The 72,089-nt window shown below is 37.5% G+C and overlaps 2 protein-coding genes, 2 long non-coding RNA genes and 1 pseudogene across 6 annotated transcripts; 3 read left to right on the forward strand and 2 right to left on the reverse strand.

The window, feature by feature from the left end:
• Positions 1 to 622: 622 nt before the first annotated feature.
• On the forward strand, positions 623 to 8,384 carry LOC143595746 (uncharacterized; annotated as a pseudogene).
• Positions 8,385 to 9,066: 682 nt separating this feature from the next.
• Positions 9,067 to 17,925, reverse strand: LOC143595756 (uncharacterized). Of its 3 annotated transcripts, XM_077074695.1 has the most exons (15): positions 17,822 to 17,914; positions 16,064 to 16,091; positions 15,817 to 15,915; positions 15,451 to 15,512; positions 15,266 to 15,353; positions 15,098 to 15,159; positions 14,898 to 14,994; positions 13,845 to 14,108; positions 12,880 to 13,338; positions 12,675 to 12,782; positions 12,168 to 12,272; positions 11,986 to 12,069; positions 10,972 to 11,284; positions 9,866 to 9,911; positions 9,067 to 9,447 (listed from the first exon to the last, which is right to left on the reverse strand). In XM_077074695.1, the coding sequence occupies exons 3-15, from the start codon at positions 15,913 to 15,915 to the stop codon at positions 9,366 to 9,368; spliced, it is 1,869 nt and encodes a 622-aa protein (XP_076930810.1). In that variant the 5' UTR covers positions 16,064 to 16,091; positions 17,822 to 17,914; the 3' UTR covers positions 9,067 to 9,365. The 3 variants fall into 3 exon arrangements, with proteins under 3 accessions (XP_076930810.1, XP_076930811.1, XP_076930809.1); XM_077074696.1 differs by lacking the exon at positions 16,064 to 16,091 and having other exon boundaries at positions 13,845 to 14,105; positions 15,817 to 15,943; positions 17,822 to 17,925; XM_077074694.1 differs by lacking the exon at positions 16,064 to 16,091 and having other exon boundaries at positions 15,817 to 15,943; positions 17,822 to 17,925.
• A 29,612-nt stretch (positions 17,926 to 47,537) lies between these two features.
• On the forward strand, positions 47,538 to 49,242 carry LOC143595748 (protein SODIUM POTASSIUM ROOT DEFECTIVE 2-like). Its single transcript, XM_077074690.1, has 3 exons — positions 47,538 to 47,806; positions 48,652 to 48,727; positions 49,086 to 49,242. Exons 1-3 carry the CDS (start codon positions 47,606 to 47,608, stop codon positions 49,214 to 49,216), a joined length of 408 nt encoding a protein of 135 aa, XP_076930805.1. The 5' UTR covers positions 47,538 to 47,605; the 3' UTR covers positions 49,217 to 49,242.
• A 3,495-nt stretch (positions 49,243 to 52,737) lies between these two features.
• On the forward strand, positions 52,738 to 55,936 carry LOC143595749 (uncharacterized). Its single transcript, XR_013146577.1, has 2 exons — positions 52,738 to 53,179; positions 55,897 to 55,936. It is a non-coding gene; the product is annotated as an uncharacterized LOC143595749 (long non-coding RNA).
• Positions 55,937 to 59,295: 3,359 nt separating this feature from the next.
• Positions 59,296 to 59,714, reverse strand: LOC143595750 (uncharacterized). The gene is made up of 3 exons (XR_013146578.1): positions 59,674 to 59,714; positions 59,478 to 59,597; positions 59,296 to 59,388 (listed from the first exon to the last, which is right to left on the reverse strand). It is a non-coding gene; the product is annotated as an uncharacterized LOC143595750 (long non-coding RNA).
• Positions 59,715 to 72,089: the final 12,375 nt, after the last annotated feature.

Raw genomic sequence — 72,089 nt, forward strand, 5'->3', positions numbered from 1 at the left:
TTTGTTGTTTTGGTCTTTATACTAACTCCATTCTTTATCCCTTGTTAAGATAATTGGAGTTAGTCTGTGGACCCAAAACTGCAAACTAACTTTAAACGTCATGGGCCAAAAAACAATTTACTCCGGTATTTTTATTTATTTATTTTTTGCCTTCTTTTATTACTTATAAAATTTATGTATTTTGTTTTATATTTTTTTTATTCTTTTAATTAATCACACACATGAGCACGATGTATACAAAACTAATTTTAAATGAGAAATACGATTTAGAGAACAAAACAAAAAAACAAAAAAAAAACAACAAAAATTGCTTAAGTTGAGATATCATGTAGAAAATATTTAATAATTTGTTAAATACATAAATACTTTTGTATCATACTTTTTTTTTTGGTATTACATGTAAATATGAACATGTACTTTTAATTAAAATAGTCACGGATCTATATGAACCCTTGAGCCATTAATGAGATAGTGGCCAAGCAACATGTGGCTCATAGGCATTTCTTGGTCTTTTAGGTAGTTATAATAGTTTTATTAATAAATAAAAATATATTGATGCATTGAGTAATATTAACAAATAATAATAATTTTACAATTGCAGATGAGAAGTGAATAATTTATCATGACAGTAAAACTTGAAGCTGGGATGGAAGAAGGATTAGGAAACAATACTACTAGTTGACCGGTATGCCAAGATCTTAACGGGCTCGTGGTGGGCCCAGTTCAGATATGGATCCAACCCTTGGATGGCCCGATACGTGTATAGCATCATGTTTTTGTTAGCGAACTTGCTTGCATGGGCCGTTCGTGATTATGGCCCAACTGCATTGACCCAAATGAGTAGTAAGATCTACATTTTGTTGTTATCGTCTAAAGGAGTCAAGCCGCTCACTTGAGATTGGTTTGCTAAAAGCTCAAATTGAACGGAGCTTTAGTCTCTGTTAAAGCTCATTTAATACACGAGCTCAAGTCAAAACTTTATACATCAAACATGACCAGGCTTGCAAGTTTAAACAAGCCCAGCTATTTATATCAATTTAATTTAATATAGTAAATATATATTTACATTATACTTATTGTCACATGCAAAATTAAGATAGTAGTAATTAAATAAGATATATTATGTTTTACACAAAATTTTATACGTATAATTTTTATATAAAGAAAATAACTAAACAATTAAAAAATAATAAATGAATTGAGCTCGATAGAAGCCGTGATTGAAAAACTACTCATGAGCCTAAATCAAGCTCTCTTAACTTAACCGGGCTGAGCTCAGACTCTCTTAAGTTAGAAGACCCGAGCTCATGATATAATTTCTCATGGTGTACGCAGAATTAAAAACCTGCGAAGGGTGGTGCGAAGGTGGCGGAGACTGTCTAGGCACACAAGGAGTTCTAAGAGTGAGCATGGGATGTTTTGTATCCTTTTCTTACATTTTTCAACATTTTTTTAAACACATTTAAGTAAACAAATACAAATTACCTTGAAAGATTTTGGCATATCCTTTATAATATATTAGATATTCTTCTTTATAATGCTTGTTTCAACTAGTGGCACCAAAAGTTATGGAAGAAAAGAGTTGTGGCATTCTAGTTGGTGGTCTGTTAAAATTATCCTCATGATCATACTAGTTGTGCTACCTTCTTTCTCCCTACACAACTCATTCTTGCATATGGTTAGTATCTTTTTTTTTTTTAAACATTTCTTCATAGAGGAGAGATCATGACTGAACTCTTCTTTTTAAGAGAACTACAGAACTCCATACTACAAATATGCGTGCGGTATATCATATGACATGTATAGTATGGAATTCTCTATGATATACATATATGTAGTATAATATATTGTATATATGTATTATGGAGTTCTTTCATGATCTTGCCCCTTATATTATAACACAATAAGCAGATATGTATTTTTGATTAACAAACCTTAAACACCCCTTTAAAAGCTTACTGATATTGGCAATGATTGATGATAAATTCTTATTTTTTTTGGCAGGGTCTATTGCACATTTTGGTGCAGGGTAAATAAATCTTTTAACCTTGTATCTTTATTTCTATACTCCCTTTTTACCACCTTAAAGAAATATTCTTAACCATCATGTTTATGTTTATGATAGATTGCAGGTATTTTTGTTTATTCAACTAATAAGCATAATCCGCTTCATTACATGGTGATTATCGCTACTTATCGGAAAAATATATGGAGAGATGGTAATGAGTTTCTTTAAACTTAGTTATATGAAAGAAAACTATCCAAAATAAAAATTAACTTCATATTTTTCTTGAAGATAGAAACAATTTATCAGATTTTTTTAAAGTTTTTTTTTTGTTTTCAAAATCTCATTTACTGATTAAGTTACTACTCCTGACTACCTATTTTGTTTTATTTAAACCTTTATAGTACACTGATATTACAAATCCACAAAATATGTATTGAACTAGTTATATATTTATATTTTAAAGTTTTAAATTATTTACGAAATCATCTTGTTTTTAAAACCGATAAATCAGTGAACCAATAAAACGTTGAGTTACGACTACATTACAATTTGCAATTAAGCATCTTGCAAATGTGAAATGGCATGAACCAAATGCCACATAAGTATATTTCTTACTTTTTATTTGAAGCATTTATGATTGTTTTAATAATATATATTGTTTTTCTTTCCAGCCGTACCCATTTCACTATTGATTGCAATTGGTGAATATTTTGTGTGCATAGTGGGAATCATTTTGATGTATATTTGGTACACACCACAACTCTCTTGTGTGTATAACATTGCCTTTATTACATGGACACTTTTCCTCCTCCAACTTATGACAAGTGTCTCTCTTCACCCAAAAGTAAGTTCAACCATCAAAATCTTTTATTTAATTTTTTTCCCCAAATTAATCATTTATTATTATTTTTTTAATTTTAAAATTAAAACAGGTTCGCGCGGGCTTCGTGACTCCAGGTTTGATGGGACTCTACATCGTATTCCTATGTTGGTCCGCCATTAGAAGGTACATTTTTTTACTCATGTTAATGTGTTATATTTTATATTTAGCTGGTAAAACAGAAAAACGGTAATTTATATTTTCTTTCTTCTAGTACATAAAAAGTTATAAAAGTCATCTCTGACGTGACACAACAGAATGGTAAATGCGTAGATGATTTAGCCTATTATATCACGTTGAATGATTCTACGTAAATTTTTATATTTTATGAGAAATTCTAATTATTTTAATTTGGACTATGCGTTTGTCCGTGTGCTTACAGTGAACCACCAGATGACAAATGTACGAGGAATTGGGGAGCCTCAAGACACTGGCTAATGATCATCGTAAGCTTCTGTAGGGGTATGGTATTAAACCCGGTTTACAATCCTAAATTTATATATTTGGTTTGTTTTATTATATGGGCTAATACATTTGTTATTGGGCTGAGGAGGTTTGTGGAGGTAGCCCTAATTGGGCTAGGCCCATTAGGGTATCATGATGGTGGCCATGAGACTCTATATAAGGAAGTCTTCACCTCCTTATCATGGGGTCATGCTCAGTAGGTGCCACCATCAGTTTTTGTGTCTGTGAACAAGAGATCTTCAAGATCATCTTAGCGGTCACCTCACACCCCCAAAACGCCACTGCAGATCAGCGAAGCAGCCGGAGGAGAGGATCAGCAGACCAGGATGCGGTTCATTCATCTCGAAATCCGTGGAAGCTCCGTCATGGGTCAGGTCAGATTCCATTTCGTGCTTCGACATTGGCGCCATCCGTGGGACGGCAATGAACCACACTGGCCTCTCTTCACGGCCCTCCGATCCGTTCATCAAAATCTCAGGAAGAACCACCAAGCTTTTGGGGGAAACCCTTAGATCTATGTTTTCAGATCTGGAAAATACTTCCAGATCTGGAAGATGCAGGAGGAAACCACCAAGCTTTTGGGGAAATCCTTAGATCTGTGTTTTCAGATCTGGAAAATACTTCCAGATCTGGAGGAAACAGGAAGAAAACAACGAGCTTTTGGGGAAAACCCTCAGATCTGGGTTTTCAGATCTGGGTTCGTTCCGAGAAGCAGCCACACCTCATATTCATAGGTTTATAAACCCTATCAGATCTGTTGGTTTTACATAAAACCTACCTGATTGGATATTCAAAACCTTTGGGTCGCGCGCGCGCCCAGGCGATTACTCTGCGCCTCAGCGGGTCGCGCTGCGCGCGCCCAGGCGATTACTCTGCGCCACAGCGGGTCGCGCGCGCGCGCCCAGGCGATTACTCTGCGCCTCAGCGGGTTCGCGCGCGCGCGCCCAGGCGATTACTCTGCGCCTCAGCGGGTCGCGCGCGCGCGCCCAGGCGATTACTCTGCGCCTCAGCGGGTCGCGCTGCGCGCGCGCCCAGGCGATTACTCTGCGCCACAGCGGGTCGCGCTGCGCCCAGGCGATTACTCTGCGCCTCAGCGGGTCGCGCGCTAGCGCGCCCAGGCGATTACTCTGCGCCACAGCGGGTCGCGCGCGAGCCCAGGCGATTACTCTGCGCCTCAGCGGGTCGCGCGCGCGCGCCCAGGCGATTACTCTGCGCCTCAGCGGGTCGCTGCTGCGCTCAGCGCCCAGGCGATTACTCTGCGCCTCAGCGGGTCGCGCGCGCGCGCGCCCAAGGCGATTACTCTGCGCCTCAGCGGGTCAGCTTGCGCGCGCGCCCAGGCGATTACTCTGCGCCACAGCGGGTCGAGCGCCGCGCCCAGGCGATTTACTCTGCGCCTCAGCGGGTCGCGCTTGCGCGCGCCCAGGCGATTACTCTGCGCCACAGCGGGTCGCGCGCGAGCCCAGGCAATTACTCTGCGCCTCAGCGGGTCGCGCGCGCAGCGCCCAAACATGAAGGCAGAGCATGCTCAAGCAATAAGCATGCTCAAGCATCAAGCATGCTCAAGCAATAAGCATGCTCAAGCAGCAAGCATGCTCAAGCAGCAAGCATGCTCAAGCAATAAGCATGCTCAAGCAGCAAGCATGCTCAAGCATCAAGCATGCTCAAGCAATAAGCATGCTCAAGCAGCAAGCATGCTCAAGCATCAAGCATGCTCAAGCAATAAGCATGCCCAAGCAGCAAGCATGCTCAAGCATCAAGCATGCTCAAGCAATAAGCATGCCCAAGCAGCAAGCATGCTCAAGCATCAAGCATGCTCAAGCAATAAGCATGCTCAAGCAGCAAGCATGCTCAAGCATCAAGCATGCTCAAGCAATAAGCATGCTCAAGCAGCAAGCATGCTCAAGCATCAAGCATGCTCAAGCAATAAGCATGCCCAAGCAATAAGCATGCTCAAGCATCAAGCATGCTCAAGCAATAAGCATGCTCAAGCAGCAAGCATGCTCAAGCATCAAGCATGCTCAAGCAATAAACATGCCCAAGCAATAAGCATGCTCAAGCAGCAAGCATGCTCAAGCATCAAGCATGCTCAAGCAATAAGCATGCCCAAGCATCAAGCATGCTCAAGCAGCAAGCATGCTCAAGCATCAAGCATGCTCAAGCAATAAGCATGCTCAAGCAGCGAGCATGCTCAAGCATCAAGCATGCTCAAGCATCAAGTACGCTCACGCATATCGCATGCTCACGCGTAACGCATGCTCACACATCACAGATGCTCACGCATTCAAATTCTTTAGATTACGCGTCCCACCGCGTATCAACTTCGGGTTCCGCATGCGCGCTCCCGGCGATCACTTCGCCACAGCAGTTTTGCATTCGCGCCACCGCATACAAGTTTTCGCATACATGTTTCGCACTTCCTTTTACTAATTTGAGCAATATGACAACATTATATTGACATCAAATTTAAAAAGAAAGCGAAGTAAAACATACATGCGTGAGCTCCAAGCTCAAACGCTGTTGACGAGTCTTAACTCTAAAACGTCAGGGCCTTAGCCCAAAAATATGAGCTTTAGCTCAAACTTAAAGGTTGGGAATCCTCATAATATCCCGTATGGCTACGCGCCAAACTTAAGGGTTGGGGACCCTCATAATATCCCATACGGCTCCGCGCCATAGGCTGGGAATCCTCACAATTTCCCATACGGCTCCGCGCCATAGGCTGGGAATCCTCACAATTTCCCATTACGGCTCCGCGCCATACTTAAAGGTTGGGAATCCTCAATTTCCCATACGGCTCCCCGCCATACTTGAAGGTTGGGAATCCTCATAAACCCGTCGGCCACGCGCCAGCTTTTATTATCATTACTTTCATTGCCCGTAAGACGCCCCGGCGCGCAGGTTTCCATTATTATTACAGCCCGTAAGACGCCCCGCGCGCAGGTTCACATTATTATTACAGCCCGTAAGACGCTTCGCGCGCTATGCTACTATTATTATTAACAGCCCGTAAGACGCCCCGCGCGCAGGTTTCCATTATTATTACAGCCCGTAAGACGCCCCGCGCGCAGGTTTACATTATTATTACAGCCGTAAGACGCTTCGCGCGCAGGCTACTGTTATTATTACAGCTTGTAAGTCGCCTCACGCGCCAGCTCAGTTATTATTACAGCTCGTAAGTCGCCTCACGCGCAGCTCAGTTATTACTCTTAGCTCGTAAGACGCCTCTCGCGCGCAGGCTTTATTATTTCAGCTCGTAAGACGCCTCTCGCGCGCAGGCTTTATTATTTTCAGCTCGTAAGACGCCTCTCGCGCGCAGGCTTTATTATTTTCAGCTCGTAAGACGCCTCTCGCGCGCAGGCTTTATTATTTTTAGCTCGTAAGACGCCTCTCGCGCGCAGGCTTTATTATTCTCATCTCGTAAGACGCCACTCGCGCGCAGGCTTCATTGCTCAGCTTGTAAGACGCCTCTCGCGCGCATGCTTTATTACCCAGCTTGTAAGACGCCTCTCGCGCGCAGGCTTTATTTCTCAGCTTGTAAGATGCCTCTCGCGCGCAAGCTTTATTATCCTTATAACTCGACACCACCATTATCTTAAGGATCACAACGCTGTCACCATCATGGAGAAAATCTCCCCAGACTCAAGACAATAAAGATAAGGCCGAATAAAAGGGAAAAAAACCGCCCTAACACCTTATAAAGTCCAACGCTCCACCTAAGCGCTTGCGCGCCCAGGAGCAACGCTGGACTTGGGGGGGCTTGTAGGGGTATGGTATTAAACCCGGTTTACAATCCTAAATTTATTATATTTGGTTTGATTTATTATATGGGCTAATACATTTGTTATTGGGCTGAGGAGGTTTGTGGAGGTAGCCCTAATTGGGCTAGGCCCATTAGGGTATCATGATGGTGGCCATGAGACTCTATATAAGGAGGTCTTCACCTCCTTATCATGGGGTCATGCTCAGTAGGTGCCACCACCAGTTTTTGTGTCTAGTGAACAAGAGATCTTCAAGATCATCTTAGCGGTCACCTCCACACCCCCAAAACGCCACTGCAGATCGCGAGCAGCCGGAGGAGAGGATCAGCAGACCAGGATGCGGTTCATTCATCTCGAAATCCGTGGAAGCTCCGTCATGGGTCAGGTCAGATTCCATTTCGTGCTTCGACAGCTTCCAACTACTAACATGTTTAAAAGGTTACATTTCAACTTTACTATAAATATTTATAACAACAAAGTTTACATCTCATTGTTGTAGAGCTTTGTTATTGCCCCTAGTTGCAATGGTGATTGCCACATTTTCAATAGGAATTGATTATAAATGCTTTCAGGTAAAAAGAAAAATCATTTTAACAAATTTTTAAACGTTTAATATACGTTTTTTATAAAGTTAAAATTTATATTTGCAGCGGGGAATTGATGAGAAACAAGAGGAAGATGATGTTCCTTATGGTTTTGGATTCTTTCATCTTGTTTTTGCCTCTGGAGTTATGTACTTTGCAATGCTATTAATTGGATGAACTCTCATAACACCATGAAAAAGTAAGTCATTATCTTTGATCTTGCAAAAGAATAACCAAATGTGTATTTACCGAACGCACTGCTTCTCAGGTGGACCATCGACGTTGGTTGGACTAGTACTTGGGTTAGAATAGTAAATGAGTGGCTTGCGGTCTGTGTCTACTGTAAGTATTCATCCGTATCTAATATAATGATCCGACTTGATTAACAATGTTATTAAATCAAGATTTTGTTCACATTTTTTGTAGTGATTGTTATTTTCATATTTGCTTATTTGTTCTTGACTTTGCATTTTTTTAATGTAGTGTGGATGTTGGTAGAACCGATCGAGTGGAAAGGTAGACAGGTCGAAGAGACCAAATAAGCAAACGCAAAGAAGACAGTCTTCACTGCGTACGTTAACATAACTTATACACAATCAAAAGATATAGAAGCCAAAGAGATGAACAAGAAATGGCATCCATGGAGTCTAAAATGTCAACTGTATGCATTAATTGACAACTAAGGATGTTAGTAGTCCCAGAATTACTGTGGGTGTACTATGGATTTTTAATAGTACATACTCACATTGTTAAGAAAGATAAACAACACCCCGCGTTTAATACGAGTAACATCTACATAAAGGAATAAAAGTTCAATCTTTGTTACCCGCATTGTAAAGTTTGGTTTCCATTCTGCTTCGCTCTTTGTGAATTATTTTCCGTATCATTACCAGTTTTACACATTGTGAATATGAGAAAGGTTGTAATAAATAAATTAAACGGGCTGAGCGGTCAACTTTTATAATTAAATTGGTTGGTGAATAAATTTGTTTAATTAAACGTGTTAAACATGCCTACCCAAACATGATTCGCTTTATTGAACAGGTTAAATACGACAACCCCAAACCTGATTATTTGAATATAGCCGTACCTGCATGAAATATACACGATACAATTACCAAACCAACCAGGAAATCCGTCCTTCATATGTAAAAACCAGCTTTATTAATCAATACAGAACTTATGTAGATGTTATAGACAGCAGCAGCAATCTAGAGTTGCAAATTTGTGTCTTGTACAAGTGATACACTGATACAGGCTTTCAAAAGAAAAAAAAAAAGTGAGCATATATACAACTCTCTTTACATAATATTGAGGGCCGTTCAACACAGAACCAACTTATTAAAGAACCGCGAGAACTGCATTATGTGTTTGTACGTAATGCTTTAACCACAATACATAATATATCTCCAACCACTACATACAAATGCATTATGTAGCTCTCGCGAGACTCTAATTTAATTTGGTTTTGTATTAAGCATTTTAGCGCACCCATATATATAAATACAAAATTTAAATACAACACAAATTGCAGTCTAGACGGTCTTCAGCTTCCCACTTTCGACCATCAAATACAGATTAAGAAGCAACACCAAAAACTCATCAACCCCCAATAAACACATATTTTCTATCAACTTAATCTACAAAAGGCGACTCGGATGTGATCCGATTCAACCAAATGGATTTCCTCCACCGGAACCGCTTTGTTGTTGACTTTGATGAAAGGATCCATAACCACCTGCTGCTTGTGGCCTGCATATATATGGAATGGAACTTTATGTTTTTGCATTACGAAAACTGCTCTGGTGATAAGACTTAAGTTGTAATCAACTTCCATGTTTTTGTCAAGGAGCTAATGTCATATAATATCATTTAACGAAGTAACTTTTCCTTACTATTTGGTGTAAAAAGTTTTTATTTCGTTACCAATTGATACAATTGACCTGGAAAACCCCTTAAGTTACAACTTTTTACCAGCTATGACAGGTCAAAAATGGATGCCATGACATCTATTTCGTGGTTATAAAAGGTCAACTGCATCAAATAGTAAGAAAGCAAGTCCGCTACATTTGGTGCAATAGTCCCGCTTGCTTAATGCAATGACAAAAACCCATTTGATCTACTCCTTACAGGAAATTGAAAAAAAAAATGTATTAACCTTAGAAATTACCTGTATGAAGGATGCATGTTGGGAGCCACTTGTCCCATAAATGGACCTAAACACAACCAAAGGCGATGTAAAGCAAAGAGACTAGAAAACACATTCAACTTTATGACAAGTAACAAAGGGACAAAGTAGATGCGACAAAATGCGCAGGCTGAACAATTGTTCAAAACGGGTAATCTTACCCAACGAATCAAACGTTCAGCGAACAGTTCGTGAACCGTTCGGCGGGAAGTTCGTTTACATTCGTTACCAACACGAACAAGAAATTTTGTTTGTTTACTTAAATTAATGAACATGAACAGAGGCTGCGTTCGTTCATTTGTGTTCGTGAACGTTCGGTAATATGTTCATTTATGTTCGTTTGTTTTTGTTTGCTAGTTAAAGATTTGTTCTATATTTTTATTATGTTTTACTTCTAATAACCAACCTAACATTTAAATTTCATAACTTTATTCTTTATATTCAGTTTGTTTCGTTAATGGTTTGTTTTATAAAGTTTTGTTTTAACTAACAACAAATCTAACTTGTGCTTCGTCAACATTATTTGGATAAACTGCCGATTGGGGGATGATTATGTTTATGATTATTATTATCTCAAGTGCTTAACTTTATATTTAATTAAGGTGATTACGTCTAATGTTTGGTTTAAGAATTTTTTTTCTTGAATAGTACATGTTCGTTTGCGTTTGTGAACAAGTTCAATTCCTTAACGAACGAACACGAACAAGATCCGTTCAGCGAGCGTTCATGAACCGTTCGTGTACAAGTTTAATGCTAAACGAACGAACATGAATAAAGCTTCGTTTGGTTTGGTTCGTTTACAGCCCTACTTACCGGGTGTAGTTGGGTTAACCAAAAACACTTTCTGTTTACAAATAATCACCAGTTGACCACATCAAATATGTTTACAAAATCTATTGCAATAATGATAACTTATGTAAAAAACACTCAAAGCAGATCTAGTTGACTTTTGAACCGTTTCATTTTAAGATATCTTTGCAGTTTTACACTTTTGACATGGTAAGAGATGTAGGTTGTAACATAACCAGAATCAACCAACTAATAACTACGCGATTTGAATAGGGGAAAAAAACAGATAGAAACATTACCAGAAGGCATTGCTGGTCCATATGATAATGGATGAGATGATTGAGTAGGCATCCATGGTGATTGATTACCAAGGCTTGAGGTACGTTGCATGGTTGATGTTGATGGTAATGGATTAGATGGCTGGGTGGGTATCCATGGTGATTGAGTACCAAGGCTCGAGGTATGTTGTATGCTTGATGTTGGTGGTAATTGGTTAGATGATTGAGCTGCCATCCATGATGGTGGTAGAGTACCGAGGCTCGCAGTGCGGTGTATGCTTGATTGAGGTACCATGTTTGGTAGAGCCCCTTGCAAAGGTACCATTGAAGGAAACTACAACATAAGTAATAAACAATTAATTATGCTATTAATTTCTTTTCTAGGCAAAACAAAAATTTAATTAGCTGTTTTGATCAAATGAATAATTTACGGGCTGTATACGACTGGTATTTTATTTATAATAATTAGCTGTTTTGATCAAATAAGTTGCATATTCTTTTAAGGGCTTAATCGAGCACATCAATATTGTGTTACATACATGCACCATCTTTTATTACCAACTAGTGTTCCGGGCAGGTCCGATAATGCGCCGGGTAGGTCGGATCTGTTTATGTACCCGTCCTGTTGCTTTGCAGTGGTGCACTAATGTGGGTTTGCTGACTAACTATTTAAAGACGCCATTTATTCGATCGGTAAAACCCGGGAAGGGGGGGGGTGGTAAAAACCAAGCATTACGATGGCAAGTTGACGCAAATTCAGTCGGTTTCGGTTACGTTCGTTAAAACCTAAGCGTTGGTAAAAACGAGCGCTGTTAGCTCCAGCCTCCCAAGCGTTACAGCGGTGAGTTGACGTGAATAACAGTTTAATTATCAAATTTAAAAAAAACAAACAAACAAAAAGACAGACCATTATGTTGTTGCTACTTGGCCCAATAGGGGCTTAGCGGCACCAAAACTCTTAATTATTATATATATTAATTTCACTACGGGTGATTAATAATCAAACAAAAGAAAGAGTTGACTAAGTAGGCATACTGTCGTAGCTTGAACTGGAGATGATTCATTGACATCAAATGGATTTGAAGGTTTTGATTGCTGCAAGTAATCTGGTGGCATGAGCTGTAATAACAGAAAAATAATCAAATCAGCAACATCTCAAATGTAAAACAGAACCAGGACATAATGGGCATTTATGCTTTTGGCAGGTTTCATCATACCATTGGAACATTGTATTGCATGTTGAATCCCATGCCGTATTGTGGAGCAGGGTACCATACAGGACCGGGAGCAGCAAAATGCGAAAAATTGGAAGAAAATAAATCCTGCACATAGAACAAATTCTATAAGATTTTGAACGTTTGTATGATAAAAAATGAGTTACTGTGTTCACTTATTTTAGAGTGCAATAAGTTGTTTCAGTAAGCAATTTGAGATTCCGTGTTCCAAACTGACTATTATTGGTAGATTCAAAACTAAAAGTTTACCTTTATGATGAAATAAGTTATTTTAAGTAAACACTTCTTTAGTCCATTTCTTTTTATAACTTATTAACTAATAATGATCAAATGTTTTCTTGATACAGCAGTTTAGAAGGATTTAATTTAACCAGTTTGACCCGTTTGAGATCAGACATAAGCAGATTTGACCAATTGGCAGGCAAATGAGTAGAAATTGTTATCTATACATGAGATGAAATATAGAGCCCATAAAATAAACACCATTACCGCTGGTAATTCTTTGTTAACTGTCGGTTTAACATCAATCCCATGTGTAACTTGAGAACTTGAAGGCACATGTGTATTAGTATTCCCACCAAGTGAAGGATTCGATTGCTACAGAAAGTTGAATGAAATACAAAATTGTAAAGCCCGCCATCAAGTCCTACTACAAGTAATTGAGCAGAAGAATAACAAAAACCGATGGATGTACCTGATTGTTTTGGGACCCACCAACAGGCTGATTAAATGACTGGGCAAAAGCCTGATTCTGCTGAGGATGCACATCTTGCCACTGACCAAATACATTAGGCCCGGAAGCAACTGTTTGAAAACTTATTGGTGTGGAAACTGACAACTGTGTGTTGCCAGATGGTCCAGCTGGCAGAGTAGCATTGGACGCTGGAACTGATAGTTCAGAAAGCACATCTAGCAAGTTGGTAGTTGGAGGAGGAGTATGAACTGGCTTCACTTCTTGAAATGAATCAAAATTAGCCCAATTATTATTTGATGATGTCGTTGGCTGAGTGACAGATGGAGCAGTTTGTTGTTGAGGCACTTGGGCAGTTGGAGGAGGTTCGGGAACAGCATCAAAATTGATTAACGAACTTTCAGTTTTTTGTTCAGTTGGATTCCCATTAGAAGAACCCAAGCTACTAGAAGATAGAGTTCTCTGCAACCAGAAATTACACTTAAAACGAAGTATAGAGCTAATATAATAAACTAAAGTCCACATTTTGAGCCAAATATGCTGACATATGGCTTATTCTCGTTAAAGCGAAAAAAAACGAAAAAAAGTTCCACGTATATTGTATCAAGTGATAAAGCACATCTTTGCTAGGCAAGCTTTTATAAGGTATAAGTTTTTATACTTGGTAAAGGGGGGTTGCTGGGTAGTTGCTTGTTTGAAAATCTTATCTGCTTATTGTGGTTTCTAGAAGCAGATATGCACTTTTGAAGTGTTAAAATGTATAAATGTGTTTATGCTTATCTGCTTATGTAGGTGAAATGACTTGTCTTCAGTAAACAGTTCAATTGCTTATTTCAAACTAATTATTCTTGGTGAATCCAAAGTCAAACAAGCCATTTTCAATGAATTGGCTATTTGTTTATGCTTAAAACCATAACCAAACAGTCCCCAAAAGGCCACATAATAACCGTATGAAGGAAGAAGCTGACCTGTGTACGCAATGAACCATCTGTTGGCTTGGACCCATTGGATTTTGGGGGTTCAATAATCCGCACAGGAGATGCCTTATCCCCTAGTATATCCCTCACGGGTCTTATTATAGGAGGGATAGATATATCTGGATCTCTTTGTTGATCAAGAGATTTACCTTCAACCTTAAAACCTCCATTTGGCAATTTCCCATCTTCAGAATTCCGTCCATCCCTAAAGGGCGGACTTCTAGAACCTCCTTGATATGATTCTGCTCCCCCCTGCTTATATATGCAATTAGTCCAAATACGAAAACAAAGCAAAGATCAGAACTTCAGAAGCATAATGCTCTTAACTAGAAAGCCAGTATAATCCATCATCATTCATCAATTTTCAAATCACTAATACTTCTGCTTTTGTTTTTAGGGGCATATTAAAGATTTTTTCAAGATAAAAGATCTGTAGTGATAGCAGCTTACAAGTTGCATGCAGTCAAGACTAACATCAAAAACAAAATTTACATCTTGTGTGATGGTAACAGTACAACTAATTCCCCCTTTATAAAGTTAAATCCATAGAAAAGCAAAATCCTTTTCAAGCTAGTATACAAAAATGCCACTTCATTTACTCCTACCTGGCAACACCTTGTGTGATGGTAATAGCACAACTGATTCCCCCTTTAAAAAGTTAAAATTATGGAAAAGCAAAATTCTGTTCTAATTAGTCAATTATAGTTACCATGTTAGCCTATTCCAGAAACTTTTAAAACTAGGTTGGCACAAAAAAGAGTATAATTACACAAGTGGACCATTTTAAAAAGTGAGTTACTATTCTATGACATTTGCCCAATTTTAGAAGGCAAATTGCCAAGAAAGGTTACTAAAAATCCCAAAGTTAGGGCATGAGTAATATTCTATCTCGTTAAAAAGGGTGAAAGTTCAAATTGTAGAAAATAGGGAAATTTTGTCAAATTTGAAAAACTGAACTTACACACTCCTTTTGATGAGAAATTTTGGGATCCATAGTTACCTTGTTGGCAATTTTCTATGTTTTTAAAAGTTAAGCAGCAATACCGTCTTCACACTTGGAGACTTGTCAAAGCGTCTCTCACCGGAATATCTTCTATCCACATAGACATGTTTAATGAAGTCACGAAGCTTCTCAACGTTACTGTCACATGAATCAAATTTAGAATTGAGCTTTTATGAGTTTATCATATTGCACTATATTATTTTTTTAACGACCGAATGTACTACACTAAATAGTTACAAACCTACTGTCTGGTAAAGATTGGCGTTGAGAATCCCATTCTTTAAAATAAATTTCCTTGGCACTCTGATATTGCAACAAAAAGGTGGAGTCAAACGTGTAACACTAGCTTGTATCATAACATCAAGTTGTGAAAGATTTTATCAGTATGCAGAATATGCAAGAATATTACCGCATTTCCCCCTCCTTGAAGGGCACTAACTTCCTGTGAAGTAAATTTGGCCATGGACACCGACTTTACCCTGTGAGTGAACTCTCGACTGCAAAACATGTACACTCATAGATCAATATAGAAGCTCAAATTAAGTGAAACGTTGTTTTAAATGGCACTTAGTTTAAAAGCATGTAATTACTTACTGGATTCCACTGCAAGTAGTGCAAATAAATGTCCAGAAGTTTGTGCATACATATTGAGGTCCCTGTTTAGTATACAGCATGAGATATAGTAAAAATACTAAGGTTTGGTATCGCAGACATTAATAAGTGGCTGAAGTAGAATAAATCTTCCTTTTCTCTTGGGAAACATAATAGTACTTATAAGTAGAGAAAAAATGCCTTTGTTTGTTATACTACATGTACTAAACAGCATTATGTTTTCATTTATTTCCTTACTACTTACTATTTCTATAAACTAAAATCAGATTATTGTAGTAGATTAGCAAAATAAACTATTAACATAAACAACCATCAAATCCAATTGCAACGAAACAAGTAAAATTGTACCAAACTGTTGCAGTTAATACACCTCCGGTTCTCTGGAAGTTTAAGCAGATTCCTTATGGCTCTCTCGTTTCTCTCTTCCTCTTTCAACCGACTCGTCATCTCCTAACTCCAATCCAAGCCTAAACTTCTGAAACATCATCAAATCAACAACCAAATCATACTCACAACAAGTCATAAACGATCAAAAACACAACAAGTCATAAATGATCAAAAACACAATTCCTTCCACAACAAAGTAAAAACACACTTCCTAACTCCAATCCAAGCCCTAAGTTCTAAAACAACATCAATTCAACAACCAAATCATACTCAAAACAAGTCATCAACGATCAAAAACACAATTCCTTCCACAAATTACCTAAAATCACCAACATAACTAGCAATTTTCAAAAGTACAGCCTAACACATACAAAATCCTATCCAAAACAGCGTACAAGTCAGTCGCAACCTTCAATTTGCACAAGCAACAAATCTAAACACACCAAATGCATATACAGTCTGATTACATGTATCAAAAACACAATTCCTTCCACAAATGACCTAAAATCACCAACTGAACTAGCAATTTTAACAGTAAAACCTAATTAACACATATAATTCAATCCAGAACAGTGTACGAGTCGATAGAAACCTTCAATCGAACTAAACAACAAATCGAAACACATCGGATGCAAATACAGTCAAATTACATGTAACTATTGTTAAAAACACGCATATATACATATACAATTATCAAAAACAAACTTCCTCCACCTAAAATCACTAACTGAACTAGCAATTACCAACAGTAAAACCTAACAGATACAAAATTCAGTCCAGAACAGCCTTCAATTTGCACGCACAACAGATCTAAGCACATCGAATGTATACAGACTAATTACATGAATCAAAAACGCAATTCCTTCCACAAATGACCTACGATCACCAACTGAACTAGCAATTTTCAACTGTAAAACCTAATACATATAACATCAACAACCAACTCATGCACACAACAAATCATCAATCATCAAAAACACAATTCCTTCCAGAAATGACCTAAAATCACCAACCGAACTAGCAACTTTCAACCACATACAAAATTCAATCCAGAAAAGCGTACGAATCGATCGAAACCTTCAATTTGCACAAGCAACATATCTAAACACACCGAATGCATATACAATCTGATTACATGTATCACAAACACAATTCCATCCACAAATCACCTACAATCGCCAACTGAACTAGCAATTTTCAACTGTAAAACCTAATACTTATAACACCAACAACCAAATCATCCACACAACACGTCATCAATGATCAAAAACACAATTCCTTCCAGAAATGACCTAAAGTCACCAACCGAACTAGCAGCTTTCAACAGTCAAACCTAACACATACAAAATTCAATCCAGAACAGCGTACAAGTCGATCGAAACCTTCAATTTGAACAAACAAACACACATGCGATGCATAAACAGTCTGATTACAAGTATCAAAAACACAATTCTTTCCACAAATGACCTAATACACATATAATTCAATCCACAACAGCGTACGAGCTGATCGAAACCTTCAATTTGAACTAAACAACACATCGGATGCAAATACAATCTGACTACACGTAACTATTGTCAAAAACACGCATATATACATATACAATTATCAAAAACAAACTTCCTTCACCTAAAATCACTAACTGAACTAACAATTACCAACAGTAAAACCTAACAGATACAAAATTCAATCCAGAACACAACTCCTTCCACAAATGACCTAAACTCACCAACCTAACTAGCAATTTTCAATAGTAAAACCTAATACACACACAAAATTCAATCCAGGACAGCGTACGAGTCGACGAAACCTTCTACTTGAACTAAACAACAGATCGAATCACATCGAATGCATAAACAGACTAATTACATGTAACTATTATGAATAACACACATCGGAGCATATATACATATACAAGTATACAACTATACATACATAATATATGTGCGAGAGTGTAGAAATTGACCTGATCGTAAGATTTCGAGGGAAAACTGAGAGATTGTTGTGTGTGTGTGTGTGTGTGTATTCAGTTAGAGAGAGAGAAGATAGGGTGTGCGCAGACACACTGGAATTTAGAAGTGTCTAAAATAAATAAAATATTAAAATGCGGGGCTGAAAATAAAATACTAGTTCAACTTTGACGGTCTTCGCGGGGTCCACTTATATATGACTTTATATTATGCACATGATCATGACTGCACTCGTCTTCTGCCGTATAAACTAAGTTCAATCTTCTTTTTTATGATTTATAAAAAATATTATATACTTAGTGATTCTTGATTAAACTCGCCTGTTGTGATTAATATAAAGTTTTTCGTTTTTGATGCATTTGTTATAGTTAAAGAAAAAGAAAAAGAGAAAACCAAAAAGTATATTTGTAGAATAAGTAAAATGGTACTGAAACTTGTTTATATCTATTTTGTTATGTAACATTAAAACTCATGCTACAAAATTTGTATGCTACGACGGATAACAAATGAAATGTAAAAACCCAGAAAAGTAACATTTTCAGTTTTTTTAAAACGGCGAGTTTTTTTTTTGTGTTTAGGCCACCACGTTCTCTAATTTGTAGGGGTGAAACGAGCCGAGCTGCTGATGAGGTACTCGGGATCGACTCGTTTAAAGCTCGTTTGAGCATAGCTTCATCGAGCCCGGGCCTGAGTTCAAGCCTAAATGTAAGCTCGTTTAACAATCGAGCTCGAGCCCGAGCTTCACTTATCGAGCTTGAGCCGGCTCGCGAGCCTAAACGAGCTTGTCATTTATATAATTTTTTTAAATATATATTTAATAATTATTAATTAATATATATAGTGTTATGAAAAAATAAATAAAAATATTTACTAAATTATAATTATAATTATATAAAAAAAATAATTGATAAATAGTAAATGAGTCGAGCTCGAACTTTGAAAATAGAGCTTGAAGCAAACCGAGCTCAAGCTCTGTGTAAGTTAAATGAGCTAAGCTCAGGCTCGGCTCATTTGCACCCCCTACTAATTTGGATAGTCATGTTGCCCCACTTAACCACTATGTTGTCTTAACCGGGCTCACAGCAGAGTTTGGCTTGAACGTTTTCTTGGAATACCATACTATCAGCTGCACTTGATAGTCGTCGTGCCGCCACAAGAGCAAAACTTTCTGGCGTAACACACAGTGGGACATAAACCCGAGTGGGCTCGGGATCCAAACTGTCAACCTCACAAGCCTAGCTTACATATTTTATTGATAATATCCAATCAAAGTGACGCAAATAAAAATCGAACTTATGTCCTCACTAGAGAACCAAGTGTTTCAATTAGTTATTTTGTTTGATTAATGCATGTTAAATAGAAAAACGAAAAAGAATGAATAGAAAATCAAAAGTAATCGGAAAGGAAAAGGAAAATTAAAAGTTGTTCAAAAAGAAAGTTAATGTACACCCGTCTTAGGATTAATATTTTGATATTTAGATTGATAATCAACTTTTTTTTTACGACAAGCAATTTTAATATAAAAAAAGAAAAAAAAAACGTCAATTTGTAGCTGGATCGAACCAACAACAAACAATACATTAAATCAAACAAAGAAAATCAGAGATAAAACCCAATCTAGCCCAATTTTAATATAAAAAAAGAAAAAAAAAAAACGTCAACTTGTAGCTGGATCGAACCAACAACAAACAATACATTAAATCAAACAAAGAAAATCAGAGACAAAACCCAATCTAGCCCAACAATCGCCTATGAGACGATCTATACTTGATCCAGACATAAAGATTCGTCACAATCTCTTCCAAAATAATCTTCGTAGAAAGACACCTATAATTGAAGGTTTTCGCATTCCTTTGCTTCCAAATGAGCCAAATACCCCTCAAGATTCTCCTTCCCATGGCAACATTGGGCTTGTCCGCAACCTGCAAAAGTTGAGAAAGGAGAACGGAACCCGTCACATCCCACCCCCACCAAAATGACATAGCTCTTCAAATATCCTTAGTCAAGAGCACCATAGGATGAAATGCTCCACCAATTCATTGACCGATATCATGACAAACACTCCTAATTGAGTCATGACTCATGCGTGTATAGGTCTAGTAATCGGAACTATGATGTATAGATATAGTCGTATGGTGTCTCCTCACATAGCAATGCAAAGTTTAGGTTTAAATATTTACAAATACAAGATAAAGATTAAATATAATGTTAAAAGATGTTGATAATAGTATTATCTTTTTATGTATCTTAGTATAATCGCCTAAGCTTTTTCTTTTTTCTAATTTATTTAATAACTGAGTTGGAATACTTTATTTTGAGACTTCCTTTAGTAGACAAGCATGGCTTTATATGTATATATGTCTATTCCATTAGATATATATATTTGAAAATAATAAAAAGTACATAATATTTAACTCATCGCAAAGGACCCAAACCAACTCAGGATTCACTTTAAGCCATAACTTTTAAAAAACAAAAATATTGTATTATTGTTTAAAAAAGGTGTTTTCACGACCCTTATCATTAATTGAAATGAATCCTGATCAGGATTCCTTTGTGTATGGGTTCCATTTTATTCACAATCATTGTCTACTTTTTATTTTCAGATTTTTTTATAGGCCTAATAATAATCTTTTCTTAATTATAAACTTAAAACCAGTTAACCAACAAAACTTGTGTTGAAATGTTATATATCATGTCAAAATATGTGTAACTTCAAAAAAAAAAAATACGTAGAAGTTAAGCATTGTTTTTAAAACTTCTAAAACATGAAATAAAAAAATAAATAAACATTATTTATATAAGTGAATTGGGATTCAGGCTCTTCATCGGTTCAGTTCATATAAACCGGTTAAGGCTAATCAAACCGATAACTACAAAACCGCGAATACTGATTTGTTTAAGCGGTTTGAAGATATGACAATTAGGATTCAACAAGTCGGGAAAGTTTTTTTTTTTTTTTTTTTTTTGTTGCGATTTTGACTTTTCGTAGATTTGAGACTCCACAAAGTTAAACATTAAACATTAACTTAAGGTGCTAATATTAATTCAAAACTTTATAGAGTTATAACGCATACCACCTGTATAAAAGTTCAATATTCCAATAAATTTAACTATCAAAACCATTGTGTTAAGTATGTGACTAGAACAAAAGAGTCACTTTGGTATCCCAAGTTGAAAATATGTGTTTCTTACCTAGTGGTGATGGTTCATCAAGTCCCACGTACAAAAAGATGTAAAATTAACAACTAAGACTAAAGCATGTGATATAGTCGTCATTTTAAAAAAATACATGTAACTACATAATACATAAGCCAAAGTGCCTTTGGCCTGCCACTACAAAAGTATCATATATATCGACTGTATAGAAAGATGTAATTAGAACTAGAGTTAGAGAGATTACTTGTGACATGTGGCTTTAAAAAAAACTAGAATATAAATAGCACGATTTTCTAGTGAATCGCCTTGAGCAAATACGGTATTAATTAGGGTCTTAACCTAGAGATAAATCTTTCTTCATAAATGCAATATATTCGTTGATGATATACTATCATCTAAGTAGTTAATGATGTGGAAAAATATCGGATATCGGTGAGAACCGATATTTGAGATACTGGTTATCACGGTAAGACATCGGTAATTTTAATATCATGGGGAATTTATATATATAGCACTTTAACACTAACAATTCAGTATATTCTCCTACTATTAACAAATTAACCTTTTGCAACACTAACAATTGTAGCAAGTAGAAACTGATTAAGACTTGAAACACTAACATTAAACACTAAAAGTTGAAATTAAGACTTAAAACACTGACATCGTGAATATCGGTGAAATATCGGCGAAATATCGGTCAATATCGCCAATTTTATCGGTACCGATATTATGACAGATATTATGACCGATATTTCACATGAGGGCCGATAACTGAGATACCACCAATATAGCACCGAGATTGACTATCATATTATCCTGAAGCAGAATAAATCAAAAACCCTTAGTTAAATATAATCAAAAAAGCAAATTCAGATTCTTAAACAAAAACTAAATAGCATATTATTCAAACCAAAGTTCAAAAAAATACATAAACCCTAATCAACCAAATCATCATATATTCAACCAAACACCTAATCCTCAAAAGCCCACGCATATTCATCGCGCATCGCCTGTTCTTCCTCGGGTGTGAAGTCATTCTCTATACCGAATATCTCCCGAACCTCCTCCACCTTCTTGTCCTTGATCGAATCCGCCACCCTTTGACAAAACACACCCAACAAGTCAGCATTGTTAAGATCATAAGCATACTTAGCCAACACCAACAACGTCTCAATCGTAACGTTTTCACGTTCAATAAAACCATTCAGCTCGTTCGTCGCCTCAGCGCGAACCTCGTCGTCCGAAGACTCTTGTTTCTTGAGGAACTCTTTCACCGCTTCGATAACTTCCAAACCCACGTCCGGGATTGGGATTGGGATCGGTGCATGATCGGGTTCTGGTTTGGGATCGGTCGTGGCGTCCACCGGGGATTTGGATTCTACGTTGTCAGGGTTAGGGTTAGGGTTTTCGTTCGAACGATAGTCGTTGAGCTTGAGGGTGAGGGTTTGAGTTGCGGCGATGGTTTGTTCGATAGTAACGGTCTGCAACATGACGTTTTCGGTGAATTGGTGATCGGAGAAGATTTTATGATGTGAATTTGGGGTTTAGGGTTTACGTGAGGTGTATGGGGTTATATATATAGAGGTGGATTTGAATTTGGAGCCCATGATATAATAATAATAATAATAATAATAATAATAATAATAATAATAATAATAATAATTATTATTATTATTATTATTATTATTATTATTATTATGTTGGTACAAGTTAATGTAAACATAAGCTATGCTAGGAAGTAAATAATATTATTTGTTTTAACACATATGAATGATATGATTAAGAATATTCGAGATAAACCTTACTTACAATCGTGATCTACTTATGATATGTTTCCAATTCAAATAGCTATGAAGTTTTTTAAAAATTAGTCCTGAAGATAATGTTCAGTTTAAATAGAATTTCAACATTTTACCTTTTTACCCTTATAGCATATAGTCTTTTAAATTTTGACTGATTCTTGGTTCTAACTAGAGCTCTTCATGAACTGAGTGGAACTAAGCGAAAGCTTGCTCTTTTACAACCGAACGGTTAAATTCGAACTGAGCGAAAAACAAAACGAGCCAAAACCGAATCAAGCATTTTTCAATCAAACATCAAGCGATTTTCAAGCATTATTTATTTATTTTCACTTTAAAACTTTCAATAAGAAGCACGTTTGAAGGTTTTAAATAATATATTTTGAAAACAAATTAATATTTTTTAGACAAAGGTGTAATAGGTTGTAAATTTTTATGAGAAATAAATTTGAATTGAGGTATAATGAGCATGTAAACAAACTTATGGTATTCTGAAAACTTTAAGCGAACAAATAAAACTATAAAATTGACGGAATTAAGAACATTTTGAAGATTTTAAAAATTGTATACTTGTATTTACGCATGTTGTCAATATATTTATATATTTGTTCATATATAATATATATAAAATTAATTAAAAATATTCGAGCCGAACCGAACCGAGCAACCTTTGCTCGTTGCTTGGCTCGTTTACAAACCGAACCGAGCTGAGCGCCTCGTTTACAATCGAGCGAAAATACGAGCGAGCATTTTCCGAGCGAGCGACAAGCGGTTTGAAGTTTGAGGTTTGAACGGCCCTAGTTCTAACTGAATCCTTCAAAGTTGATGGGCTCATGTTTGTTTGCATTTTGCAATCGGAAAGCAAGCCCAACATCGCTGGGCTTGGGCGCTAGGACAGAAACAGTCACACTTAATGGGCCTTCGGTCTTTGGGTCAAGCGTCGAGCCGTCGATACTTTACACCTACACAAAACTGAGAGTATAATTGTGAATTCTTACACTAGGAAGATGAAGCATAATCCCATTTAGTAAAGTCGGTGAGAATACACTGACACCTGATTATAACTTAAGATAAAAAGGTATTGCCTTTGCCATGGATACTTTGATCGGTCCAAATGGCAGCTCATGTCCTTGCCACATCATCATTATTTTTTATTGTTTAAATCGTTTTTATGTTATATTTTTGGATGTATTGATTTATTTTTACGATTTAGGTCTGATACCGTCAACATCAACTAAATTCACATGCGCGGTTTTCTTATCTTTTGTTGCATTTGGGCGTCGATAAATTTATTTTGTGGTTTTCTTCCCATATCGTACGGTTTTACCAACCAACTACATGTTTTTAAATATGTTTTCTTAACATAAGTTATACACACAATGCTATACTAGTCATTTACTTTTTCGGGATTATTGGTGTTACCATTACGAACCTGACCACTATCAATCGGGCTCGCGCCGCTGAACCGTCACAATGCGGGTGCTTTATTTTATTTTACTTTGTTTTAAAAGTATTAATTTATTGTGCATGGATGTTGACAAATTTATTTTTGGTTTGATTCTTGTGCCGACGTGTAGTCGGTTAGAGAACCCGTGTGACACAACTTTACGTTCACTTATTTGGATTTATTATCGTTATTATTACAGACCTTACCTATACCGACTGAATTCACGTAGCTACACCGCCACAACCCTTGTCCTTTTATAAAACATACATTATATTGGAATTAAACAAATCATAAAATTGACGGTGGAAGTAGAATGATAGTGGTTAGAAAAATAAAGAAACAAATACAGCCTTTGACATCACATGGAGTACAACTTCTAGGCACTAAACATTTAAGTGGAAGTAGGTTTCTTTATTTTGTCTGGTCAATAATTTGATCTTTACTGACACTAGCATTCAGTCGCATTGACCTTTATTACCTCATTTACGACAAACATCACCCATCTACCGTTCTATTCTCTCGACACCTTTATCGTCACAACAGTTATATAATATAACTTCACTTTCAATAGGGAAGCATTTTATCATACTCGTAACGAACTCAATAAATAACATTTCTATTATAGTCGGTTTTGCGTGGTCTATCTGCTTTACCAGATCTTTTAACACGACACGAAACTAATTTCATAAATTGTGCATAGACAGTATTTTGCTTTTAGGGGGCCAGGCGATTTATGCTATAAACGTTGGGCACTTGGGCATGCCACTTTTGTTAGGTTATATTGGGGTGGAGTAGTCTCTAGTCTAGTGAGCTACTCTAAGGTTCGTGGTCCGGGGTCGTTTTATTTGTTTTTGGGTGTCAAGTTTTTTCTTTTGTAATATTTTGACTAGTTTTTGGGTAGGCAAGGCTTCGTTTAAATAAAAGATTACATGCTAAAAAAAATGTCTGGTGAGCTACTTCAATGGGACATCAAAAGTATTTAAGGTTGACCGAGTTGATTAAGCTATCATTGGAGTTGAGCTTATGTATTTATAAATAAACATCTTAAAACTCGCAAGGCTTATAGCCTTGTGTTATTTTACACCTTTACCAATTGGTGTGTGTAATACATCAAGTCTACGTCAACATGGTATATATTGATTATGATGATAGTATATATGTAAGATTATGTGGAGTAGTTTACGTATTTATAGGGTGAAAAGGTGATTGTCATGTTAGTGCCATGCAGGCAAGCGGCTTCACTTTTTTTTCCACTTTTATGTGCAATGGTTTAACTTGTAAATTATATAAAAGAAAAAAAAATAATAAATTATGTGCATGGGATTGTTAATTAAGATGGTGGACCTCAAACTCGCTAGCCTTCATGCCCATTGCCCTTGCCCATACCGCCCCTTGATGGCTTGAAAGCCACATTGTTTTGGTGTTTAACGCTCCTGGATGCTTACGTGGCAGGAGTGCTACATCACAACACTTAATTGGTCTAAATATATTGTTTGTCAAATTCCAAATTATTTTTAGGTCGGTCCAGTTAGTCAATTTCTCATATATCTCGTGTACCTAAAGAGTAAAATAGTTCGTCACGCTTCGTGATAACGATATATAACAAGTTAGATAATGAATGCCACTAAAACTCATCTTAAGAGATTAATCTACTACTCTAATAAAAGAAAACTACTTTGTATCACTTGTCACTCTCTTAGCTCTTCTCATATTTTTAAACCCGTTTTGTTATTTGGATCCCGTGTGGGCCATTACCCGACCCAAAATAGCATTATTCATGTATATCTTCCTATCTAATAAATCAATAGGATTTTCACCAAATATCTTCAGATTGTCACATGGCATTCCCAACATTGCATTTGTCCACGTGGCATATTGTAATTTTTCCTTTCATTTTTTGATCGAACTATTGTGACGAAATTTTACCCGATTTGAATTTCATATTACCTTTGCAGTTACCAAGTAAAGCAGTTACCAAATGCAGTTAAAGGGTTGTTTTAACCATTAACAAACCAAATGCAGTTACCAAGTAAAGCATGTCTTCATCAAAGCGTATATTGTTACTTGAACACCAAACTCCTAATTAGCTTGATTGTTCAAATGAAATGATAGTTGTTAATGTTGCTTTAATTGAAAGTACTACAGATATTCTGATTAAAGTACTTATTTTTTAATTTTATTCAAAACGGTATTTTAAATTTTTCGAATGCCCATCATTTATTTTTTGTACAAAGTGAAGAACATAACTCAAGTGGCGTTGAGGTGGTGGAACTGAGCTCTGATGATGATTGTGAGGAAGTTACTCCTGCTGTTGTTGATATGGTTGTTCATGATTGATGGGTAAGATCATTTATTTACATCCCACATCCTTTATTCTTTCATGTTATTTATTTGCCTTTATTTAATTTTTTTATGCCAGTTGATTTTGCAAAGATGAACATATTAGGCATGAACAGAGATTCGATCATGATAAATGTTGAAGGCGTTGAATTTAATACTCAGGTTCGTGTTGAACATAATATTTGCATTTAAGAAGTTTAGGGCCCATGATTGGGTAAAGTTTGCTCAAGCAAATTATCTTCAAAAGAGTGTGTTTTTTTCTACAATATAGACAAGGATATTTTTCAACTTATTAATGTTACCAAGAATACCTAATCTACTTCTTAAGATAAAAACACTAATCTTTTCAAAGTTAAACACTAATCTTTTCAAAGTTTGTGATGTGAATGTTTGTTTCAAAACCTTATTTTGTTTAATATAATGTGACATAAAACTAATAATGTTAAATATTTAATTATGCTATTAATGTTTTTTTTATTATTTTGGTTTTTATTAACCTGCATTCCTATAAATAGTATTTAATCTTACCCGACATTCATGTCAAAATTTTCAAAGTTTGATTTTTAAAACCCCTTATATTCGGTGTTGTTTATAATAGTTTTTTAAAATAAATAACAAACTAGAATTATAAAAAATTAATATCATTAATTTTAAAATTATTTTTGTTAACACTTGCTAAAAAAATGTAACCTATTTACAGGCAATATGACCCTGTTTTCTGAAAGCAAATAACTAATAACCTGATATTAAAGTATTTAAGCAAATCAATTTAAATTCTAAATTACCATTATTTTCGGTAAATATTGCTAATTGAATGATTTAATCATATTACGATTATACTGTTATACTACTTTACTTTTAAAATTTTATGTTTATTTTAAATTTCAAATAAATTCTTAAAAGTTAAAACTTTACGCCACCTTTTCAAACTTAAGATTATAAAATATTGTTGTAGAATTTTATTATTTCATTCTTTATTATTACTATATTGTAATAATATTATTAAAATGTATTACTACGTAAATTGGATGCCAATGACCAGTAATTATATTTCATTAAATCTTTTGTATTTGAACTTCAAAACTTTTATTTACACAATAAAATTTACTGGAGAAAAACTTAAAATATACAAGTTGGTCTTAAAAGTTGGTGTTTTTGTGATGATATCAAGAAATATTGATTACAAAGGTGGCTTATGTAAGAGCAAAAGATTAGTAATTACATCTTTACGAAACCAAAAAGATCACAAACTATATAACCATGTGTAGTCAAAACTTTCCACACTTAGACGTTTTACGACACTTGGCGGTCCAATCAGCATTGAAGAATTTTGTAAAACGTAGAATAATTGTAAAAAAACATAACTCTCATGCAATCATTACCCCTCCCCCCGGTCACAAAACGACAACATTGGAGAGTTATATACATAACTTTGCACCCAAAACGCTGCCCGGGGGGGGGGGGGGGGTTGTTGCCCCCGGCGTTTTAGCCCAAAACGGATGGTCTTATTATCTCATTATGCATCATAATTTTCAAATAATAAAATAACTTGTGACTTGAAATATTTGTTATTATCTCATTATGCATCATAATTTTCAAATAATAAAATAACTTGTGACTTGAAATATTTGTTTAATATTATTTTTTTAGTAGCCCGTGTGTCACACAGGTTTCTAACCTATTTATAATAATTGGACCACCAATCCTTTGGATGTATCCAAAACTTTGTTTATATAACCGACAAATAAATAAAATAGTCAACAAATACATTCTTTTATATTGTTAAAAGTGTTTTGATTACGACAAGTTTCCTTCATCTTTGAATACATGATAATATATCGTCACAATTTATTTACTAAGAACTTATTAAAAATGCTGCCATCTTTAGTTGATTAGTTCTAATATTTATCTTATTTTTCAAATAATATAATCAACGGTGGTAAAGGTCGGTTAACCACTTAAACAGTTAAACCAACACCATGGTAACTAATTAAAAAAAAGAGCTCTTTTAAAATGCTTGGTTTAATTTCTGTGATATGAAGTTGATTATATAACTTGCATTATTAATTGGAACGAGGCCAATTTTGACTTACTTCTAGTTTAGTCATGATCGGGCTTAGCTCAAGATATTTATACATGTAGTTAAATGAGAGTTTTCTCATCAAAACAATAGGTCAGTCGACTATTTCATTTTGATACATTAATATTATAGATTGTCGTTTTACACAACATGCAAATTGCAAATCAAGTCGTATCGATTGCCATGTGAACTTATAAATTCATGTTATCTATAGCTAAATCAAGCAACTCATGATTAGATCTTTCAATGTATAGACTTAAGACACCAATAGGACCCTAAGTACTATTGTGTTGTATTGTTCCTCATTTATGTTGAGGCACCATTATATTTGTGACAAGTATGTTTTGTCAATAGTTTTCATCATGTGTGTGTGTCACTTAGCATGCTTATCTTTCAAGGCTTGTTTTCTTTCTTTCTACCACCATAGAGTCCATGTGCACATGGACCAACTAATATACCAAATTATGATGTAAATTAGACCCCACCAGACAGAAGGGGAAAAAAGCTACAACCCCTATTTCAATTCATCAATAATTGTTTAAATGAACCTTGAATACCTCATGTTCTTTAATAATTATTTGTCTACTACTATACTCTATTTCAACTTACTAGTACTATGCTTTAGTTGAGGGTCATGACAAGGGTGTCTCAACCACTCATACACCTCATTTTGGGTTTATACATAATAATGGAATAACAAGTTATACATTATTTTAAGTTTTAGAATTTCGGCTTCAATAAGAAGACAAGTTTTATGTTATTATTTGTGTTACACACATATGAGTATAACTTATTGCCAAGGGTCATGTCATATAGGAAGAGTCACTTTATGTATATATTACGTGAAGCGTTTGATATAAAGGAAAAAAATAGCGGTGACAAATTTGTAATTGAAGAAACACTAAGTGAACCCTGGACAGATTATAGATAATCTGGGGGTTAAGTAATGTTTCCCACGGATGAGATCTAGCTGAGAAGGTTGTTCTTCAGGAGACCTGCAAAACAGACACCTTAAGCTCGTCACTGAGAAGGGGGGGGGGGTTCCTCCTTGTGACCACCCTCCGGCGTGAGAATCAGACTAGGTTGCTCTGAATATAAGAGTATATTAAGAGATTGCTAGATAAGATTGAGATATCAGATGCCCTTACCATTCCAAGATGTTGGAGTATTTATAGCCGAAGGTAGGTTTCCTAGAAGGTACAGCCGGCTGAATAGTATTCCTGTTCTACCAACAGTGGACTATGCACAGGCCATACTGGTTGGTGGATAGATTACGGCCAACAGTAACAAAGTCGGCTGCACTATTCCACCAACTGTAGATTATGCACGTCCCACCTACTGTGGATTATACGCAGGCCATGCTGGTTGGTGAACAGGTTACGGCCAACAGTAACACTATTCTACCAACTGTAGGCTGCGCATGCCCCTCAGTAAGAGTTGGTGAGTAGGCAGCGGCTAATAGTGACAAACAGTACTAGAGGGTGCTCCTCCTCGTACTGTTGTCGGTGAGCTGTCACCCTGTGATTGGCTCATGGGCTGTTCTGGTCAGATTGTCTGTCCTATCCATACCTTGGTAGGTATAGTACAAAAGATCTTTCAGAATCATACGGACTGGCTCATTTTGGCGGGATTGTTCCCGCCTTGCTCATTCCTTCATGTGACTACTGAAGTAGCTATTGTCTTGTGCGTGTAGCCCTGCTGTCTGCGGGTAGCCTTCCCTGATGGCTTGTATCCGCAACTGCGGGAACAGGCGGGGTACTTCACCATTGGGAGGCTTTCCCTGCGTGTACAGCTTGCGTACTGCGCGTAAGGTTCTCTGAGCATGGTGGGTCCTGCGGGAGCAGATGGCCTTTGCGCAGACGTCCCTGTTCAAGGTGAGTCTTGCGGGACCAACTGGGCTCTGCTGGGACCTACCTCTTCAAGTCCCCCCAGTCCAATGTTCTTCTCATGAATGTTTAATAAAGTGAGGTGAACTTTTGGACTTTAAGCAAGGGGTTTTGAAAAAGGTTTTTAGTTTTAAGGTTCTCCGTGGGGATTCTTCCCGCGGGTTTCCTAATGTCACTTGCAAAAATTCCCGATTTTTTTGCTTGATCTTTGGGTATGATGCGGGTAGGTATGTAACCTCCTCGCAAGTCAGGAGCGTTGAGTCCCACTTGTGTGGATTCTCCCTGAGGTTTTGGTAGTTTTGAACATAGTGATCAATTATGTTAAAACCACCAATTCCATCCTGGAGCCTCAAACAATGTAGTTCTCGACGTTCCCGCTATGCGGGGATGTTATTTCCGTTTCCACAAGCATTGCCCAGAAGATCCTTCTTGGTTTCAATTCCCTGCGGAGCGCTAGGTATGTGAAGGGTTTTGCCTTAACACTGTACCCGCGCTCGTCTTACAGTTACTTTACTTTCAAGGTACCCCTGGCGTCAATTCCCTGCGGGTGCTAGGTATGTGAAGGGTTTTGCCTTAACACTGTACCCGCACCCGTCTTATAGTTACTTTGTTGCCGGGGTATTCTTGGCTTCAATTCCCTGCGGGTGCAAGGTATGTGAAGGGTTTTGCCTTAACACTGTACCCGCATCCGTCTTACGGTTACTTGGTTGCCAAGGTAAGGGGTATTTTCCCGCTTACTTTTGAATCTTTTTTGAATTTTGAATTTTGAATTTCGAAATTCGAAGAGTTGGTGGAAAGATAGGAACAGTCCAAACATCTGAAACGTCGTGCGACGGTTTCTTCTGACTGTGTCAGGACGTGCAGGAAGTTATGGTGACGTGACAGTACATGGTCATTCCAGACGCTTTTTCAGGCGCGTGGGCGCGATTTTTCGGGCGCGTGGCCGCGAAATTAATGGTACGCGTCCTATCAACAGCTGTTGCCAGCCTGCTTTTTGCCATGTGTCATAGTTTCATTGCACCTTCGATTTCTCTCTCCTCCGCATTAAATTCATTGCATTAATTGCGATTAGTATATAAAGGGGGAGAGGGCTCTTTGCAATCCACACCTTCACCCTTCTCTTCTTCTTCTTAGCGATTTCCGGCAAATACTCCCCTTTTCAGGCAAGCATTTTCCCGAAATCGCTTTCTTTCTGCAAAATGTCTTCTCGTGATCTTGAGTCTTCGGCCGATGATAAGAGTACTGCTGGTGAGTGCCAGTGTGCTCTGCCCGGCGATCAGTACCGGTATGTTGTTAGGAAGTTCATGCTCGATCCTTTCGAGCCTGAGTTTCCTGAACCCCATCAGACCGTGTACGATGCCCCCAGAGGCAAGATCGGGGTTTATGCAGCATTCTTTGTCTATGGGAATCTTAGGTTCCCATTGACAAAGTTTGTTTACCGTGTCCTTGAGAGGCACGGTGTTCATCTGACCGAGTTGCACCCCATGGCGATCGCCAAGATTCGCCATTTCGAGTGGGTGTGCCGGATTCTGGGCATTGAGCCCTATGTGGACCGCCTGATGACCTTCTATACTTGGAGGTGCATCCAGGGGTGGTACACCCTGACAACCCGGATCAAGGGTTTGAAGATTTGCGCGACCGAGCGCAGTCTCCGATCGTGGAAGCGGGAGTTCTTCTACATTTCTGCCCGCGCCATCCCCATTGCCATGAAGTTTAAAAATGGCCAAGCAATTCTGAGCCACCACGCCACCAACTACCAGGATGCGGAATGGTTTGCGAAGATATCCCGGGTCCAATCTCCGGTTTACCGGTTTGCGGAGCCCGGGATGGTGATGCTGGGGATGAGCCGGGTATGGAAGGAGGCGTCTCAGGTTCCCATCCTTCTCGAATACGGTTTGAACTCTACTCCTTATGTTATGTCTTGTCTTTCTTGCTGATATGAGTTTGTCTTCTAACTGTTTCTTTTCTTTCAGAGGGGAACGATTTGGAGTCGCTCCTGTACCCGCGGGAAGCTGACGGTCCAGTGCGGGTGGGTACTCGTGCTCTTGACGAGAACGAGTTGCCCATCCTGGAGCAAACAGCGGATCGGTTTGTGGAGGTCTATCCGCTGGGCCACGAGATCCTGAGCCACCGGCGGCCAGGTAAGGCGTTATTCTCTCCTCCACCCCTCAGTGCTGTACCCGCTGCTGGAATTCCTGACATCCTGTCTTCTTCTGAGGAATCCGCAGATGGTCCTCCGTTAGTGCGGAAGAAGAGGGCTGCCGGCGGGAAAGGGAAGGAGAAGGCGGCCTCCACAGCCGATCCAGTGCTCCTATCTGACACTGAGTCAGATAGTGAAGAGGTGGCGGGGAACCCCGGTGGTGAGAAGACCACTGTTCCGGAGGCTACGACTGTTACCTCCGGAGAACCAATGACGACGACGGTGACCGGCATCAAGAGACCGGCTCCATCGGGTTCGTCCCCGCCCGTCCGTACGTTCAAGCTCAAGAAAACCCGTAAGTACAACTCTCTTAGCTTTTATCTTCGTAGTTTAATCCGTCTTTTAACACTTTTCTTCTTTACGCAGGCGTGGATGTTGGCGCATTCCAGGGTCAGGGGCCGAGTATTACCTCTCCGCCAATGACGGTAGGCTTGGTCAGCCTACCTGAGGCGTCGACCCAGGCGCCTGCGCCTGCTTCCGCTGGTTCAGTTGCTCACTCCTTTGAGCCGACTGTTCCAGCCGAGATGACGTCGCCGCCGGTGGTAAGTGCAATTTTTACAGCATCTTTCACCGAGCCGGCGGTTACGATTGCCGCAGATTCTGCGGCGGCGACCGCGACGGCGACCACGGCGGCCGCTACTATGCCTCCGCCACCGGCAACGACGGCCGGCCCATCAGGTACGCGTGGGGCTTCTCGCATTTCTCCGCCACCTTCCCATCTGCCTGACCTCTTGGATGGATTTCCATTGGGTTCAGGTGATGGGTTCGGTGGCTATCGGCCTGTAATTGACCCTACAGGTGCGTAGGGTTCTTTTGGCCCATTTTTCTACATATATTTTTTATCATCTTTTCCTAACTGCTTTTTGTTTTCTGCAGTGTCGGATTCCAATGAAGTGTATGTTCCGCAATGGAACATACGCCGAGGAACAACCCTTCGTACCCCTGTGGAGTGCGTGGAATGGGCTCGCCACGCTGCTCCCCATGGTGCGTTGGGGGAAGCCATGGCTAGCTACCAGGAGGGTAGGCTAACCAACGAGCTTCGGGTTCTCCAAGCCCGGATGCAGCCGCGCGTCGAGCTGCTTTGTCGTGAAAACGACAAGTTGAAAGCAGCTCGCGCCAAGGAAGTGTCTCAAGCGCGGGCTCTTCGGGAGGAGAACCAAAAGCTGTCCGCAGCTGCTGCGGAGAAGGAGAAGGCCTTCAAGGCCCTCGAGGTTGAGGTTCAAGCGCGACTCGAGGCCCGCTCCAAGGCTGCCCAAGCTGTTAACGAACAGCTTCGGCTAGCTAAGGAGACTGCGAGGAACGCAACCGAGAGGGCCACCAAGGCTGAAGCCGTTGCTGAGCCTTTACGCGTGGAGAATGAGGAGCTCAAGGCCAAATTAGAGGCTCTCCAACGTGCTCATGATGCCTTGGCGATGGAAGATGCCAAGAAGCTCCAGGAGATCTTGGACCAGAGGGGCGTGCTTGACCATACCGAGCGGAAGCTTAAGGGCGTCGAAGAGGCTGCCGCAAAGGAAGTTCTACTTGCCAACCTTAACAAAAGCGAAGCCGAACGCGCCTGCACCCAAGCTCAAGCCGCCCTTCAAGAAGCTCTGGTTGCCAAGGAATGGCTTCTTCGAGAAGCGTTGTCTTAGGTAAGTCTATCTTCATGTCTTCACGCTTTTCTTTGTAAATAGGGTGTTGACACTTGTATATTTTCTTATGTAGGTTGTGCATCGGGTCTTCTCAGAGACATCTTACGACGATGCAATGAGCGCAGCCCTCAACGCTTCTCACGAGGATGGGGAACGGGTCGGCTTCCTGCTGGGTCTAGGGTTTATTGAGAAAGGCGTCCCGCCATCCAACTTCCCTTTGTACAATGTAGATACTGAAGCCATATATGACCAACCAGTAAATCAATACGCCGCCTTCCCGCATCCGGTGGTGGAGAAGGTGAATGAAATTGCTGCTGCTGATGATGGGCTGCCTATCCTTAAGGCTTTCCTTGAACAGCCACGCTCTACTGACGGCGCTGGTCCAAGTGGAAGTGGCCCTGAAGCCTAATCCTGAAGATCCCTTCCCGCTGCTAGGATAGATTTAGTTTGTATAGATTTACTTTCTTGTAGGCGGGTAGTTACCCGGCCATTCTTGTAACGAATATTTATGAAATGTAAATCTTTGTGCGGCTAAGACCGCTTGATTCATTGGATTCCTTGCTTTATAAACGTTATATGACTTACATACTTTAGTTTAAATTAGCAATTTTCCAAGTGTTTAGAATAAGTTAACCTTTGAACGTGGTAAATAGGTATGAAGTTTTGCTTCCTCTTTCGTGATTGTGCGGGTAGGACCGTCACTTGCACGTAGTAGGATGGCTAAACTTTACCATCTGACCTGCGTGTAGGTTTACCTTATCTTTGAGGATAAGTTAACCTTTGAACGTGGTAAATAATAGGTGTGAAGTTTTGCTTCCTCTTTCGTGATTGTGCGGGTATGACCGTCACTTGCACTTAGTAGGATGGCTAAACTTTACCCATATCTGTCCTGCGTGTAGGTTTCCCTTATTTTTAACGTTGTGTTTATGCGGGTTTTGCCGCCTTCCACACGTAACGACTTACTTCTTCCCGTTTATGCGGTAAATACCGGCACCAGTGGGAAGTTCATAAGTATAAAGGTAAACACATTATGAAAGGAGAATCATTTCCATTAGAAGTGGCTCTAGGCCTTTTCTTTACAAGTTTTGGAATTGATCTACATATAACATTTGCGTAATTGAGCTCCATTCCATGTTCTTGGGATGGGAGTGCCATCGAGCCTTTCGAGCCGGTATGCGCCCTTTCCCAGGACTTCTTTGATAATGTATGGCCCTTCCCAGACCGGGGCCAGCTTTCCCGGGCGCTCTTGGTTTGAAGCCTCGTTGTTACGCAGTATGTAGTCTCCTATATTGAAGTTGCAGAGTTTTACCCGCGTGTTGTAGTACTTTTGCATTTGTCGTTTGTAGTTCTCTTCACGCACTGCGGCTAAGTCTCTGCGTTCCTCGGTTAGCATAAGATCCAACCGTCTTTCCGCATCATTGTCTTCTGGCTGACTCAAGACCCTTGGTGAGGGTAGACCAATTTCGACTGGGACCATGGCTTCAGTGCCATAAGTGAGGCTGAACGGGGTTTCTCCCGTACTGGCCTTCTTCAGCGTTCTGTTTGCCCAAAGGACGTGCGGAAGCTCGTCCACCCAGCCGGATCTGTGTTTCGATAGTCTCTTCTTGATGCCTTCGACAATGCTCTTATTTGCTCTTTCCACCTCACCATTACCTTGCGGGTGTGCCACTGAGGTAAAGGTGTGGGTGATTTGAAGTTCTTTTAGCCACTGTTGTAGCTTCTTGTCAGCAAAGTTGGTGCCGTTATCGCTCACCAAATTCTGTGGAAGTCCAAAACGACAAATAATAAATTCCCAAATAAATTTTTTGATATGTTTCGCGGTTGTTTGGGCTAAAGGTTTTGCTTCTATCCACTTGGTGAAGTAGTCGATGGCTACCACTAGGAACTGAACATTTCCTGCTGCTGTAGGAAATGGGCCTGTCACATCGATGGCCCACTTCTGAAATGGCCATGAAGAAGTGACTGGAACCAGTTCATTCTTCGGGCGGTGCGTGTTGGGTGCGTAAAGCTGGCAAGACCTGCATTTTCTGATGTATGCCAGTGCATCCGTATGCATCCTCGGCCAAAAGTATCCCGCGTTGTTTAGCTTGGCTACAACAGCGCGGGGACCTGCGTGTACTCCACAGATGCCTTCGTGTACTTCCCTTAGGAGGTAGTCAGCATCTTGGTTGTCCACGCATCTTAAGAGTGGGCCAAGAAAGTTACGTCTGTAAAGGATGTCATTGACGAGTTGATAATTCAGTGTTTTACAGCGTAGTTTTCTTGCCTGTGTTTTTGACTCTGGTAGCGTTCCTGCTGCAAGGTAATTTATTATTGGTGTCATCCACGTTTCTGTACCGGTTTGGATGACACAAATTTCCTTGTGCGGGACTGATGGTGCTTCGAGGAGTTCAATGCGGATGTCCTTTCCCAAGTGGGTGAAGGCTAGTGATGCAAGCTTGCTTAACGCATCCGCAGATTTGTTTTCGCTGCGCTTGACGTGTATGACTTTACAATCATTAAAATCACGCATAAGGGTTTTTGCCTGGGCGAGGTACAGGGCCATTGTGTCGTTCACAGCCGTGTACGTCCCATTTATTTGGTTGGCCACCAGCATGGAATCCACGTGGGCTTCCAAGTTTTTCACTCCCATCTTACGCGCAATTCTCAATCCGGCCAAGAATGCTTCATATTCGGCTTCGTTATTCGTACTTGGAAAATCCAACCGAATAGCGTAAGTATATTCTTGGCCTGCTGGGTTGGTTAATTTTAACCCTGCGCCTGAACCCTCGTTACTGGCTGCTCCATCAGTGTAGAGTCGCCAGACATCATTGATGTCCTGTGCTGGGGAGGGTTGAGCCTCCTCCTGGCACTCTTTCTCCCGCGAAGCGGGGACTTCTGCAATAAAATCGGCCAGGACCTGGCCTTTTATGGCTGGTCTTGGCTTGTACTTAATTGCATATTCTCCCAATTCAATTGCCCATTTGGCTAGACGTCCTGATAATTCGGGTTTGCCTAGAACGTTTGAGAGTTTGAAGTTGGTGAGAATGGTGATTGGGTGGCCCTGGAAATATCGTCTTAACCTGCGTGAAGCGTGTATAAGTGCTAAGACCAATTTTTCGAGGGTAGAGTACCGGGTTTCTACGTCTGTTAGTACACGGCTAACATAATAGATTGGCATCTGGATGCCTTTTCGTTCTATTAGCAGGACTGCCCCGGTTGCTCTATCTGTTGCGGAAAGGTATAGGATTAACTCCTCTCCCGCTTGTGGTGCTGTAAGTGTTGGGAGTTCGATCAGGCGTGACCGAATCTCCTGAAAAGCTGCTTCCGCTTCTGGTGTCCAGCGGAAGTGCGTTTTCTTTAAGCAGTTTCTCAATGTTGACACGAAAGGAAACGACTTATCCGCATGGTTTGCCAAAAAGCGATTAAGTGCGACTAGTCGTCCATTCAGTGTCTGAGCCTGTTTGATGGTGGTAGGTGATTCCATTTTAACAATGGCTTCGACCTTTTCAGGGTTCGCTCTGAAGCCATCTTTAGTGACAATGACTCCCAAGAACTTCCCTTCTTCCATCCCAAATGAACACTTGCTCGGGTTGAGCTTCATGTTTATCTTTCTGAGCGTGTTGAAAGTTTCTTCAATGTCTTTCAACATCGCTTCTGGCTCGGGGCTTTTGATGACCAAATCATCCATATAGACTTCCAAGTTTCTCCCGATTTGGGCATGAAACTCTTTGTCCATTAGTCGTTGGTACGTGGACCCTGCATTCTTAAGTCCGAATGGCATCATTTTATAACAAAATGTACCATCGGGCGTCCGAAATGCGGTTTTGTCCTGGTCATCTACGGCCATGTGGATTTGATGGTACCCCTTATACGCATCCAAGAAGCATTTAAGGCGAAATGGTGCCAACGAATCCACCTTAAGATCAATTTCTGGTAACGGATAACAATCTTTGGGGCATGCTTTGTTCAAATCTTTGAAATCTATGCACATGCGCCATTGTTTGTCATTCTTCGGTACCATTACGGGATTTGCAACCCATGTTTGATATCTACTAACGCGTACGATGCCTGCGTCAAGGAGTTCCTTGACTTGGGTTCTACACGCGTTAGTTTGTTCAGGCCCCATTACTCTGCGCTTTTGTACGACTGGCGTAACAGCCGGATCGCACTTGAGCTTATGCTCCGCCGTACTTCGGGGTACACCAGTCATGTCAGCTGGTGCCCACGCAAAGATGTCAGCGTTTTTCTGCAGTAAGCGTTTGAGTAGGGTGCGGGTGGGATCAACGATTGTTGGTCCAATGGTAACGGCCTGGTCGGGGTATTTGCCATTGAAGGCCCATTTTTCCGGTTCGGTGATGGTTGGTTTAGCCATTTTCGGTTTGGGTTTAGATGAGACAGATGCGATGCATACCTGGGGAATGCCAGTGATCATCGCTACACCCTCAGCTGTTGGCCATCCCATCATGCCGTGGACTGAAGATACCACGGCGTTGAATCTTGCCATCCCGTCTCTTCCGAATAGGATGTCGTACGTGTGGTGTGGCTTTTTCATCACGACAAAATCCACGTCTTCTGTGCGTGAATGATTCCCATCGGTAAGAGTAACGGGGAAAGATAGGATACCCAGGGGGGTTTCTGTACTGCCGTCAAACCCTTCCATTAAAGCGTAGACCGTTCCCAAGCGTTCTTTGTCTTCATCATCCAGCTTATCAAAGAACTGCCTGTACATCACTGTCGACGAAGCGCCGTTGTCAGCAAGAGTGCGGGAAGTGATGTAATGCCCCAGCTGGCTTCTGATGACGATGGGGCCTTCTTTGCTGGGGCCTCCTGGCAATCGCGGGAAGCGCACCTCAGCTTCCTTCCACGCGCACGGTTCTGTCACTCGTCTTTTTCTTCCTCTGACCTTGCCATGAACCATGTTGATGCTGATGTCGACGGGCTTTCGTCCGTTACCTCTGTACCGGTTGTCATTCCTTCCTCCCTTCTTGATTGATGCCACGAGATGTGCAAGTCTTCCATCCTTGACAAATGTCTCAACAATATCCTTCAAGGATGTGCACTCTTCAGTACCATGACCCTTTGTCCCGTGGAAATCACAGGATCTGCTTTGATCCGCATTAGGTTTCTGCCGGATCAATGGGGCTTTTGGCCATGGCAATTTTTCCGTGGCAAATATCTCCGTGACGCTCTTGGTGAGTGGCGTCCACCGGTGTTTTCGGTTTGAAGGGTGTGTGTTGTCCCTTCCGCCAACAAGAGGGCGAGAGCTGGATGAGGTGTCAAAGTTTACCCTTGACTGCCAAATACCTAGCCGCCTCTTTTTGTTCTGCCGGGCGGTCCTAACGTTGTTCTCTCTTGTCCTCTGCGTGTAGAGGTGTGTACTCTGGGGAAGATCCCTTCCCAGTTGCTTTTCCGTCTCGGCAAAGCGCTTTGCCGCCGTCATGATGGCATCCCATGTTGATGGCATGCCATCCTTACCCGTCAATGTGCGGATAAGTTCTGGGTATTCGGCGCCTTGGATGAAAGCGGCGCGAACCAGATCCTCACTTATGTTGCCGAGACTTAGCTTTTTGGAGTTGAAGCGGGTGATGAAGTCTAGTAAAGATTCATCCTCCTCTCTCACGCAGTTGAGGATCGTCCACTGCTCTTCAGTGTACTTCCTCTGTTGGCTGAAGTGCTGGCTGAACTTGTTCTGAAAGTCCGCCCAGTCATATATGTGGTGGATCGGTAAACGATCGAACCATGCCCTGGCCGCTCCGACCAGAGTCATCTGGAACATGTAGCACCACGTGGGTTCCGTCCAGTTGCTGACGGTAGCCCCCGCAATGAACCTGTTCAAATGGTCGTTTGGGTCGGATAGACCATCATAAGTGCCAATGTTGGACATCTGTTTGGCACTTCTCGGGGCGATTGCTTCCGCAATGTCCCTTGCGAATTTTGACTTTCCTGCATTTGTAGCAGTTGGTCTAAAGGTTTTGGAGAAGTCACGCGGGTTTCTCTCCGCAGTTGGTTTAAAAGCTTCCCCAAAATTCCTTTTTGGTTGGACGTCCGTCTCCTTACGCTTCCCTTTCGCCTTATGGCGAGGGTTTGCGTCGGTATCGGACTCCCTCTCGTCGTCTGAGTACTCGCACTCACTGCTCATATTGAGGTGTTGGCGAGTACTGCCGAATTCGTCAGCCTGTTGGGCTGAACGCAAGCGTTCATCCAATTCGGCTTGGAATTCTCTTTGACGTGCCTCGGCCCACGCCTTCACTTGATCTAGTGTTTGGCGAGGGGCCCTTGTTCGTTTTTCCAACTGGGTGTCAGTGAACCCCAGTGGAATATTTACTGCACTTGCCCCGGCTTGGGTAGTCGGGGTAGTGTTCGTAAGATTTGTGTAACCGCCGGTGTTCCCCCCAGTTGCTGGGGTTGTGGTTACCGGGGTTTCTTGGTCGGTTACTGGCCTTTGGACCGGAGTAACGTTAACCATTTCTTCAGAAATTTTGAAAAAAACTAAAATAGTTCTAGCTTTTATGCACGGATGGCGCCAATGAAGAAACACTAAGTGAACCCTGGACAGATTATAGATAATCTGGGGGTTAAGTAATGTTTCTCACGGATGAGATCTAGCTGAGAAGGTTGTTCTTCAGGAGACCTGCAAAACAGACACCGTAAGCTCGTCACTGAGAAGGGGGGGTTCCTCCTTGTGACCACCCTCCGGCATGAGAATCAGACTAGGTTGCTCTGAATATAAGAGTATATTAAGAGATTGCTAGATAAGATTGAGATATCAGATGCCCTTACCATTCCAAGATGTTGGAGTATTTATAGCCGAAGGTAGGTTTCCTAGAAGGTACAGCCGGCTGAATAGTATTCCTGTTTTACCAACAGTGGACTATGTACAGGCCATACTGGTTGGTGGATAGATTACGGCCAACAGTAACAAAGTCGGCTGCACTATTCCACCAACTGTAGATTATGCACGTCCCACCTACTGTGGATTATACGCAGGCCATGCTGGTTGGTGAACAGGTTACGGCCAACAGTAACACTATTCTACCAACTGTAGGCTGCGCATGCCCCTCAGTAAGAGTTGGTGAGTAGGCAGCGGCTAATAGTGACAAACAGTACTAGAGGGTGCTCCTCCTCGTACTGTTGTCGGTGAGCTGTCACCCTGTGATTGGCTCATGGGCTGTTCTGGTCAGATTGTTTGTCCTATCCATACCTTGGTAGGTATAGTACAAAAGATCTTTCAGAATCATACGGACTGGCTCATTTTGGAGGGATTGTTCCCGCCTTGCTCATTCCTTCATGTGACTACTGAAGTAGCTATTGTCTTGTGCGTGTAGCCCTGCTGTCTGCGGGTAGCCTTCCCTGATGGCTTGTATCCGCAACTGCGGGAACAGGCGGGGTACTTCACCATTGGGAGGCTTTCCCTGCGTGTACAGCTTGCGTACTGCGCGTAAGGTTCTCTGAGCATGGTGGGTCCTGCGGGAGCAGATGGCCTTTGCGCAGACGTCCCTGTTCAAGGTGAGTCTTGCGGGACCAACTGGGCTCTGCTGGGACCTACCTCTTCAGTAATTTATAAATATTAAAATAAACCTATGCACAAGGCGATCAAAGCTCTTGTTTAACCAGAGGACCTAGTGTACCTACTCTAGTTATAAGCAACGTATTTACTTATAAGTAGTCTAAGTATTCTACTTATATCAATTGCTTTAGTTACACTAGAGTAATTACTTTGATTATAAATAACGCAGCTGTTTGTATAACTATAGCAATTAGGCTACTTATAAGTTGTAGCCAGAGTAATTATCATTTAGTGTAATTGCTTTAATACATGTAGCGTAGTTACTCTAATTATACATCTCGTTATTTACTATTTTGTCACAACATATCTTTTTTATCCTTTGATTCATACACTTCACATGATAACTTTATTTGTATTTGAACCTTACCATATATACACACACATACACACATTAGTACGTGATGTGCTTGAAATAGTTTAATAATTATTAACTAAATTAACTAAAAACAAACACTAAGTAATACTGTAGGCTCTCTAAAATTCGACTAAACTACTAACCGGCAAGTGAACCAATCGACTATAGTAAAGCTAAGTAAGTCCGGATATTGAACCCACGAGACTCTTTAAATTACGTTTATTAGCTAATTAGACTCGACTACAAAACACGACTTATTATTTATATTTGTTTGGGGGATTTTTTTATTAAAATACTAATTTAATACTATAATTAAAAAACTAATTAAGAAAACAAGTAATTTAAACAAAAACGAAGTTTGTTATGAAAATAAGATGATGATGATGAGAAAACTACCTAGGCCAGAATCCCCTAAATTTCAGTAATGAATTAACTCGGGAAAATATTTAGTTATGGACTGGGATCGTAAAATAGACACTTATAAGAAAACCCGAACAGGACCCCTGACCCTTCTCAAGATAAACCTATGGATTTCTAACAAGTTTTAACGCACACCAGTATTAAAAATCAAGTTTTCTTACGGTCACCCAATTGTTTATAATTTAGTTCCTTTATACGAAATCCTACCTTACAGCGCGAAAATCAAAGGCAATTTATTATACTTAATTGATTTGATAAACAATAATAAATAATCAACCCTAGACGGACTCCTTACGAAGAACTAAATCTAGCAAGATTAAAGAGTAAAGACTTATCAATAACCTAGCACTTTACAGATTTTAGGTTAGCAGCACACTAATGTTTATTTGACAATAGTATTCCTATGATCTTATCATGACATCAATCATAAAATAATTAAAAACACAAAGTAATTGACCTACTAGCAATCATATCATATGACAAACAATAATCAAGGAAAACTATGGAATAAAACTCATCAAGCAATCCTAAGCATTCATACGCATCAATTAATTATAGATAAATCTTTTACTAAACCATAAAAACCATAACAATAAACAATCCCAAAGTCAAATCAAAACATCAAAATAAGTTCATCATAAGCTTAGATAGTTCATGCAATTTAGCCTAGCATCTTAAAATTAAACGAAACAAACAAGTAAGAATTCATGGAGATAAAATAATGAAAACGAAAGAAACAAAAGATAAAACCCGTGTTCTTCGCCTTCAACTAATACGCGCAACACCAGCTGATTCTTCAACTCCAAAGCTGCCGGAAACTGCTCTCGGTCGCCTTGGAACCCACCAAATTCGTCTGGACTTCAAGGTATGATTAATGGTTGAGACGGTTAAAAACGGAAGATTCTGGAAACTGGGCACCGTCACCACCACGCCGCGCCGCGCGGCGGGCTTCCCTCTCCCCGTCGCGCGGCGCTCCGGCCAAAAGGGGGGGTCTGGTTCATCTTGCTAGTCCGGATCACTCCTGGTTCGGTCCGGTTCGTTTCCTGACGCGTCGGTTCTCCGGTTCGGCTTGTTTTTGCTCGTTTTTCGCCCTCTTTTTGCCAGAATTTAAACCTGAAACCTAAAACGTAAAACCATGTTAGTAGTATACAAATCTTACGAGAAACCGAACATAAACTAATAAAATATTAAATAAAATATACACGGGATTTAAGTATAATAAACATTATATCAGTATGCAGACCATTTCTTTAGGCGATGAAAAACACCATTTTTAGTGGTTTTGGACCGCCTCTAAAAATATCGCTCAAAACATCTAACTATTCGCTTCATAAAAAAAAAAAGCTGCTTTATAAAATAGATATTATTTTTTGAGACAGTTTTACTTGCACTCAGGTTGTCATCGCTGGAATGTCATCTTTTGTCGTATTCGTGTCGGAACGCCACCACAGCCGCTTATCCTCACTCCAACTATTAGTGTACTCTTTAACAGGGCCAGCCCTTGGGGGTGGCAGGGTGGTCGACAGCCGCAGGCCCGACACCCCGCTAGACCCGAATTTTTTTTTTTGAAAAAGATTATACCGTAGAAACTCTATAAAATAATACACTTGGAACCACCAAAATTTATTAATTAAAAGAGTTATTAATTAATCGATAAATTAATAATTATTAATTTATATATTAATTAATATTTTATTAATTTATAGTAGAATACTTAGTTTACAAACACTTTTCAAGCTTCCACTTAATTATTGTATACAATGCATGTATATCAAATGAACGGCTCAATTTGAAAGAAACCTTCAATCTCCCACCTTATTATGCTTCTTGTGTTCAATGTATCACTTTATAGACATTAAAAATATTTTCTATATAAATACAAGATCAAAATAGGTTAACACCAGAAGTTCTTACCATGCTAAGGAAAATTAGAGACGAGATTCAAGGGGAAATTGATTTCAACAAAAAACAAAAGACAATTGAGTCATTTTTCAAGAAACCTTCATAAATCATTCATGTAATATGATATATATAAGGAATTATTAATTTATATTTTATATGAGGTCTAAAGAAATTATCAAAAATGTATTATCTTATAATTTTAGCGAATTATTAATTTAGCACTCTATCCCCGAGTCGGGACCGGCAAAAAATATTATCTTAGAGAGTTTATTAAATAATCGAGTATTAATTTATCGAGCTTCTACTGTACGTATTTTTATTAAAAACAATATGTATATTTAATGTTTAAACACAATTACATAACCACTAGCTTGGCCTAGTGACAAATGGGTATTATTCACGACCAAGAGGTTGTGGGTTCTAGCCTCATTTAAGACATGTTTAATTCTTTTTATATACAAAAGTTTTTTACACAACCCAAATTATAACCAAGTAAGCCATATAAAAATTAAACCGTTTAAACGTAACAAAATACTTCTTTTACTTAAGGCACAAAAACATTTTAGCATTCGGCCCAAAAGTTTTTTTTGCTCTCTCGTAGCCGGCCCTGCGGTTTAAAATTAATAAAGGGAAGTATATACTATGCTACCTTCAGAATCAGAACCCATACAATTGAAAACCACCTCCCATTACCGTCTCTCCAAATCCCGCCATCGTTCTTGGTCGCTTGCATTCCACCAATATTACTAATGAAGGTAACTAAAAATTGTCAAGCAGTAATTTTATTTCCAAATTCCAATAACCTTTTTTTTTTTTTTGTCAATATTGACAAGCCTGGAATCATCATGAGAGTTGGAAAAGAGTCATGAACAATAAGTTGTGTCAGGCTGAAACAATTATATTTCACATGGAATTATGTGTGAATACACTCTATATTATAGAGGGTTCCTTATATTCAAACACCACTCTCACGGTGTGTTAACAAGTGTATACGGTTCGTATAGCCCCTGCATAATTGACAAACATACTTTATGACAGCCTTTTTAGTTTATACGAGTCATATAGGGTCTATGCAACCCGTATAGACTGAGACACACTTCGACACATTATGACATAATTATGTTATATACAGCTCGTATAGCCCCTATACAACTCGTATAGAGGCACCCGGTGCTTGAATAACCTATGTGGTGTGGGAATAATCTTGCCTTTATAGAGTCTATAAATATAATTCAACAAGCATACATAAGACCACGCATAGCGGTAACTAAGCGCATATGAGGGTTTTACGACACCTGGCGTTCCAATCAGTAATGTCTCGTTTTGCAAAAAGTGACGTAATGGTAAAAAGCCTCAACCCCCCCCCCCCCTTTCTGCAATTATTACCTTTTTCTCCTCTCTCACAAAGCCTCGCTGTATATACAAGAAAACACGTGGTATATACAACGAGGCGCGGCTAAATGAGGGAGGGGGCGATGTGTGCTTCGTTTGGCCCCACAACATACTCTAGTACGTATGGTCTAAAGAGGAATAAGTGATCGAGAGGGTTATTGCTTATAACGTACTTGATTGATATATTATGACATGGATGAGACCTCTCATGGCCTATAGCGGCAATTTCAAATAATTGATGCTAATGAATATATTTTTTCAAATTGTAGAACCAATCACGTTGGTTTGTCAATTAGGTAACAAATAAGTTCCACACAAATATTTAAGATTATCATTAGATATCTACCCCATTAATATATATAGCTTATATATACTTAAAATTGAGAATCTTGCATTATTCAAGAAATACATGGTGATTTGTTAAATACTTTTTTTGATGTTTGCTAAATAAATAACCATCGTGTACAAAATAATTATATAAAGGAAAAAGCTCATGTGTATTTTAATCTTAGTATGAGAACGTAGGAAATAATTCCAATTTATAAAAAAATGAGAACGTAAGAAACAATATCAACTACAATACCAATCTACATAAACAATGATTTATAATAACAAAGAAAAAAATCTAAAACTTACAACAAAAGAATCAAAATTAAGAACAAAATAATAACAACAAATACTCAAAACAACAAAAGAAAAAATCTAATGATAACAACAAAATATAAATCAGCAAATACTTATAACATCTCATAATCTAAAATTAGCAAATACGAACAAAAAAATAGCAGCAAACACCTATAAAAATAAAATTAATAATAACAGTAAATTAGTTCTCACTGTTTTCATTTTAAGAATAAAATGTATTTGATCCAGAATTAAGTGTTACACACAATGCTTTAATATAGTATAGCTCTATGATGAATGTGAAACACAGTTAAAAGATAGTCTTTAAGGGGAAAACCGACTAACTCATATATATACTCTTTAATCCTACTCTAAATCTACGCATTTTTGTCTACCACGGTACTTGTACACAAACACGTTGATTTGTATGCAAAAAGTATAAATTTTCAAAAATACGAATCATTAATAAAAATTAATTTTCAAAAACATGTTAAGGGTTTTCACAATTAAACAACTCTTAAGTCCTTAATATATATTTCAAATTTCAATAGTATACTGCTCTATGAGATTAAGGAGAGTAGGATAATATGACCCATATGACTTAATTTTATAAAATAGTTAAAGAAACATATTCACATGTTTTTATGAAGGTAGCTAGGCTGTGACACTTGTCTCTTTGGTTTTCTTTACAACTTGGTCATGTGAGATATGCAACATTATAAATTCTTTCTCCTATTATAAAGCACATAACCACATGACACTAGATGCTCTCTCACTTGTCTTTTCTGCCTCATCACACCACAATTATATACACTTATATAATCATAAACACAAATATATATACACTTACAAGTTCACTATATTTTATATGAACACCCTTTACCAAACTCTGTTGATCTTCTCCTTGAAACTCGGGTCTTGACCCGCTTAAAATCTTTATATATACACTTCAAATCTTGTCTTTTGATATTGGTTTTCTTGGCTAGAAGAATTGAAATGGGGAAGAAGAAGATGATGAGTTTTGGCAAGTTTTTAGATAGTTTTTGTCTAACAAATGGTGGTGCAAGTTCTTGTCTTTGTTGCATTAATAACTTTGAAATCCAAGATGATTATGAGTTTGAGAGAGAACCACTTGTGGATCAGTCCAAAGATGCATCAGATAAACCTCAAACGCTTGCCTTCTTTCTAAAGCCAAAGGTAATAACTTGAACTTCATAATCATTCTAAACATTTAAACATGATCTTCTTTGCACATAACATGTGGGGTTTGTTGCATTCAAAAGCTCATAGTCTTCACATTTAATCAACCCGACTAGGGGGTGTTGTGAGGGGTTTGTTCACCCTCGGGTTGTAAAACCACTAGAGGAAGTCAAAGATATCCGACTGTAATTGTTGTAACAGTTCATGAACTGTTTGGCGGGAAGTTCGTTTATGTTTGTTCGTTTAATAAACGGACGAACATGAACAGTAAGTGATGTTTGATTAATTAAATGAACGAACATGAACAAAAGTCATGTTCGTTCATTTATCTCCATGAACTTTCGGTGACATTTTTGTGTATGTTTTTTCATTTATGTTCTTTAATGCTCATTCATTTATGTTCTTTTATTAAAGGATTTATATATTTTATATTTTAAGTTCATTATCCAAACATTTAAACTTTGGGAAACTTACACCGTTCACCCTTTTTTTTTTTTTTTTTAATAGTGATTACGATTTAGTTTGATAAGTATTTTTGAGTTGAGCTTGATTTATCTTTTAGATGGTTATGGACTTATCTCTAATGTTCGCGGTTAACAATGTTATTTTATATTTTTAAGTTAATATATGTTCGCTTACATTCGTTTAAAAAGTTAACAAATGAACATGAACAAAGTTAATATATGTTATCTTATATTTTTTAAGTTATGCGCTCGTGAACCGTTCGTTTGTCAGATAAAAACTTAACGAACGAACATGAATGAAACTGCATTGCATATAATACATTCTTATGCGTGGTCATGCATTAAATTATACTTCCTCTTATCTTGGATCGTGTATAGATGGTCGTGCTAAAGGTGTCCATGCATTGCAATGGTTGTGCAAGGAAGGTTCAAAAACACATCTCCAAAATGGAAGGTAACATTTCAAATAATTTATTATCTTTTTTATATATATACTGTATTCTTTAATAAAAGTATTTAAAGTATCCTTAAATCAAGATATAAAGAAATATGATTGTAAAACATCCCTCATTTCACTAGTTTAAACTTTAGATTTGATAAAAATAGAAATAAAAAAAATGCAAGCATCATTCTCTATTCATCTTCTTATCTTTTCTATTTAAATATTATTATTCTAACAAGAAAACAATATCCAAGATATAAAATATATTTTTATATAATATAGATTTTTCTGTCTTTTTATGTAATTATTTATTAATTTTTATTATCCCAATAAGAATAATAGAGTTTTTAATTATTGGTTATAAAAACAGGAGTTACATCCTATCAAGTGGACTTGGAAACCAAGATGGTGGTAGTAATGGGAGACATTGTTCCATTTGAGGTGTTGGAGAGTGTTTCAAAGGTCAAAAATGCACAACTTTGGACTGAACCAGTCTCATAAATTTGGAAATATTGTAATTGATATTACTATATTAGTGACTGTTTTATTTATCTATTTACATATATAAAATCCAAAATAATTTGGTTTGAATCACTTTTTTGTTCGGCTTAACATCTTTTTTAGTATGTATGATCCAACATATAGTTATGTTAGGACCCTAAAACGAAAAAGTTTGATACTTACAAGTTATAAGCCGCCAAGCCCTATAAGTGACGTGGGCTTCAGGTGTCGTAAGTCAGCACTAAAAAAAATCTGTCTTTTTATGCTATTAAGGTTGTAACTGGATGCCAAAAACGTAGTCGAAAAGTGTTTGATCTACTTTTCCTAATAACCTAGGTACGTTAGCTTACATATTATAATATATATATCGTGTTAAACGTTTTATTTATGTGTAATTTGGTGATTTTATACATAGATCACCAAGGAACACGATTTGAAAATTTGTCTGTGTCCATTTTATTAAGTTCAGTCCTTGAAATTAGTAACATGCATTCATGAACGAACTTAATAGAGAAGGGGTACCATTCGTAGGGTCGTTTCATGGGTAAGTCAAATAAGGCAGAGGCTTTAGGCCTCTGGTTTTAAAGGGCCTGAATTTAAAATAGAGATTTATATTATGGGTTTTTGAAAGTGGTTTTTTTAGAATTAATAATTCAGTAATAGCCCACAAGCTATACACATAACCTAAATAAAAAAAATGCCTCAATACTTTAGTTACTTTAGACTTCCAAACGCGTTAAGCCAACTCTGACCATTCGAAAGCCCCTTTAGGGTAGGTACTTGCTTCCTAATAAGAGAAGCAGCCCATCTACTTAGTTATTTCACATGATTCACATGTTATATTGTTATGTCATAATCATTATATAATTTATAATCTGTTGTGACTCACTTTTATTGGTCGCCTCTAGCCTCTAGTTGTATCATACTACCATCATGGTAGTATGATACATGGTAGTACCATGTATGATCATGATTCATGATGAACGCATTAGAAGCCCTACAAGTGATGTGGGCTTCAGTAGTTTCAAGCCCATACTAAAAATGCAATCCAGTAACAACATGTATCTTTTATGGGTTGGCTACTTATTGTAAAATTTTTGTAAATTGTTAAAAAGTCATTAAAATTTATTCCTATATACTATGTAAAATTTGAACGATTGAGTTTTTACCCTTCTTTAATTTTTTAATCCATAATTTCTCTAAAATATCATCCATAGTTAGGCTATTAACAAGGTTTAGGGAGGATGAAACATGGGCAAACTACACATCTATCCTAAGGATTGCCTTCGATGAAATCCTCGACTCCAAAACTATATTGGATCAAGAGAATATGTTAGAAACATATATTGCTGGGGAAGAAAACTAAATAAACAGGAACACAAAAAGTAATAAAATAAAATATGGCATAAAAATTGAGATATGATGAAACCAAAACTTAGAAAGTAACATGCAAAGACCATCATAATACAAAAGAAAAATAGTAAACCCCCTAAGAGAAAGTTAAGTCAAGTCTACACTCTCCCTTAAAATTCTTAATCTTAGGGGTGTTTGGGATTTATTTTCACCAACTTATGACTTATTTACTTTTTAAAAAGTTAAAAGGTGTTTGGGACGGCTTATTATGTGAGGGAAAAGTTCCATAACTTATGACTTATGAAAAAGTCATAAAGAGGCCAAAATAAGGAATCCCAAACACCCCCTTAATCATAAGTTTTCACGGACCCATATTCTTGAACATGTAATAAGAAGGGAGCATGTCTCTCAAATCCCGCCTAATCCACTCATTCCAAGTGAGTAGATTGTCTCCTCTTCCCGTGCCTAAACCAACTCAACCACTCACCCTTTACTTATTTAATAATACAGTACACTAGTCACACTTAATATTTCCCACAAAACCACATTTATTACTCGGTCCAACCTTATCTACCCATAATCTCACACATCCCTGTCTCGACTACATCCATCTTAACACATTTATTAAACATTTTCAAATGCATAGGATCTTCATACACTATCATTGATCTTCAAATCTTGTTTAAAAATACACTTGCCGCCTATACGGGTCGTATACGACTACACGGCCCGTATAAAACCCACGTTGGTTTAGTTTGTATCAGGCTCTATATAAGAAATTGAAAACTTATACGAGTCATATAAAGTTATACAAGCCGTATAAATTAATTTTTTTTTTTTTCATTTTCACATACCTACACGGCTTTTATAGCCATATACAAAGTAAACATGTGGTGGCGTATGAAGACGTCCCTTTTCAAATCTTGTTTAAAAATACACTTATCTTAAAAGTTAGTTGCCCTAGTCAAATGTGCACACGTCATCACAAATATCACACCCACACTAACAAACTCTTTCTTTTCGTCTCGTTCTCATCCAAACCCTTAAATAATAATAATACATTTTTATACTTTTGTCATAATTATATTTTTCTTGTTTTTAATTAAATAATATATTTGTATACTTTAATCATTATTATTTCTTTCTACTTCACTCACAACCATTTTCAATATGAATAGTGAAGCCCAAATTTAGCTTTCCCGTATAACATATTATTTTTCCTCAACTCACAACCATCTATAACCATACCATAAAATTTACAAATTTCCCTCATATTTTTAGAGAATGTGCTTAGAATGAGATAACCAGTGTTTTGAAACCCAGTCCCTATACCGGGTCGGGTCAGGGTATTGGGTCGTTTTCTAAAAACCCGCCAGGTTTTGCGCGTGGTGGTCGGCCCGAACCCGATGACCCGGTGGGTCAACTAGTAAAACCCGTTTTTCCATTAAATCCAAAATGAAATGTGTATGCTGGGATTCAAACTTGTGTCATTTCAAGATAGAAGCTTTAATAATTACCCGATGAGCCACCAAACTAAGTTTCATTGATATCTTTATCGATCAAACATAAATCATATATACTTAAAAAGCAACGCATAAAACATAAATAAACATTAAAGTTTGTTATTATTATTATTATTATTTTATATATATATATGAATTATATATATAATTAAATTATTTATGACGTCATCCAAGTCAAACACCGGTCTTCCCGGGTCAATCCAACCTCATAAGAGCATTCCCAGCCCGTTTCCTACCTTATATCCATATATATCATATAATTACACTAAAAAGCACCGTGTTTTCTCTCTCATATTTAATCAAATAATATTTTTTATACCTTTATTATCATATTTTCTCTTTGTTTCACTCACAACTACTTTATGAAAATATTAAAAAATTATACAGTATCTACAGTAAAACATCAAATTTAACTTTTCCATATAAATTTTATCTCTCCTCTGCTTAAAATCACTCATAGCTATATCATATAATTTACAAATCCCGTCACATAGTTTTAGAAAATGGATTGAGAATGCTAGAGTCAACCCTCCACATGCCCTCACAAATATCACACCTACACACAAACAGCAAACTCTTCCCTTTCATCATTATCCCCTCAATAACAATAAAAATGTCCAAATCCACCTTCATCTTCTTCATCCTCCTCACCATCACCATCACCATCACCATCACCATCTCAGCATCCTCATCAAACCCTAACCAACTCCCCACCGCTCACTCCGTCCTCACCTACCACGGCTTCCCAATCGGACTCCTCCCAACCGACGTCCTCTCCTACGACCTCAACGCCACTTCCGGCGAGTTCGCCGTCCACCTCGGCCGCCCCTGCCGCCTCATCCTCCCGCCGGACAACTACCTGGCCACCTACTCGAAGAAGGTTACTGGTAGGATCGTTGAGAATCGGATCCATGAGTTGAATGGAATTAGGGTTAGGGCTTTTTTCCAGTGGTGGGGGATCACTGGGATTAAGATTAGTGGTGAGGATTTGGTGTTTGAGGTTGGGATGGTGACGGCCAAGTATCCGTCTAAGAATTTTGTTGAGAGTCCGCAGTGTGAGGGTCAAAAACACTCGTCTTCTTGAAAGGTATACTATTGATTGAAGGTTTTTGTTATTGTTTTGTGATTTGTATGTGTTGTGTTTATGGTTTCAGTTTGACCACCAATTTGACTTTGAGTTAAGTTGAAAAAACTGACAGTTTGGTTAGAAGGCAAACTTTCAGTTTTACGTGTAACCTAAAACCGAACCGAACATTTATGTATACCTTTTATTTTTGTGTTCTAGGAAAGTTATTATAATTTTATTTCTTTTATATGTCTTGTATATATATAGATATTAACATTTTAAAATAATATTGTAACCAATTAGTTGAGTCTAGACGACATCATGAGTTCATAATATGAGCCGGGATGCCTAACTTATAATTATTAGGGGTGTAGACGAGCCGAGCTGCTTGTAAGCTGCTCGAGATTGGCTCCTTAAAAACTAGAATTGATCCGAGGTTGAGCCTGAGCTTTTATAAAGGGTCATTTAATAGACGAGATCGAGCCCGAGCTTCGCGTATCGAGCTTAAACGAGATTTTTATTTAATGTATATATATATATAATTATTATTCTTCTTAATTATATATGATAAAAATAATTATATATATAATCGAGGAAAACAAACCAAACTGAATTTATAGACTTTCGGTGTCAGGGCAAAAAGCACTCGAGTCTTCTTGAAAGTATATGGTAAATTGAAGTAACTGTTGATGTGTTCTATGTGATTTTGCTGATGATTTCAATTTAACCATCAATACTTTTGAGTAAAAATGAATTGGTTTAGTTGAACATTACCATAACCTAAACCAGACCGTTAACATAAAAGATTGATGGAATTTAGTTAAAGCTAATCATAACAGACAAAACCGATCTTTTATGGTCAAGTGAACCTGGTTAACCGAGTAACTGACCACTTGCTTATGGTTATGGACTTATGGTTAACGTGTCTCCGTTAACCGACTTTAATTGGAACCAAGTCGGACTTTTATGTTGTCTTTTTTTTTTCTTTCAAAATTTTATACCTGTAATTCTAGCTTCGAACATTTAAATTCATGTTGAGACTGTCTATGTGTTCTTGTTGATGGTTTCAATTTTAACCACTGATTTTGACTTTATGTTTGATAGGGGTGTGTATGGAGCCGAAAACACCGATCTGAAACCGAAAACACCGAAATGAAACTAAAATCAACGGTTTGGTTTGGTTTGGTTTCGGTTTTGCGTGTAACTAAAATCCAAAAACCGAACCGAACTTATTGATTTTTATAGGGGTATGCATGAAACGGAAATAAACAAACTGAAACAAAAACGGCAGTTTGGGTTTTATGTGTTTGTAAAACTACACTTTCTGTTTGGTTTAGGTTTGACCACCAGTTTTGAGTAAAGATGAATTGGTTTAGTTGAACATTAATGTTACTGATAGCTACCGGTGTATGATAATTGATGGTCCATTATTATGATCGATGCATGGGGAAGCCTTTTGCTTTCATGAATTAGTTGTATACAGTGATATTTCATCAAGTTGATTTGACAAATATTATCGCACTTTCTAAGGGTATGTTTGGGAACTTGGATTGCTTATTTAAAATTTTAAACACCTTATGGTCAAAGCTTAAGCAGATAAACAGTTTACTGAAAACAACTTATTCAATGTAAGGATACACTAGTAATTTTTCATGCACCATGAATGATCACTTTGAAAATAAGCAATCCCAAAGTCCAACAAACAATTGTTATTGTTTGGGGTGGTCAATAAACTGATTACAATTCTATGATCTTCCTATTGTTTAAGGTCAAAGGTTAGGACTTTCGGGATAAATTTATTATAACTTGTCATTTTCAACGTCAGATTGGTCCCTCGGATAATCAGGTTAGGAGTTGTAGTAAGAAAATTAGTTATTTGTCTATTACGAAAAATTCAAAATTACATAAGTTGTGAGGAGGCCTGTAAGCGAACTGAGCGTTCGGTGAACTGGTTCTGAACCGTTCGGCGAGAAGTTCGTTTATGTTCGCTTATTTAATAAATGAACGAACATGAACAAAAAATTTGTGTTCGTTTAATTAAACAAATGAACATATGTTTCGTGCGTTCGTTCATTTATGTTCGTGAACGTTCGTTTATTTATGTTCATTTACGTATTAATAGTAAATAATTAAATATTATCTTGAAGTATCATCTGGTTAATGGTTTTATATTTGTTGATTTGTGTTCATTTTAGTGTGTTTATTTATGTTTGTTTTACATTTATGTTCGTGAACTATTCATTTAGAAGTTAAATAAATGAAAATAAACGACCACGAACATGTTCATTTTCAAAAAAATGAACACGAACTGTGTTCAAGTGTCCGTGTTTGTTTAAAGTTAAATGACGAACACGAACATGCCCTTGTTGGTGTTCGTTCGGTTCGTTTACAGACCTAATTGTGAGCTGATTATTTGACTCACATTAGTAACTCTGGACATGCACAACCAAACACCCATGAGCGTTTTTTTTTTCCTTTTTTCGCAACCATGTGTGATGTTGGGCAGAGAACAGTTAGACCGCTGTATAAACAACTTTTTTCACTTTATTTATAAATTAATGTGTAAATTACAATTTATGAAAATCTAAATACATGTGTAATTAATACTAGTTGCTATGATAATAATGCCTTTTCTCACAAGATTACATTTTTCTTTCGGTGTTAGTTTTCACTTTTATAGTATCGGTAGCCATCAAAATTCTGGTTGATTACTTTTGAAGTTCTCATTGTTCTTGCAGGCCATTAGTGAACTGCTGCTCCTGTGGATTAAGCTATTTTTATCAAAAAGTCCCTGTATGAAGTATCCTGCAATATAAAGCCATATAAGGAGTAAATAATCAGCAGTTAACTTATTCTGGAAACCAAATGGAAAAAAGCATGATGTTATGTTCTTAGTACTAAAAGGATATTTTAAGTATGCTTTATGGATATCTTTAGGACTTTGGAAAATGTATTTGTTTTAACTTTTATGTGCCATGTCTTGTATATTTGATGCTATTTATAATGATTCCAGTTACCCTGTTTTATACTTCCCTGCCCGTTGTCTATGAACGCGCAAAAGTCGTTAAAACCGTTCATATTTGTTTAAAAAAGTGTTGCAGGTATTTGAATATTTAGCCATTTAGGTATATTGTAATGTAAAATTACACTTCAAGTGAAATTGATGCATAGAGGGGAGGAGAGGTAAAGGTAGACCCAAATTGACTTGGGATGAGAGGATTAGACATGATTTGCTAGACTTGTACCTCTCTGAGGACATGGTTAAGGATAGGAGTTTTTGGAGACAGAGAATTATTAAGGCTAAAGACCTTTAGGAGGGGTATAACCTTTATTATTCTAATAGAAAATAATGATAATAATAATAATTATTATTATTATTATTATTGCTGTTGTTAGTATTATTATCTTTATTACTATTACTAATAGAATTATTATTTTCTATTTATTATTATTTGCTAAATTTTATCCGAGTTTTGTTTTTAATTTATCTATAATGAAATGTTGAATTAAACTGATTAATATCATAGTGTTGTAGTTTATTATTCATATACATTTTTATCTATATATCTATTTACTTTCGAGTTGGGGTCTCGTCGGAAGCAACCTCTTTATCTTAGGGATAGAGGTAAGCTTTGTTTACATCCCATCATTTCCAGACCCTACTTATGATAGCTTAGGCTATTTGTGAAAAATACTAGATATGATTGAAATTGATGCATACCTCTCGAACCAGCTGGGTCGGTGCATCCAGGAAATGTGAGGCCTGTTTGGTCTGGGTAGATCCGTCACATGGAAAAAATGTTTAAGCCTGTTTGTGTTTGGTTTCGTTGCATTGTACTACTAACTATCAAGATAGTACATGTACTGCATCAACAATAATTTAGGGGGTGTTTGGTACAGAGAATGAAATTGTAGAGAAATGGAATTGCAGAGAAAGGGAATTGGTCTGGAGAATGAGAATTGACTGTTCTGTTTGGTAGTACAGAGATTTCAGTAGAGAAATATAGCTGAGAATCATTTCTCTTGTTTGGTACATAGAAAATAAACAGAGAATTATATCAACTTTATCATTAGCACAAGTATTTTTTTCATAACAAATATTTATTAAAAAATAAAAAACATATAAAAAGATGCATAAATTCCAACCAAAATATGCATTGATCAAACCAGTTCACATACAAAACATAGTTTTTAAGCAAAAAACATCAACCATAGTTAAAACCAATTCACATACAAAACATACTTCAACCATACACAAGTATCCCATTGAACCATCGGTATACAACTCGACCATCTCAATTTTCTCTTCTATTGTCAATGCAAGAAAAGAACGTCCTAGATCCACATCTTTACCAATCAAATGAGCTGCTTTGAACCGTTTTTTCGTAGTGATACCTGGTAAAGCTTTCAACTCATCACTAACCTTTTCATAGATTTCACGAGCCTCCATACCTTCTTTGCTAAGTTGTTCACCCACCATCTCCCCAAATCGAAGCAAAACTTCCTTGATATCTTTGCAAGACTCTCGATATATCTCATCTGCGTCCGTGCTTCTACCTCTTTTGCGCTTGCTTGTTACACTTCCTGTTTGTCCTTCAGATCTATCAACATTTGGAACGGCTTCATCAACAAAATCAAAGTCTTCAATATCAACAGGTGAGCTTTTTTGCGTCTCTTGAACAACATCTTCTTCTCCAAGGTCAACTGCTTTACTACCAGTAGCTCTATCCTTACCGAATATGGTACACAATTTGTCATAGAAAGGAAATGACTTGTCACGAAAATTCACAGCACCTTTGTGAGACTACAAGACAATTACAAATAAATTAGACTAAAATTTTAAAATCTAAAAAACATATTTTTTAGAATATACCTTCACGTATTCATTCCAAACACTATCATCGGCAATAATACAACATTTTTGTTCATCCCAACCAAACCCACTTGTATGCACCATATCATATACAATGCTAAAGTGTGTCTTCCATGTCTTCATCCTAGACTTTATATGTGGTTCTGCTTTGAGGCCAGAGTTAGGAAGACTTACATCTAGCAATTGTTGAACACCATTTAAATAACCTGGTTTGAATCCATTGTCAGCACCAGCATACTTTCCGGATGCATGTATCTCCATTAAGGCATCAATTAGCTTTGCATCTTCATCATTTGTCCAGGTATGCTTGCTCCGAGTAACTCCTCTCACTATATTTGAATCTGCCATGTCTACGTACAAATGCATAATTATACAATTAAAAATCATAATTCATGTAACTACAAATACAAATATAACAAGAAATATTAATAAGAAACAAATAAAGTGCATAAATAAACATTAATAAGAAACATCCTTGGTTCTGCAAATAAAAAATACATAATTGTCAAACATAATTAAGAAACATTGTTGGCACGCTGCGCACGCATCGCAGTCCAACTATTAAACATTTCATTAGCAAGAAGGTCTCTACGATCGGTCCATTCTTGTGAGGGCTCGATCATAGAAATAACATTGTCATGGTCATTTGCAGGTTGTGTGTGATTTACTGGGATTTCGTTATCAAAAGGGTCTTCACTCATTGTTGTTCGTATGAAATTGTGCAATAAACAACAAGCAATGATGATACGTGGCATGGACTCTATGGGATGATATGAGTTATCACGCAAAATAGCCCATCTATCTTTAATCATTCCGAAACATCTTTCTATAACATTCCTGGCCGACGAATGTCTCATATTAAAGAACTCCTTAGCATTCGTAGGAGGACGAGACCAATCGTTAAGATGATAACGTTGACCTCGATATGGAGTTAAAAATCCTTCACCATTTGTATAACCGGCATCACAAAGGTAGTATGTTCCTACAATTAACCATAAACTCTATGTTAATTATCATACTTAAATCTATGTATATTCTTTGAAAATTGCCTATCACATACCCGGAGTTATTTTAAGACCATTGGGTCTACTGATTGCATCACGCAAAACTCTACTATCAGCTGCAGAACCCTCCCATCCCGCTAAGACATACGTAAATAAAAGGTCTCTCGTACATACTCCGAGTACGTTAGTACAAATCTGCCCTTTTCTTGTCCTATAAGGTTTTCTATCAATAGCAGGGACTTTAACTTTAATGTATGTTCCATCTAATGCCAATCGTATCGAGGAAATAAATGTGCTAACAAAATATGACCGGCTTCATGTACTGCCAACAGCCTCTTCTTTTCAATAGATACCTTTCACGTTTTAACAACATGATTAATGACTATACTACCCTTACAAAGATGTAAGATTCTCAAATGTCAAGAGGGCAAAAAGGGCATACTCTTTCTTCACATTTTTGTTGCTCTTCCTCTGTCAAAAGCACACCCATTCCCTCAAGCAACTGCTTATCTAACACATCAACAATATCTTGCTGGTATATTTTTGTATGTCCTTTTCTCACCTTCATAAATTTTATCATTTAACCAATTAATTCATATGAACAATATTAAGTAAATTATATAAAAAGTAACACTTACAGCCATTATTCCAGCTTCATTGACAAGATTTCTTATATCTGTCTATTATCTGTCTATTAATAAACGGAGCTCGAACCGCCACGAATATCCTTTGACACGAAACAACCGTCACCAACAGATAAATTGCCAACGCACCTACTCTTGTGGGATCCCAATTATTAACATCCTGCAAAAAGACAACATATTTCCCAAATGTGGGTAACCCCGAACACCAATAAACTCATTTAAGCACAATGTTATAAATACCCCGACTAGGCGCCGATTAATCCCCATTTGTCCAAAATCGGTCAAAATTGAAAATTTTACACAAATTTAAATATATATTCCAATCCGATCAATCTTGACTAATATCTATTAATACTGATTAATCACTAGTCCCTATCCCACCGCCCGACTAGCGCCTAGCGATTTCTACAACACTGTTTAAGCACAATTTAGGATTACAACTACCTTCCAACGCTCCCATTCATTCCAATTCTTGAATTCAGCTTGAGACTTCAATACAGAATCTTGAAACTCACCCATAAACCCATAAACCTTAGAACTTGCATCTTTCAAATCAACCCCAGTTTCTTTCTTCAACGAATCCCCTAAATAATTAACCAAACCCTCTGAATTGTTGAACATGGCCGCTAGCCACCATGAGGGTTTAACAAACAGCAAACAAGACCCACAGCCGTCAGTCACGGGGCTTTACATCAGAAACCCTAACCAGGCCACCACACCACTGTCACCTAGGGTTCAGAAATTGAACCCGACAACAGTAGGCAAACAGGGGCGACAAACGACCATCACATCGCACATAGAGGGAGAGAAAAAGAGCATTTCTGATTATGATTAAGGTTTTGTGGGAAAGCGGTGGGTACACACAGATGGAAGAAAAACCAACTTGATACAGCAAGCACAGACAAACTACACAGAACTCAACATCTCAAAACCCAGTTCGTACGATTAATAATAATAAAGTGAAAAGGAAGCTGATATATATAGATTGAATGCTTATGGATCTGTTAATCGGAAATTTGAACCATACCTTGTTTTGGGTTGCGGTGCTCTGAAGGAGGAAGCTGGTGATAGAAGTGAAAAGGAAGAGAATGGAAGTGAGAAATGAAACCCTAGAGAAATGATTTCTCCGCTTTTTTTAGAGAAAAGAAATCAGGGAAATGGAAATGGTTTATTTCCATTTCTCACCTCTTTCTTTCGTAAACAAACAAGAGAATTGTTTCCATTTCCATTTCTCACCCCCCAATTCTCTGTACCAAACACCCCCTTAAATGCATGTTAACATACATGTACTGCACCATTCAAAAGCATCTACATTCATATCTACAAGTTTCATTAAAAACAGTGTAAGGTCAAATATAATATATTTATTAGTTTTAGGGTTATCTCATAACACTAAATACTCATTTAGATATATGATGCTTCAAATGGTCATTTTACTCACCAGTTACTCGCTTAAAATGCTTTTATTTTTACGATAAAACAGGATGTTACAATAATCAAAATCTACAAGGTTTTTTTTTTTTTTTTGGAAAATAAAGGGAAACTAGGTTAGATAAGCAAAATCTCAAATAGGGGTGTTCTATGATTCATCACGTGTTTGAATTTTGCCCAATCTCGTGTTTAGTTGATATTGCATTGTAGTGATCCAGATTCGGGACTTAGAGTTTGGAATTGGGATTGCTTATCTAAAATGAGTTTTTTTTTTTACTTTTTTTTTTCAAAACTAGTGTTAGTGAAAAAAATATTTATCATAAGAAACGTGAAACGGAATTAAATAATATACTAACTAATAAAAAAACCGGATAAATTGTAAAAGAAACGTGAAACAAAAATAAATAATATACTAACTAATAGAAAAACTAGATTTAAAAGTAAAAGGTGAATACAAAATAAATATAAGACACTAAAATGATAAATAGTTTTTCCTATCAACACTAGTTTGATAAATAGTTTTAAAGAAACACTAAAATGGTAAATATTTTCCATGAACACTAATTTGAAAAAAAACTCATTTTAAATTTTAAACACCTTATGGCTTAAGCGTTAAAACAGAGAATCATCTTATTGAAAACCCACTTACTATTTGTGCCAAAATTTGGATTTCATCTCTAAAGCCTAAAAGTTGCATGTTCGGTCCATAAGTTCTTCGTTCTCATTCAGTGTTGGTCAAGGAAAGTTAACGGGTGACCCGAGCTACCCACCTCAAGGTATTTCCGTATTCATGGTTGTATAACATGGGTTCAAGAGTAGACTATGATCCACCATTATACACCCACAAAATGCTCTAGCTATTAAAAAAAAAATTCAGTCAACTTTTCATGAGACTGTGTTGGGACATTACAAGAAATATGTATCAATTTTTGGTTAATAAGCGATTCAATGAGGGCATCTAGTGAATTATAAGAAAACTATCATGATAACCTATAGGACATTCAAAAGAAGCGTCACTAGACTTTAATGATTAGGAAAAAAGGCTTCATATATATACGTAGCAACACACAAATAAAGGTGTAACAAGTTTCTAACTGTTAGGGTCTCGGTGCGTGTCGGAATCCCATTAACTACATAAGTTTGTAATAATGGTTAAAATGTGTTGTTATAGCCACGCGTCTTTGATCTAACCCTAAGTCCCCTTTGAAAGATTTTGATTAGGTGTCTTAATTAAAGTTTAATCGATTTGGATGCGTTTCCATTGAGGTGATTTGTTGCTCTTGTTTTCGAGTCTTGGCTCAAAACAACTTGCAATTTCAAGAACTCGGCTAGAAACCTTCAGAATAGCAAACTAATGTATTATTTGCTAGGTTGTTCCATTCTTGTATGAACATCAATATCGATGGGCTTATGTCATCGATCACCATCTTTTCTCATCCATGGATGACTTACATCATAGTAAGTGTGAAGTTGAATAATATGAGACAAACCCACATGAATAAAACTCTTATAAATTATAAAACCTAAATGTAAAACAAAAGGAAACATCCAGTAGACAAATAATATATATATATATATATATATATATATATATATATGGGTGATTTCAAATGAGAACTACTTTGAGTTTTAAAAACTCGAAAAAACTCAATATACCAAATTTTTTTTTTGAATTTTTTTACACATGCGTAATATATGTAGGTTATATATACGTAAAAAAAATTACAGAACTTTTTACGCACCGAGTCAACTTTTTACATATGTGTAACGGATGTAAAAACTAATGTAATCACTTACATTTCTATTCTCTCTCATACTTTGATTTTTTAATCAGATTTAATCTTCACCACACAATTTAATTCATTTAATTAAATGTGTAGTCAAGAATAGAGTTCTTAATTTCTTAAAACTCAACAAGGTACTTAAAATATATCTCCCATAATTTTATGAATAAGCTAGGGCTTAGGACCAGGAGTGCATTATACATAATCTAGACTCTAGAGAAAGAAAAAAGGCACACAATAATTACCATTGTTGGATTTGTTCTTTTAAATTTGAATCAACATGAAAATGTGTATGTGTTTAATTTGTTTGCTTTATTATGATTTTTTTAAAACATGCCTAGGGGTAGGGGTGTAAATGAACCGAACGCATGACGAACATCCTAAGAACCGTTCGGCAGAAAGGTCCTTTATGTTCATCTGCTTAATAAATGAACGGACATAGCCAAAAAAAGAAAAAAATAGTTTGGTAATTTAGCGAATGAACATGAACAATATAATAGCATTTGTGAACCGTTCAGTAATGTGACCAGCTACGCAAGTTTGCGTCTGTATGATAAAATCGATGATGAGATTTTTTGTGGTATTGTTAGCTTAGTGTCATATATGTGAATTTGAGATTAATCACCTAGCTAGAATTTATGGTGTACTTCTCCAGTTCTCCTGGTTGAGGTTCATCTTAATTTGGCTAAATTAATTATTAATTGTTTTCCGATCGCTAGAATTAATTATACGAAGATTGAAATAAATTGTTAACCAGGTGCTCATTCATGTGATTTGAAATGTTTGAACAGGGCTCTTCTGTTGTGTTTGTTTCCAATTACAGTTGGAAGAGCGGTGTCATTGATACCAATGTTCATATTTGGAAAGCAGGTACTGTTTTTTTTATACTTTATTCTATTCTTAACTATGATAATATATTTTACTATGTTACAAAAAGATGGTGCTGTAGGATTTTATGTCAGATTTGAGTTTTCTATGGCGATTTTTTCATTTATCTTTATATTTTAATCAAATCGAAAATTTAGCCAAAGCTCAAAAAAATTGTGTTTTTCATGACTAATAGAGTGAGAAGAACATGTAAATTTGATGTTTTTATGATTACACCATGCTTTTATATGTATGTGATCAGAGATATTCCTCTGTAATTTTTAATATTGGGAAGGTTTAGGGCTTAGTTCAAAAGAGTAGTTCTGTTTAGGGAGGAAGATAAGTTATAAATTTTGGGTATTTGCTTCTCCACACCGCTTCATCCTAGATAACACACTCCTTTACAATTGGACATGCTAGCATACACAACATTGAGTTGCTTATAACATCCTTTATGAAGGCCATGGTAATGTTAGCTACTCGGCAGTTGATGGGCTATCAAAACAGATTAGTGAGTGAACTAAGGGAATAATTGATTCTATTGTATGGAATTTCTCTTATGTGAACCCTAAATTGTTTATTGTAATTCAATAGTTGTATGATACTCTTAAATCTCAAGTGTTGAATGAAATTAACTACATTTATGGTTACAATTACTAATTGATCATGATTAGTTGAGTTGATTTCATCAATATATGTAATGGTAATTTAGGGATTTTGTAAGATTGTCTGCTTTGCCTAAGGTGTTTCAAAAGTATAATGTCAATTTATTACTGTCGTAGTATAAGTTTGTACAACTAAATTTAATAATTTAGTGCTTTAACATTTTGCTATAAAATGTATTCTAAACATCATTTTAAGCAGATACCTTTGAAAAATGAACATCTAGATTGATAATGAAAGGCTATATAAGTCAGCATCATGCAAAATTGTGCCAGTGTTGATTGTTTATGTGAAATTTTCTGTGGGAAAGATTAAACATGAATTTTAGTTGAGTATTCTTTTTGTTCTTTTTGATTTTTCTTACTCTTAACTTAATTGTTGTTTGGTTGTGACTTGAAAGTTGAGTCACAAAAGGTGGGATTTATTGTTCATTTACCGCGTCGAGTTACAGACTTACAATCCAAGCCATATTTTGTTTTCTTTGCTATTCAGTATATATCAATACATTTGCTTATTTTTTAATAACTTGATCACCATTTTAGTTTCACATTGTTGTAGTTGGTAAATCTGCCACTGCTTAATTTAGTATATTTTCCCTGGGCCAAGAAATCTTTTTGATCTTTTTCAATAGGGAGTCTTATGTACACATTCTATAATGATATCGACAGTCGTTTTTTTATGCAGGTGTCTGAATGAAGTTGGTGAGAGCATATACAATTTTGTGGGATCTGAACATAGTAGGAAGTTGTATAACACATTTTCGCAAATGGAAATTGAGTACTTGAAGGCGCCTTATTACGTGTCGTGTTCTCATCACCATTATGCTACAAATGGCATTAGAGAAGTGTAAAATGTTATTTTCTCAAATGTTGCATATATATTTTTTCTTACTTACATGATTAAGCTTTTATAAGGCATACATAACAAAAGCTATAGGTGGCAACCCTCCATATTTAAAGGTAAATATTGTGGAAACTTACATTTGATTATGTTTGCTAAGAGACATCATTTCAGTTAGGGAACCCGTGCCGATCGTGAAATTCAAATAGCACTCATGGAGTTGCTGAATTAGCTTGATGAATTTGATCAGCTTGGAAATTCACTCTCAAAAGCTTGCTCCATATTTCTGTAAATGGGTTTTTTAAGCTGAACTGGTCTAGAGCTTTTGAAATGGGTTAGACGCAAACAGGTTAATGGGCAATTCAGATTTTTGTTACCTAATTTGATTTGGTAATGTTGTTCAAAGACGGTCATTTTGTGAATAAGTCAAGATTAACAATTTTATACACCAGTCAAATTACTATACTTGTATATGGTCCATGGTTATTATCTTTAGAAAACGTGAAAATGTTACTATTTTTAGGAATCGGATTAAGATTACCATTTTTAGTAAGCAGATCAAATTGAGCTACCGTAATAATTGGGCCGAACTTGTCATTTTAATTAAACGGGTCATGAATGCCATTTTTAGTGAATGGGTGTTATAACTTTATTAAACGGGTTAAAATTATAATTTTAATGAATATTTTGTAAGTTTTAATTTTATTATTTCAGAAAACCCGGACTGGAACGGATCAAACAGTGAAGATTTTCATGTTGCATGTAAGCTGATATTATAGGCATTCTTATTGAAGAAACGATGATGATCCAAGTTATTCTACCCGCATTTGGGCTAAACTTAAGTAACTTCTCTTATTTAATGTATGGTTAGACCGTCTATGACTTAATGTGGTCACAACACGTATTATCTATGTTTTAGCTGACTAAATATTCATGTATGAATTATTAATGTTTGTTGCTAATTTAGAGTATCTACAAGTTATTATGGGACATCAATAAATAAAGGAATGCAGAAATAAATGACAATTGGCCAATTGACCATTACTCAATATCATTTATTGATGTCCCATAATAACTTGTAGATACTCTAAATTAGCAACAAACATTAATAATTCATACATGAATATTTAGTCAGCTAAAACATAGATAATACGTGTTGTGACCACATTAAGTCATAGACGGTCTAACCATACATTAAATAAGAGAAGGTGGTGAATTAGGGAGTGAGTTAGGTTGTAAAACGGTTAAACATTTAATGCTTTAATATGTAAATGTAAACAAAACATTGTTAAATTTAATTTATTTTTATTTATTTAATTATTTGTTATAAATTATTTTTAATTTCAAAATGTTTGGTACCCGTCCCATGTAATACACCGGTTTATAACCTAGTTGGGATATATATGAATTGAAAAATGGTATTTATAATAAAGAATCTATTTTTTTGTTTGTTTAATTTCTTCCCATATTGCCACGTACGCATATAAGCTGTAGCTCTAGCGCAAGAGAGAGACTTACAAGTTTCCTGTTGAAATTGACTCAGTTTTGTCTTAATTTGTACGTTTTTGTTATTTCATTCTTGTTTGATCGAAAACAAAATTCCCATACACGATCGAAAGGCGTAGTAGCATATTCAAATCAAATGCTTTTAATAACCATTTAAATAGCTAATTGATTTAAAAGAAAACGGTGAGGACAGTAATTCAATCCAAACAAACTCGCCGGAAAGATCGACTAGTAACTTTCATGCTTATCCCTAGCAGCTCTATGTTAAACCTCAGTTAATTCAGTTCAGCTATCAGGTTTTTGTAATTGTTGAAGATAAGCCAACTTGTTTGCTTTTGCTTAATAATTAAGGCATGGTTTCTATTTCCGTTTACTCATAGTATAAATTATAATCCGTTACTTTGTAGTACGGACATTCTGTGTTTTATATTTAGTATCACCAAGTTGTCTCTATCAATACAACCCATTTGGTTTTTGGACATTTTATACGTCGTCAGCTTTTTATTTAGTTTTGTTCAGCTATCCATTTTGGTTACTAGTTTTAGTTAGAGAGTTTTGTAGCATGCAATAGATTTTATAAACTTGTACTCATTATTACATGTTCTTATGGGTAATAATATGGATTTATATTAATATGTTATATGCTAGGTAGTTATAGTACTGCATTTCAGGTTTAGTACTCTGTTACCCGAGCACAACACTTTTCGTGACTTTGTGCTTTAAAAGTTCACGACGTCTCTAAATAGTACTTTGGCCGTTTAGGGGCATATGGATCGATCCTAGTTCAGTCACACGTTACAATTTACACATCATATGTTACAAGTTTAGATACCCATCCCCAACAATCAATTCTTTGATTAGTTGTTCCTAACCCGAGATCCGAAAACCCACCCCCTTCACTACACATCAACCTTAAGAAGTACGTATCTCTTAGTTCACTCCCTCCGCCCAATTGTGTGAAGTGAGTCGTATATCGATCACCCAAAGTGACAAAAAACCCAAAGTGACAAAAGTGGAAATCGAATTTGTGCGTCACATATTAGTCACATGTTGATAATTAGTATATCTATTTTAAAATTAAAAATTGTTATATCTATAATATATATGGCCGCCACCTATACGTGCTAGCTGTTGCAACAGAGATTTTGGTAGTACGGATTCTGCTGTATACATGTTGCTGGTGGTGTTCTACTGGTTCTTTCACTACTTTCCTGTCCCCAGCCACAGATTGAATTTAACGAGGCGTCAAATATGAATTTTCCAACTTTCTTGTAATAATACAAATAAAATAATTAACGTTAAGAAATAGCTAATTGATTTGTATATATTCCGGCTGATTTTTTTTAATGTTACATGTTTGTTAAATTCTTGTTAAGAACTTGTAATTTTAAAAATAAAAATGAAAATTTATACGTTCAATTGGTTTTCATTACATGCGAAACCAAAAGCGAAACGCGTGTTTGGTTTTCTTTGAATAACTTAATTAAAACCAACCAGTCGGTTTGAATAACTTAAAATGAAGTCACACGACACGTACGGGTAACTGGTTTTCACCTTACTATACAAACAAACTCGTTTGTACGTGCCTTGGCATCTATCTACCTATACTAATAAACAAAATTTCGTATAATTAAATACCAAAATTTCGATCATTTGACAAATCCCGTGTAATGCGCGGGTTCAAAAGCATTCAATTGAAGATGATTTTTAAATAGTTAACGGCCATAACTAATTACCTTTTGTAACATTAATAATATTATTATTTTTCTTTAATTGGAAAACAAACAGTAATTAATTAGATAATTAGAGTACGATAATAGAGTTGACACACAGTTTATTTAATTGTTGTTAATTATATATAGTAATTGTAAGTTATTACATGATTAAAATGATATTTAGATAATTTGTTGAGAGAGAGATCCCCACCCAATGAAATTAACCATGGTTAAGACAAGCACTTTCTTCTACACATCCAAGCCCAGACAAACCCTAATTCCTTGTTTTTTTCTCTCAACATTCATAGGAGCTCTAACTCAACCCCAAGAGATTCAAGGTTAGATTTAAACATTCCATTTATTACTGCTTCGAGTGAGTTTGTTTGTTTGTTTGTTTGTAGCTAGATTGCACATTTAGTTCCTAGATTTAATAATGTTCCAACATTCCATTTTGTTGTTTATGAAATCCGCCCATAAGATGTTAAAGTTAGCCTTTTTCTTACACGTTAATAGTTCCTTGTTTTGTGTAATTGCTTGATCGAGCTATAAAAATCATCACAAAATAAAAGACTCAGTCGTAAACTAGAAGGATGAGTGAAATACTTACCCAAAAAGAAGCAATCAAAACTTGTTCATCATTGGTTGATTAGGAGCTAGATAGATTTTTGTTTATTATTGCACCTACTTTTATAGTTGACCTTTTCTTTTGATTGATTCCATAGATAATAATATACTAGTGCTATTACTGTGTACCAAAGCAACTAATACTTAGTTTTTTTTTCCCTTTTTATTTTAAATCATGATGCAGTACATACAAAAATTGAAAGATTGGACATGGATGCCGATGAGGATTTTCCGTTGTTTGAAATCGAGAGATTGCGGGAACAACTAGCGGTAATGGCTCTGACAAAGATGGATTTGCTCAAAACTCGCTCGGATGAGATGTACCAGTCACCGTTCCCGAAGCATGGCTTCAACAACGTGGTTTGCAAACGAGTATAATAGTGCTGACAAAACCGAAAACACATGGTGTTTTACTGACTTTCGTGTCCAGCGTGGGGTTCCTCCTTCGAACTTGATCGCCGGGGTAAGGTTACAGGACGGGGCGCGCGTTAATTTGGTTGCAACCTGGAGATGAGATCTGGTCTCCCGTCTTGCGCCCAACCGCGGGTATCTGATTTGCAACTTATGGACAATGAAGTCTTTTTTGATCGGGTGTCGACTTGGATTTGTCTCTGAGGGCGGGCTACCTCTTGATGCTGCCAGAATGGTCGACGACCCCGAGGACCGATTTCGCTCGATCCTAGCCCATTTTCACTTTGATCAAGACGAACCACGTTGGTGGGGTGATGAAGAAGCTTGGAGGCACAAGCATGTGATTATTGACATGCATCGGATCACTCATGGTCATTGGAGGCCCCGCTACTCCAACTCAACTTTGACACCGGGTTTTACTGATGCCGAGTGCAGGCATGCCTTGCGCATGGTTGTTCGGGACAGACTTCAACATGTGATTTTTCAGTCTCTGCGAGACAGTGATGGAGTTCTCATCTGTTTCACACGGGCATACGCTTCACTGCCTCAGCAAGCTTTCCAAGACTGCCTTTTACCTCTTGAACCGTTTCTCACTAGTCATAGGTCTGCCCATCGTAGCTATGATGGTTTCTTGTTGGTCTTGGACGAAAAGAATGTTTGCCTCTCCTGGAGTTCGGAAGGAAAGCTTAATAATTGGTGTCAACAATTTACTGGTGACGCGCGAACTCACCTTGCCAAGGATAAAAACGATGACCCTTTTCCGTGTCACGTCTGACCTCGGACGCTATGAGTTTGTTTCACGGTTAGATGACGAGACTCTTCCGGGCAGTGGCAGTGACATATGTAATTATCGGAACCCTTGGCTGACAAGCATTGATGGTCGTGTTGCATTCACGACTCAAAAACTCAACCCACTTAAACGGCCACACACCTTTGATTGCGAGGTATTCCAGTTCAACCTCAGCACTGAATAGACACTCCAAATTCCAGTACTGAGGTTGAACTGGAATACCTCGCAATCAAAGGTGTGTGGCCGTTTAAGTGGGTTGTGTTTTTGAGTCGTGAATGCAACACAACCATCAACGCTTTTCAAGCAGGGGTTCCGATAATAACATATGTCACTGCCACTGCCCGGAAGAGTCTCGTCATCTAACCGTGAAACAAACTCATAGCGTCCCAGGTCAGACGTGACACGGAAAAGGGTCATCATTTTTATCCTTGACAAGGTGAGTCCGCCGTCACTAGTAAATTGTTGACACCAATATTTAAGCTTTCCTTCCGAACTCCATGAGAGGCGAACATTCTTTTTGTCCAAGACCAACAGGAAACCATCATAGCTACGATGGGCAGACCTATGACTAGTGAGAAACGATTCAAAAGGTAAAAGCCGGTCTTGGAAAGCTTGCTGAGTCAGTGAAGCGTATGCCCGTGCGAAACAGATGGGAACTCCACCACTGTCTCGCAGAGACCGAAAATCACATGTTGAAGTCTGTCCTGAACAACCATGCGCAAGGCATGCCTGCACTCGGCATCAGTAAAACCCGGTGTCAAAGTTGAGTTGGAGTAGCGGGGCATCCAATGACCATGAGTGATCCGATGCATGTCACATGCTTGTGCCTCCAAGCTTCTTCATCACCCCACCATCGTGGTTCATCTTGAACAAAGTGAAAATGGGCTAGGATCGAGCGAAATCGGTCGTCGACCATTCTGACAGCATCAAGAGGTAGCCCGCCCTCAGAGACAAATCCAAGTCGACACCCGATCAAAAAGGACTTCATTGTCCATAAGTTGCAAATCAGATACCCGCGGTTGGGCGCAAGACAGAACACATCTCCAGGTTGCAACCAAATTAGCCACTTGAACTCCTGCATCTATGCCCAACTGAGCAAAGGTGATCTTAATGCGTGCCCTGTCCTGTAACCTTACCTCGGCGATCAAGTTCAAAGGAGGAACCCCACGCTGGACACGAAAGTGAGTGAAACACCATGTGTTTTCGGTTTTGTCAGCACTGTTATACTCGTTTGCAAACCACGCTGTTGAAGCCATGCTTCGGAAATGGTGACTGGTACACCTCATCCGAGCAAATCCATCTTTGTCAGCACCATTACCACGAGAATACAGATTACCATGACACTTCAGATGCGATTAGTGGCGTGGCAGCGTTGCCTTCCAGGCATACGTTCAACTTAGGCACCTAATGATCAACCGGGCAGGGAATGAGTGAGTTAGTGAAATATGGCATTTTGGTTACAATATAAAAAAGCATGTGAAAAATAATAATAGTAGTAATATATACCAGAAGCAACCAGTTGTACATAATATGGATCTCTTTCATAGTATTCTATTGGCATCATCTTGGGCCACTCCCATTTCCGGCATCGGCGGTATGTAACCAGCAGGGAGAGGGAGGTTGCGATAGACAGGCTGGTCTGACTTTTGTAACTATTTGATCTCCCTCCAAGAATTCGTCATACGTGAGCTCTAAGATTTATTATAACAGCAAGGGATACTTGTATTAGTAAATAGTAATAATAAAGTGGATGACAAGAATATTTATTCACACACACAC

The sequence above is a fragment of the Bidens hawaiensis genome, unplaced genomic scaffold (genome assembly GCF_021521415.1).
Source record: "Bidens hawaiensis isolate Kalapana, Puna unplaced genomic scaffold, B.hawaiensis_p1.1 tig00045507_1, whole genome shotgun sequence".
NCBI lineage: Eukaryota > Viridiplantae > Streptophyta > Magnoliopsida > Asterales > Asteraceae > Bidens > Bidens hawaiensis.

What these genes read in the sequence shown, in the direction of transcription:
- LOC143595756 (XM_077074694.1), bottom strand. Translation starts at nt 15,915, where the DNA reads ATGACGAGTCGGTTGAAAGAGGAAGAGAGAAACGAGAGAGCCATAAGG. An exon ending in ACTACTTGCAGTGGAATCCA is followed by an intron (nt 15,354 to 15,450) that starts GTAAGTAATTAC and finishes CATGTTTTGCAG; the next exon opens with TCGAGAGTTCACTCACAGGG. An exon ending in CAATCTTTACCAGACAGTAG is followed by an intron (nt 14,995 to 15,097) that starts GTTTGTAACTAT and finishes TTCATGTGACAG; the next exon opens with TAACGTTGAGAAGCTTCGTG.
- LOC143595748 (XM_077074690.1), top strand. Translation starts at nt 47,606, where the DNA reads ATGGGGAAGAAGAAGATGATGAGTTTTGGCAAGTTTTTAGATAGTTTT. An exon ending in CCTTCTTTCTAAAGCCAAAG is followed by an intron (nt 47,807 to 48,651) that starts GTAATAACTTGA and finishes GATCGTGTATAG; the next exon opens with ATGGTCGTGCTAAAGGTGTC. An exon ending in ACACATCTCCAAAATGGAAG is followed by an intron (nt 48,728 to 49,085) that starts GTAACATTTCAA and finishes TTATAAAAACAG; the next exon opens with GAGTTACATCCTATCAAGTG.